General features: G+C 41.7%; 5 protein-coding genes and 3 non-coding genes across 8 annotated transcripts; 5 read left to right on the top strand and 3 right to left on the bottom strand.

Annotated features, from left to right (window-relative positions):
- Positions 1-5,437: 5,437 nt before the first annotated feature.
- On the bottom strand, positions 5,438-12,205 carry LOC103221969 (histone H2B type 1-J). The gene is made up of 2 exons (XM_007973421.3): positions 11,772-12,205; positions 5,438-6,004 (listed from the first exon to the last, which is right to left on the bottom strand). Exon 1 carries the CDS (start codon positions 12,153-12,155, stop codon positions 11,775-11,777), a length of 381 nt encoding a protein of 126 aa, XP_007971612.1. The 5' UTR covers positions 12,156-12,205; the 3' UTR covers positions 5,438-6,004; positions 11,772-11,774.
- Positions 12,206-12,435: 230 nt separating this feature from the next.
- Positions 12,436-12,944, top strand: H2AC11 (H2A clustered histone 11). The gene has a single exon (XM_007973425.3). The coding sequence runs from the start codon at positions 12,481-12,483 to the stop codon at positions 12,871-12,873; it is 393 nt and encodes a 130-aa protein (XP_007971616.1). The 5' UTR covers positions 12,436-12,480; the 3' UTR covers positions 12,874-12,944.
- Positions 12,945-18,419: 5,475 nt separating this feature from the next.
- H2BC12 (H2B clustered histone 12) lies at positions 18,420-26,891 on the bottom strand. The gene is made up of 2 exons (XM_007973427.3): positions 26,430-26,891; positions 18,420-18,815 (listed from the first exon to the last, which is right to left on the bottom strand). Exon 1 carries the CDS (start codon positions 26,817-26,819, stop codon positions 26,439-26,441), a length of 381 nt encoding a protein of 126 aa, XP_007971618.1. The 5' UTR covers positions 26,820-26,891; the 3' UTR covers positions 18,420-18,815; positions 26,430-26,438.
- H4C9 (H4 clustered histone 9) lies at positions 19,404-19,817 on the top strand. Its single transcript, XM_007973426.3, has one exon. It carries the CDS (start codon positions 19,441-19,443, stop codon positions 19,750-19,752), a length of 312 nt encoding a protein of 103 aa, XP_007971617.1. The 5' UTR covers positions 19,404-19,440; the 3' UTR covers positions 19,753-19,817.
- Positions 26,892-27,102: 211 nt separating the features above from the next.
- On the top strand, positions 27,103-27,606 carry H2AC12 (H2A clustered histone 12). The gene has a single exon (XM_007973420.3). The coding sequence runs from the start codon at positions 27,162-27,164 to the stop codon at positions 27,546-27,548; it is 387 nt and encodes a 128-aa protein (XP_007971611.1). The 5' UTR covers positions 27,103-27,161; the 3' UTR covers positions 27,549-27,606.
- An 8,295-nt stretch (positions 27,607-35,901) lies between these two features.
- TRNAH-GUG (transfer RNA histidin (anticodon GUG)) lies at positions 35,902-35,973 on the top strand. The gene has a single exon. It is a non-coding gene; the product is annotated as a tRNA-His (tRNA).
- A 4,324-nt stretch (positions 35,974-40,297) lies between these two features.
- TRNAT-AGU (transfer RNA threonine (anticodon AGU)) lies at positions 40,298-40,370 on the top strand. The gene has a single exon. It is a non-coding gene; the product is annotated as a tRNA-Thr (tRNA).
- Positions 40,371-51,787: 11,417 nt separating this feature from the next.
- Positions 51,788-51,861, bottom strand: TRNAI-AAU (transfer RNA isoleucine (anticodon AAU)). The gene has a single exon. It is a non-coding gene; the product is annotated as a tRNA-Ile (tRNA).
- Between the last annotated feature and the right edge of the window lie 19,295 nt (positions 51,862-71,156).

Consider the following 71,156-nt stretch of genomic DNA (forward strand, 5'->3'; position numbering starts at 1 on the left):
TTTGTTCTTTTATGGATTCTGGTGTCATATCTAAGAAATCTTTGCCTAATCCAGTGTCACAAAAATTTCTCTTATATTTTCTTGTAGACGTCTTGTAGTTTTAGGTTTTATGCTTAAATGTATGAACCATTTTAATTTTCACAAGGTATACACACAAGTTCTTATATATATATATAACATATTATATATCTATATTTTGCATGTGGATATTCAATTTTTCTAACACTATTTGTTAAAAAGACTATCCTTTTTCCACCAGGATGCCTTTGGGCCTCTTTCAAACATCCGTTGTTTATATACATGTTGGTTTGCTTCTGGATTCTCTATTGTGCTCCATTGACCTACTTGCCTATCTTACAACCATACCATGCGGTCTGGCTTTCTGAAGCTTTATGATAATTCTGTGAAATGAGTAGTTGATAGCCATCCAGCTTTGTTCTTCTTTTTCAGAGTTGTTTTGGCAACTGTAGATCCTTTTCAGTTCCATATTAATTTTGGAATCGGATTATCAATTTCTGCAAATAAACCTCCTGGGTTTTGACTGGGTTAGTGTTGAATTTGTATATTAGTTTGGGAATAATTGTTATCATAACGATACTGAGTTTTCTGGCCTAAAAGCAAGTTTTATCTCTCCAAGTATTAACGTCTTCTTCGATTTCTCTCAGAAGTATTTTGTAGTTTTCAGTGTATAGATATTTCACATCTTGTCTCAAACTTATCCCTAAGTATTTCATATTTTAATTTTATTATAACATTTTTAAACATTTTCTGATTGTTGCTAGTATATACAAATGCAGTTCAGTTTTTTTATATTGATCTTGCATCCCACAGCCTTTCTGAACTCAAGCATTAAACTCTAGTAGCTTTTTGTACATTCGGTCTGATTTTCTACATGACATGGCTATGTCATTTGAGAATAACGGTTAAGTGCTATCTTTACAATCTGGATGATTCTTACTTCTTTCCTTCCATTTTTCCTTCCTTCTTTTCTTTCCTCTTTCTTTTTGCCCCTAATTTCACTAGCTAGAATTTCCAATACAACATTGAATAGAAGTGAAAGGGAACATGACTATCTTGTTTACGACCTTAGGGGGAAAACATTCAGTCTTTAAGTATAATGTTAGTTGTAGATTTTTTGTAAATACCCTTTATCATATAAGGAAGTTCTCCTCTATTTCTAGTTTACTGAGAGTTTTCTTCAATAATGAATGTTGAATTATGTCAAATGCTTTTTCTGCCTTATAATGTGACAGTCCTCCACCAGCTTGCTTAAGGGTGGTATCTGCTACTTGAACATCATTTAGAGAACATGGTGAGTTAACCAAATATTTTACCATGTATGTATAAATCTCAATAAAACAAAGAAATTTTAGAATTCAAATCTATAAACTTTAAAGTATTGACTTTGTAACATGATTAATTTAAAAGTAAATTAAAATATATGAGTTTGTGCCTGGCATGGTGGCTCACATCTGTATTCCCAGCATTTGGGAGGCTGAGGTGGGCAGATCACGAGTTTGTCGAAACCAGCCTCAACAACATGGAAAACCCTGTCTTTACCAAAAAAAAAAAAAAAAAAAAAAAAAAAAATTGGCCAGGTATAGTCCCAGGTACTTGGGAGGCTGAGGTGGGAGGATTGCTTGAGCCTGGGAGGCAGAGGTTTCAGTGAGCCAAGAATGTGTCACTGTACTCCAGCCTGAATAGTGCCAGACCCTGTCTTAAAAAGAAAATATATATGTATATTAGTTTGATAAACTCCAATATAACTTTTTTACATAAAATTTACTTTTTTAAGTTTATAAATATAAATATTTAAATATGTTATTGAAATCCAATTTTGCTGGAAAGCCTAAACACAATGTGGAAGCTATTGACTTGTCTATTATCAATCTTACATACTATTATAAAACAAATGCTATGCCATTATAGCTTCTTTCAACTATCCAAAAGCTTGTGGGTCAGGTGTGAAACCTACAAGATGAAGCAAATGAGGCTTTATCTAGGGGTGACAGTTTTGTGGAAAGACATGAGTATCAGGGAAGGCTACATAATGCAAAAACAAAATTCTGTATGGACTTGAACCCAAGGCATTTTGCTTACCAGACAAGTAAGCTGAATGACAAAGCAACAATTCCCTGTCATGAAAGTTAATTTATTTGATATTATAGTTAGACATTTAAAAATACACCAGAAGAATTTTAGAGTTTGAAAATGACAAGTTGCATTTTGTTTTGAGCAGGAAACATATCAAGACAAACTTACTTCATACAAGACATTATTGTAATCCCAGTGACTCAGGAGGCCCAAGCAGGAGGACCACTTCAGGCCAGGAATTTGAGATTAGCCTAGACAACATAGTGAGACCTTGTCTGTAAGAAAATAAATTAGTCATTGTAGTAGCACACACCTATAGTTCTAGTTACCTGTAAGGCTGAGGTAGGAAGACAACTTGAGCCTAGGAGTTTGAGGCTGCAGTGAACCATGATCACGCCACTGCACTCCAGCCTAGGTGACAGATCAAGACCCCATTTCTGGGAGGGTGGGAAAACCAGACATTGACAAGGCCTGAGCAGAGGAGGCTGCCAACTGTAGAAATTGCAAGTTACAAAGAAATTCTCTGTTTAATACCTTGACATCTATAAAAAGTTGCTCTAAAGAAAAAGAACCAGCTCTGGCCAAGCACGGTAGCTCACACTTGTAATTCCAGCACTTTGGGACACCAGGGCAGGTGGATCACTTGAGGTCAGGAGTTTGTGACCAAGCCTGGCCAACATGGTGAAACCCTGTCTCTACTACAAATACAAAAATTAGTGGGGTGTGGTGGTGCTCGCCTATAGTCCCAGCTCTCAGGAGGCTGAGGCAGAATTGCTTGAATCAGGGAGATGGAGGTTGCAGTGAGTCGAGATTGCGCCACTGCCCTCCAGCCTAGGTGACAGAGCAACACAGAAGAGAAGAGAGAGAAGAGAAAAGAGAAGAGAAGAGAAGAGAAAAGAGAACCAGTTATTTCCACTGTTTTCAGAACAAATCAACAGACTGAAGTTTACTTGTGTTGACAGTGTGTGAGGTTACAATGTGATACTTACTATTCTTGAGGAGATGGAAATGTTCAGAAAAGAAGCCACACAAAGTACATGGCAGAAGAGCAAAAATGCAAAACAGGCTTAAAGAACCCTGAGAGTTTAGAAAAAAGCAATAGATCAAAGGGATCAAGAATCGGCATTAGAAGATGAAACTTAAGACAGAATAGGGAGTAGGTTCCAGGCATGGAAACAGGACATTCTCTGAGAGGAAAAGAGAAGAACTTGTTTAGTTGGGCATGAAACACACATTCTAGGTAGAAATAATTTCTTTTTTTCTTGAGACGGCATCTAGCTCAGTCACCCAGGTTGTAGTTCAGTGGCACAATCTTGGTTTACTGCAAACTCTGCCTCCCAGATTCAAGCGATTCTCCTGCCTCAGCCTCCGAGTAGCTGGGATTACAGGTGCCTGCCACCACGTCTAGCTAATTTTTGTGTTTTTAGTAGATACGGGGTTTCACTGTGTTGGCCAGGCTGGTCTTGAACTCCTGACCTCGTGATCCGCCTGCCTCAGCCTCCCAAAGTGCTGGAATTACAGGCATGAGCCACCATGCCCGGCCCGGTAGAAATAATTTTTCAAAACTTAGCTGGAAAAATGTATATAGCGACAAGTAATGGTTTAAAACTCAGACTAAAAGGATAGAAGCTCTTTTGAAAGACTTTTTGAGAAGTTGCTTTCTCAAACTAAGCTTTGAAGTGTATTTCTTATCTGTCAGGAAGGTTGGAAGATGGAGAGCTTAGAAGTGGAGAAACCAGAAACTTTTCAAATAAGGGCCCCAGATGCTAGGCCATGTTCCTTCAGCCTCTGAAGTCAGCAGTGAATACATGTGACACAGCATGTATTCGTGCTATGTGCCACGAATCTATGAAGGAATGAATGAAAAGAAAGCAAATGTGCGGGAATAATCTATAAGAGTTGGCAAGTCATTGGAGGTGGATGTATGAAAAGAAAGCAAATGTGCGGGAATAATCTATAAGAGTTGGCAAGTCATTGGAGGTGGAGATGTATGTCTAATGGGTGGGAATGCACAAATCTGTAAATATGTGTCAAGTGAACCGTTGGGTACATGCGGAAAAGGAATGTGGAGGGAACATGAGCGGATACGAGAAGGAGCACATTTCAGAATCAAAATTATTCTGCTTTCTAGTACTGGCTTTGCCACTTTTATCAGTCTTGTGACTTAAGGATGTTTTCTACTCTAAGTCTCAGCTTCATCTCTAAAATGAGGATAATGATACATGTTTGTGAAAAAAATTAAGTTGGATAAAAACAATGTAAATGACTTTTTTTTTTTTTTTTTTGAGACAGTCTTGCTCTGTTACCCAGGCTGGAGTGCAGTGGCACCATCTCGGCTCACTGCAAACTCCACCTCCACCATTCTCCTGCCTTGGCCTCCCAATTAGCTGGGACTACAGGCTCCCGCCACCACACCAGGCTAATTTTTTGTATTTTTAGTAGAGATGGGGTTTCACCGTGTTAGCCAGAATGGTCTAGATCCCCTGACCTCGTGATTCGCCCACCTCAGCCTCCCAAAGTGGTGGGATTACAGGCATGAGTCACCGCACCTGGCCATGACTCACATTTTATTGTCCCTTAATACATAGCCCTGAATAGACGGTGGCGATTTTTTATGATAAGGTCCTTTTGGTGGCATTTTCGAGAGGAGTATCTCAGGCCATGTGGTTGCAAGTGCAGATTTAAAATAAGGAGAAATCTAGGCTGGAGACAAGTTTGCGAGCATTCAGCCATTCAGCTATACTACGTCACCTACTCTGTACTAGGGCCAGAGAGGAAACAATGGCTGGTGAAAGAGCAACTGATATTTCTGAAGGCAGGAAGACATAAATAATTAGAACAAAAGAGACGGTGAACAAGGAATAGTGTTGACAGCGCAGCCCTCAAGTCTTGGGTCCTTCTAAGTGCAGGATGAAAAAGGAAGCCTTCATGACACATAAATTCTTACGAGACAGTGTTTCTCTTGTGGGAGAAATGGAAACTCAGAAATCAGTGCTCTCAAAGGGAAATTAGGTATGATTTCTTGGGAGCCACAACCCAACCAGGCTACGAGGCTTTCCAAATAATACAGTCCTGAGTTTGAGCCTCAGAGAAGGCATGTATATTTTCAAGTCATGCACTGTATCAACTGCTTTTTTTGGTAGATAAAAGAAAATACTGTATATGCTAATAATCATTAACAAAAAAACATTCAGGTAAAAAGAAGAAATCTGAGTTTTAACAAAACTGAAAAATACTCAGAAGAGGACTATATGGAATGACAATTTGTTTTTCATCTTCTGGATCATCCCCTGAGGAAAGCAAAGAAAGTTCCCTCAGGATATTCCAGTTGGCAACAGCAGAGCAGAGGAATATTACTTTATTCATTTATTCAGAGAAGTACTTTGCTGGGCACTGTTCTAGAAGATGGGAAATACAAGTGATCAAAATATAACCTACTCCACAACTCTCAAATCCAGCTCCAAAAAACTTTTAGTGTGGAGGATGGCACAGTAAAGATAATAAGCCAATAAATAAGTAAAACATAGCATTTCAGATCTGTGTATTATGATTAAAAAAAAAAAAAAAGCCTAAATTGGAACAGGAAACACAGATGGGGTGCTGAATTACAAGACGGCAGTTAAAGAAGGCCTCACTGACAAGATAAGTTCCCAGTGTTAGGACCCCAATATCCTTCCTTACAAAGGGTGGGGATCCCACCCTAGAAAAGGAATAGCAGTTCAGCAGCCCCACAGCAGCTGTGGCAGGGCTGTTTCTGGATACCTTCATGGAGAAATGCACAAACTGCCCTTCATTTCAAAGATGAGCATCAGTGTCGTCTTCAGAGAAGATGCAGCCATTGTGGGGTTAGGGTTTCTCTCCTCAGGTCACTAGTGTAGGTGCACCTGCTGAGAAGTTTCAGCCACTCCACCTGCAATAAGACAGATAGTTAATGAGAAAAGCAAGAGACAGAACCTGTGAAGAACATGACCATCAATCATTTGAATGAAAGGGGGCAAATTTGAATGAAAGGGGACACATTTGTTTATTTGTGTTTGTATAAAGGTATTCCAGACAGGTACACAGGAAACGAAAAGTGGTTCACTGTAGTATATCAAAGATAAAACACAGCCAAGCCTTAGTTTAAATGACAAAAACAGATTTTATTTAGTAACCACTGACAGTGGGAAACCATCTGGGTTTCATAACTGGCACATATCAAAATCAGGCTCCACAAAGCCTGGGAGACGAGGGTCCTATCTTCAGACGTTGACTGAAACAAATGGTAAATTCCTTTGGCGGCATCAATTGAGTTTTCTCAGGCAGGCACTTGAGGAGATCGGGCCTATTAGAAACTACGTTCGGGTTTGTTCAGGTCTTTATAGGCCAAGGTGGCCACCTAGTCCAGAAGAGGGCTCAGAAGAATCCGCCTAGAGTTTGGTCAAAAAGAGAATCGTTGCCAAGTAGATGAGGGAACTGGGCGGCTGGGGACTGTTGGGGATGGGATGGTTTATAGTATTTTTTGCATATTCAATTATTAAACCGTAGCAATGAAATACCTAATCGAAATCATAAAACGAAACAAAGTTTTAGCTACATTGTCCTATCCATTATCGCCACAAGATGGCGATAGCGCTTCTCAATTCGCCTGCGGGACAGAGGAGGTGCGGCCCCGAGAACTCCTCTCTGTGCCAACGGCAGCGTTTCGTTAGTTCAGTCGCCTGAACTTTTTGGCATGTAGATTCCTCTCAGGGTAGCCCTTTGTTGACCAAAAAAGAAATACGTTCACTGATGTGGCCAGCTTTTTTTTTTTTTTTTTTTTTTTTAACTTTTTTTTTGGAGCGGAAAGGGAGTGGTCATGGACATCCCGAAGTAGACACAAATACAGAGAATCCTGCACTTCCCAAGGCTCGTCGCAGAGGCTTCAACAGCTACCAACATCTTGCCCATTTTGTTTCATTATCCGCACCCACACTGACAGATGAGGGAGTCTAAAAAATATCCGAAACATGAAATCCCATATATGTGATTTTAATTATGAATATTTTCACAAATATCCTAACAGATACGGATATAAAGAAAATACACTAAGATTTTACACCTAAAAAAATTTAAAAAATGATGTGTAACATAATCCAATACCTAGCCCTTAAAGAAAGAAAATCCTGAATGTTCCTCTTGAATGTATTAAAATCCGTAAATTTACCCAGGTCTCCAAGCAGCCTGACTGCTCTTTGAAAAAGGAATTGAGACCATAATCTGGGTGGGAATTCTCACTGATTATGGATTGTCATTGCTTTTAAAACATTCTTTGAAAAGTGTTGTGGAAAAAATGGTTTTCTTTCTTTTTTTTTTTTTTTGAGATCTGTCGCCCAGGCTGGAGTGCAGTGGCACGATCTCGGCTCATTGCAATCTCCGCCTCCCGGGTTCAAGCGATTCTCCTGCCTCAGCCTCCCAAGTAGCTGGGACTACGGGCACGCACCACCACGCCTGGCTTATTTTTGTATTTTTAGTAAAGACCGGGTTTCACCATGTTGGCCAGGCTGATCTCCTTCCTGACCTTACGTGATCCGCCCGCCTCAGCCTCCCAAAGTGCTGGGATTACAGGCGTGAGCCACCGCGCCCGGCCAAAGGTGTACTTTTTATGAGAGTATTTTAAAAAATACTCAAATTATCTGTCACGGTTCCTTGCCTATGCCCCTAAAAAGAGAGGGGAGGGGTGGGGGAAGCGGGGGGTGGAAACAGAAATAAAAAGAAAACTGACAAACAGAGGAGGAGTCCAAAAGTCCAACTTCCATTAAGTCAAGACTTCTCACAGTTCTTTAAGCCAGCAAATGAATGTAATTTAAACTGCTTCAAACTTCATATAAAAATAAATTTTTATATGGTAAATTTTTATTTTTTTAATATTTTTATTTTTTATATATTTTTATATTTTTTATATTTTATATTTATTTTAAATATAAATTTTTATATTTTATTTTTGGTAAATCAATAAACAAAGAGGCATCTCCATGACTACTGGTGGGAGTATGTACTCCTCCTTTTCTAAAACAAAAAAACCAGCAGAGAGCCCTGAGTTGGAAACATGAAAAGCGTAACTTTTTTGAGTTGGCTATTATTAAGTGTAATATGAGATGGACCACTCCATTCCTTCATCTCTTTTCTTTAACCAATGCATTTTGGCTACTGAAGAAATTATGCCTTTTCTTAGTCACTATTCAGCACATCTACAACATCCAAAATTGAATAGTACTCCAAGAGGGTGCTAAATGACTACATGCCACTTTAACTGAGTCTTCCAAAAACTGAGACTTCTGCTTATAAGGAATGTGGTACACATTAGGACTGCTGAGTCCCATAGTCATCCATTCATTACCTTACCCTTTCTGTATAATGGGTCCAAAAAATGTTGAGATATGAGGTATAAAGTGTTCAGTAAGTTCATAGGTGGTCCTGCTAGCAATAGCAAAGTGAAGCATATTTAGAGGGTTTATCTCAGTGAAGACAAATCCCTGCCTTATCCATCACAAAATACTTGCAAGAATACAAGAATACTTCCCCTGACATATGGGGCACTTAGCAGCATCAGTATCCAGAGGTCAGCCTTGGTGAGCTAAGTCTATACTACAGAGCTCAAGTATCACCTCTACCATTGCCTGCCATCCTGGTCACATTGTTTACAAATAAATCACTTGGACAATCAGTGGGGTGATAGGAAGAGAGACTACGTAACAGCCATATGGTTGATGTGTACCTGATTGTTGATAGCCTCCTCTGAAGAGTGAGAATTTAGGTTAGTATTCATATGGGACATTATTCTCATACTCTGGGACCATTCTGGGAAATTCGTCCATATCACCATTCCCCAAAGCTTCTTGTCAACACAGCCTCCCCTTTGCCCACTTAAAATCTCTGTCTATCCAAACCATTAGCCGTGTACATTCAGTTTAGATCACTCTCCTTCTAGAAAAAGTAAACAATGGCATTCAGTACTCCAAATTGTGCTGAGTGGCAGCAATTCTTTTTCCTATTGCCATTTGTGGACATATTTGAGTTACAGCTTCTAATGCTACTGTTACAACTGGCGTCAGTAGTATGAGCATTCAACTTATATTGAATGCTCACTATGTACAGGACATTGTTGTAAGTATACCAAAACTATTTGCTCAAGAGGCACTATTACATCCCCTATTACATCCACTATTACATTTTAAAATGAAGGGAAAAGCCAGAGGAAAAAAAAGAGAAAAAAGCCAATTCTTCAGGAACTGGTTAGTAATGGGTTGAACTTGTAGCATTCAGTTTTTCTTTTCTTTTTTGTTTTTTTCTTTTTGGAGACGGAAACGCCTCTGTTGCCCAGGCTGGAGTACAGTGACACAATCTTGGCTCACTGCAACCTCCGCCTCCTCGGGTCAAGTGATTCTCCTGCCTGAGCCTCCAGAGTAGCTGAGATTACAGGGTCCCGCCAGCTCATCGGGCTAATTTTCGTATTTTTAGTAGGGATGGGGTTTCACCATGTTGGCCAGGCTGATCTCTAACTCCTGACCTCAACTGATCCACCAGCCTCGGCCTCCCAAAGTGCTGGGATTACAGGCATGAGCCACCCCACCCAGTCCCATTCAGTTTTTCAAGCAAAGTATTAACTTTTTGTCCTTATTCTTAAGGGGACACTAGCAAGATGAAAATAACCCATAAGGTGATCATTTGTTTCATTACCTCTTAGGCAGGTTAGTCTTCTGAGTAACAGAATTAGCTGGGTTCTTTTCAACTTAACTTTGTGTAGTTTTCGAAAACCTAGCCTTTACAAATTTTCACCTGTGGCTGGACAATATGCCCAATGAGTCAGTCGCAATCCTCCTTTTCTTACAAACTCTGCTTTTTATTCTGATTTCTATATCTTGTAAGACAAAGAAGCAAGTTATTTAGCTTGGAAATTATCATCTATTTGGATTAATAGAGAGGGTCAGAGGCCCCTGTAACATAACAATAATGTCATAAAAGTAATTTAAGTTCTATTTATTCACAGAATTGATAACAGTTCAGTTATCATTAGTATGGGATTATGGTGAAAGTAAAAGAACTTGAGTGTATATTTTCACTCTATTTCATAGAAATATACACAACAAACCAGATAGCAATTCAAAGAGATAAATATTTTAGAAACTCTACAGTTTTCAAAGGCTGGACAAGTGTCTGAGAAAAAGCTCAAAAAAGAAATTTCATAAAGCAGACAATATTTAACTGGGCTTTGAAAAAAATAGGTAGGACTTGAGTCAACAAAAGTGTGTATTTGATAGTGGATTTAACAAAAATACTAATTGCTTTAGATCCTATTACTGTGCTAAATTTAGATCCATTTTAAATAAACTAGATGGTAACTCAAGTTTATATACAATTACTACCTTTGAAACCAAAAGCCAGTCATAGTGGGAGCTTCCAAATGCTTTATAAACCTTGGATTTTTACCTAAGAGACACATGACTGAATAGTTACAACCTAGAGCAACATTGTTTGTTGGATGACTGGTTCTCATTTGTGACAACCTGAATAAGGGGGAACTTGTTTTTCCTCACTTCTTCTAGGCAAAGTCAAAAACAGTATTTAAAATACTAACGAAAGGAGTTTTAAAATTGAAATTGACTTATTTCAGAAAAGAGTCTGGGATAAACGTCCTCAAGTTTTCTGCCTTAACACCCCGAATTGTCCTGTTTAGGCTTCTAATGCCTTTGCTTATATAGATATACCATAAAGGGAAAATAGTATTCTAATTAGAGATAAAGCATTGATCAGGCTGAAAACTACCGCCTTCAAATTCCATTGCAGCCAGACTGGATGGCTCACGCCTGTAATCAGCACTTTGGGAGGCTGAGGCTGGTGGATCACCTGAAGTCAGGAGTTCGAGACCAGCCTGGCCAACATGGTGAAATCCCGTCCCTACTAAAAATACAAAAATTATCCGGGCATGGTGGCGCATGCCTCTAATCTCAGCTACCCGGAAGGCTGAGGCAGGAGAATCGCTGGAACCCGGGAGGCGGAAGTTGCAGTGAGCTGAGATCACGCCACTGCACTCCAGTCTGGGTGACAGAGAAACTCTCCCTCTCAAAAACAAAAAAAGCAAAAAAAACTGATTATGTTGCCATAAACGGTCCCTTTTAAAAAAATCGCTCTATCCAATGAAAACTGAGAAGAAATAAATCTCCTTCCCGAAAGCGATAAAATACTAAAGAATGAGAAACACAAACTGACAGTTTACTGAGTTTGTTAAGGAAGGCCAAATAAAGGCGGGGTTTGAATTCCTTTGGCGCACCCAAACCGGCCGTGGACTTCCTGGATACAGCAACTAATCAGGATGCAGACAGGAAGGGTGGGCGCTGCCCGGACAAATTCAAACTGATAACCGCTGCAACTTGGCACTGTTCCAACTCACTATCCGCTGGGGGACTGACGAGTATTTTAATCGGCTTCGAACGTGTAATAGAAAGTCTCCCCATCTCCTTACTTAACTCTAAAAGGATTAGAATAGCAGATCTAAAAAAAAGTCATTAAGGATTAGTTCAGACTAAAAAACACAGTAGTGAGTTACAAGTACTATGTCAATGGCCAGCACAGGAGGAATACAAGCACCAGCTCTCTCTTTGAGAAGATGGGTGGCTCTTAAAAGAGCCGTTAGGGTCGAGAGTTTGCAACCAACTCACTGTTTACTTAGCGCTGGTGTACTTGGTGACGGCCTTGGTGCCCTCGGACACGGCGTGCTTGGCCAACTCCCCGGGCAGCAGCAGGCGCACAGCCGTCTGGATCTCCCTGGAGGTGATGGTCGAGCGCTTGTTGTAATGCGCCAGGCGGGAAGCCTCACCAGCAATGCGCTCGAAAATGTCGTTCACAAACGAATTCATGATGCCCATGGCCTTGGATGAAATGCCGGTGTCAGGGTGGACCTGCTTCAGCACCTTGTACACATAGATGGAATAACTCTCCTTGCGGCTGCGCTTGCGCTTTTTGCCGTCCTTCTTCTGAGCCTTAGTCACCGCCTTCTTGGAGCCCTTTTTCGGGGCGGGAGCGGACTTCGCAGGCTCTGGCATAGCGAACACTAGCTACAAAGCTCCAAGGAAAAAGAAAAACACAGAGAGCAAGGTACGACAAGGCGCTTTTATATAGAATCGCTTATGCAAATAAGGTGAAGAGTTGAAGTCTTGTATCTGATTGGTAGTTATTCAGGGTAACGTCAGAGGTCAGTTCTGCCCAGTCAGGATTCGCAAATCCAGAAGACGTACTGCCATTGGTTGAAATTAAACTGCAGTCCTAACCAACAACACGTCTTCTTTTTCGCGCCCAATAGTGTTTATAAAAAGCGCCGCCTGTCCTCTTTGTTTCGTAGTTGCTTGTGGTGAGTTAGTTGCGCTCGCAATGTCTGGACGTGGCAAGCAGGGAGGCAAGGCTCGCGCTAAGGCCAAGACTCGCTCCTCTAGGGCAGGGCTCCAGTTCCCCGTGGGCCGAGTGCACCGCCTGCTTCGCAAGGGCAATTATGCCGAGAGGGTTGGGGCCGGCGCGCCGGTGTATCTGGCAGCGGTGCTGGAGTACCTGACAGCCGAGATCCTGGAACTGGCGGGCAATGCGGCCCGCGACAACAAGAAGACCCGCATCATCCCCCGTCACCTCCAACTGGCCATCCGCAACGACGAGGAACTCAACAAGCTACTGGGCAAAGTCACCATCGCACAGGGCGGTGTCCTGCCCAACATCCAGGCAGTGCTGCTGCCCAAAAAGACTGAGAGCCACCACAAGGCGAAGGGCAAGTAACTACCTGGACTAGTTTGTGGCAACTGGAGTAAAACGAGTCCAAACCAACGGCTCTTTTAAGGGCCACCCACGTCTTCTCTAAAAGAACTTAACATTTCTTCCACGTGAAAGAAAATGAGACATGGGGAAAACTTAAGCCATAAGTTACCCATCCTTATACCTTTTTAAGACACTGTAGCGAACACCGCAGATTTAAAAGAAAAACTAGAGGGAAGGTGGTCCAGATTCTACCACGTTTAAAAGTTAGGATGTGAACAGATGTATTAGGCCACTACTTAATTTTAAACTTAGCGTCTGTCCACAGAGTGCCAGTGGCTTCGTGAGTTTTTGAAGCACTTTGGCACAAGGGTTATTGCCCTGGCTAGAATTTAGCAGACAGCTATTCCACGCGGGCCAAGGGCGGCAAGAAGTCCCCCCGCTATGTGCCCTGCACGGTGACCCTGCGCGACGTACGGCGCTACCAGAACTCCGAGCTGCTGATCAGCAAGCTGCCTCCTGCGAGAGCTCGGCGGTGACGCCGCTGCAGGAGAGCGAGGCTGCAGGACTTTGTGACACGATAGTCCACCTCCCTGCAAAGGCTCTCTCAGAGACACATCTTTCCTGATGGATAGCTGTGAAGCATTCTCTTACCCACCCCACTGCATGTTTCAAAGTATTCCTTTAAAATGAAGTGAGTAAAATACTGGGATGACGTTATCTGGAGCCCAAGAAAGATTTCTCATTTGGAAAAGCCTAATATCCTAAGTTGCTTACCCAGAAGAACTTGACAGGATAGTTATTTCTAATAAACCTTAAAACCCTTTCAGGAAATTTGAGGTAAAGTGTTAGCACACAGACTGTTAAAACGTCTTCCTCACAAATACGGGGGAAAATATATGGAGGATTATCATATGGTTCAACAAATGATGAGTATTAGAAATGTACTATAGAAATGAGCATTAGAAATGTTTATGAGTATTAGAAAAGTACAGGGTTGGGCGTTCCTGACTCAAACTGAGGCCTCCTAGCAAGACTGGCAGATTTCTGTGGAGGAGGGTTATTAAGTACGATAGTGCAAATAACTTTTGGTGTTGTAGCTAAATAAGGAATATTCATACCAAGATTGCACAATCTTGCCTCCTACCTCTGTTCACTGAACTCTGCTGCAATTTATTTATTTATTTATTTATTTTTATTTTATTTATTTATTTATTTATTTTTGAGACGGGGTCTCGCTCTGTCGCCCAGGCTGAAGTGCAGTGGCGTGATTTCGGCTCACTGCAAGCTCCACCTCCCGGGTTCACACCATTCTCCTGCCTCAGCCTCCCGAGTAGCTGGGACTGCAGGCGCCCACCACCATGCCCGGCTAATTTTTTGTATTTTTAGTAAAGACGGGGTTTCACCGTGTTAGCCAGGATGGTCTCAATCTCCTGACCTCGTGATCCGCCCGCCTTGGCCTCCCAAAGTGCTGGGATTACAGGTGTAAGCCACAGCGCCTGGCCCACTCTGATGTAATCTTGAGAAAAAGACATTAACTTATTTTTCTTGCGTATTGTAGACACTTTTGGCTGTCTGGTAACATGGAAAATCTCAGAATGATGTTTTAAGTATATAAAATGCCAAACGAAGTTAAATTACAGTTATCAGAGTATTTTTAAAACTTGATAGTGATAAATGGGCCTATATAGTTATGTTGTTAATATAGTTAACACATTATATAATTTGGTGAGCCTAATTGCTGTTACTAATTAGAGGAGTATAAATGTTTCAAGATAACTCAGCAATTGTAATGAGAAATGAAACATCTAATGTCTTTTGGGTTACAAAGTAACAGGTACTGAGATTTGTGGCCTAAATTCATAATAAAGTGAAATGTTCAAATTCAGTCAAGGTTAACTTTTTAAAAATAGATATTTTACTACCCAAACTCACAGACTTCCCCTTCAGCACCCTCCAATTGCTGAATTTTATCCTTAGGGGCATTGTGACATATAAGTATGGACCTCAGGTTAAAAACTCTTGCTCTAAAATTTGGTCGACCTACCCCATTTCTTTTCAGCTCCTTTTCTCTAGATACCTCCTCTTCCTATCTGGAATTTCTTTAGCACTTAGTCTATTGACATCTCATAACCTTTTATTGTTTCTGTTTCTTGTTCTTAAAATATAACTACTTCCAATCCTAGTATAAATATGATGTTCTGGAACAGAAATAAGTGCTGAGAATTAGCAAAAATAGGTACTTGAGAGGCCCCAAAAATTGTAAAATATTTGGCTTTTTGATGGATTTTTATACTGTGTAACCCAAATAATAATTTTATTCATTTTTGAGTTGTTCGTCTTTAAAGGTCTTTCAACTTATTTAAATTAATATTTAATAAATTTCACAATTAAATGTATTTTGCAAGTGTAACTGTCACTGGAAAGGGGTCCCAATCCAGACACCAAGAGAGGGTTCTTGGGTATCTCTCAAGAAAGAATTCAAGGCAAATCCATAGAGTACAGTGAAAGCAAGTTTATTAGAGAAGTAAAGAAAACTGTTCTTTTGTTCTATTCTAAGGATATTTATAGTTATTTCTTGATTACATGCTAAACAAGGGGTGGATTCTTCATGAGTTTTCTGGGAAAGGGGTGGGCAATTCCCCAACTGAGAGTTCCTCCCCCTTTTAGACCATATAGGGTAACTTTCCGACGTTGCCATGGCATCTGTAAATGGTCCTGGCACTGGTGGGAGTGTCTTTTAGCATGCTGATGCATTATAAGTGTGTATAATGAGCAGTGAGGATAACCAGAGGTCAATTTCCTCGCCATCTTGATTTTGGTAGGTTTTGGCTGGCTTCTTTACCTCATGCTTTTATTAGCAAAGTCTTTGTGACCTGTACCTTGTGCCAACCTCTTCTGTGACTCATTCTGTGAATACAAATGCCTTAAGCTTCTGGGAATGCAGCCCAGTAGGCCTCAGCCTTATTTTACCCAGCTCCTATTCAAGATGGAGTTGCTCTGATTTAAACGTCTGACATAATAAAGTTTGCTGCTAGATTTGTTTTGTAATGTGAAAGAATGTGAGTACTCATAGTTACTGTGTTTGAACTAAGTTTATCTTGATAGTCAGTTATCCTATTAGAAAAGAGACTGATTAGCATCACATTTTTAAAAATGTTATACTGTGTGTATGTTTACTATTGATTTCAGAACTAAATTTACCGTCAATTTCAGAAACTAAAGAGCCTGACAAACTCAAATATCCTTGTAGGGGAGGCAAAATTTTACCTCTATCCTCTTGAGTTTTTATGGCTGGGCCTGATAATTAAACTGACATAAGACAGATTAAGAGGAGAAAAGCATATAACTTTATTTAATATAAATTTTATGTGGCATGGGACATGGGAGCTCTAATTACAGACCCCAAAGAAGTAGCAAAATCTAAATGCTTTTATAGTAGGTTGAACAGAGTAAATTGTGAAAATGTAACTATGTAGGAAGGCTAGGCCGGGCGCGGTGGCTCAAGCCTGTAATCCCAGCACTTTGGGAGGCCGAGATGGGCGGATCATGAGGTCAGGAGATCGAGACCATCCTGGCTAACACGGTGAAACCCCGTCTCTACTAAAAAAATACAAAAAACTAGCCGGGCAAGGTAGCGGGCGCCTGTAGTCCCAGCTACTCGGGAGGCTGAGGCAGGAGAATGGCGTGAACCCGGGAGGCGGAGCTTGCAGTGAGCCGAGATCCCGCCACTGCACTCCAGCCTGGGCGACAGAGCAAGACTCCGTCTCAAAAAAAAAAAAAAAAAAAAAAAAAAAAAAAAAAGGAAGGCTAAAGGAAAACAATTATTTTAAGGAGATCTGCTTGTACAGAATTCTCTTGGTTTCAACTTCCTGTCCTTGATGAAAATGTTCTTTTCCTTTTGGTACAAGGAGGACATCTTTCACACCAGGCCTCTGAGCCCAAGCTAAGCCTGTGATATACACATATACATCCAGATGGCCTGAAGCAACTGAAGATCCACAGAAGTAAAAATAGCCTTGACCGATGACATTCCACCATTGTGATTTGTTTCTGCCCCACCCTAACTGATCAATGTACTTTGTAATTCTCCCCACCCTTGAGAATGTACTTTGTGAGATCCACCCCCTACCCCCAAAATATTCCTCTTAACTCCACCACCTATCCCAAAACCTGTGAGAACTAATGATAATCCCACCACCCTTTGCTGACTCTCTTTTCGGACTCAGCCCGCCTGTACCCAGGTGAAATAAACAGCCTTGTTGCTCACACAAAACCTGTTTGGTGGTCTCTTCACACGGACATGGGAATTTTAATTCCTGCTTTTAGGGAGGAAAAAGGGAACAGTGAGAGTGCCTTTCTGCCTTTCTTGTACCTACTCTTTTAAATTGCCTTTATCTCAAAATCTTATTCCAAAATGGCATATTTTGGGATGGCATATTCTGCCACATTTTACCATTCATTGCTATCCTTATTGTCACTAATTGCTATGCGAAAACTCATGAAATCAGATACAGAAAATGGCTTCTGATCGGTGAGAAGCTCAAGTAGAGAAATATATTTGTTAACTAATGTTGGGGAAATACAATTTTGAAATCTCCCAAAGAATAGAAAGGAAATAATTTTATTATTGAATAAGCATTAAACCAGAGAGTTGCTTATCACAGGCAATCTTACGAAGAGATTGCAAAACCAGAAAGAAATCTTGCTTTCTTATTATGTATAGCCACGTTGGATAGGTTTTGCAATTCGAAGTTAGGTGACAGCTAAAGTTTGGTCTATTTTCTCACTGGAAACTGGGAGACAGAGCACTATCTTTTTAAATGATGAACATTTCAAAGAGATAGCTCTCCAGAAATTGAGAAAATATTCTCAGTTATAAGGCCTATTTAGTCATTAAAAGGATTTGCATACATCTTGAAGGTGATGGGAAAGGAAGTCTCTTGTTTACAACAGATAATTAAGCCTGTTATTTTTCATTTGTATTTACCCTTAGATTAAGTATTCAATTAATCTATGCTCCCTTACCCTCTTTACAACATATACTGAATTCAGCTACAGCAAGTTACAGCCAGTCATATCAATTTTGTTTTGTTTTGTTTTCCAAAGATGGCAAGTTTTCTTTTATTGCAACATAAATGCAAAACTTTTAAAAGTATTTTAATGAAAAGTTTATCTTCATTTACTTTATGACATTTAAGTGGAGTACTTTGAAAATACTTCAAGCATTGCTGTAAGGAACTCATTGAAATAAAGAGTAGCAAGAAAATCACCAAATAGGCCGGGTGCAGTGGCTCATATATTCAGTATGTGATAAGTTCCTCAAATCAGTGGGGGAAATAGGTCATGTATTGTACTGACTAACCAGCTGATTAACTTTTTGAAAAGTTATTTCTATAAACAAGAAATCAAATCCTTATTAGTACAGTTAGATTATTTAAAATGGTTCTACCCAGCATTAGTTAAGGTTGTAGGCATATCAGAAACTGCTACTGGTGTAGGGGCCAAGAGAAAACCTCCCTTTTGCCCTCTGAAAGTTTACTGAAAATCAACTGATAAGAGAATATGAATAAGAGAAAAGGCATACAAATTTATTAAGGTACAGGGCTGGGGACCACAGAATAATTACCTCAACCCCCCAGTGGGGTACAGAAGCTTATATACCCTTTCTCAGAGGCAAAAGAGGAGATGGGTAATGTAGACAATTTTTTGAGGAACAGTAAATGATTATTAGGGAGAAGGAATGGACCAAGGAGAAAGAAATTAACTTGTAAATGACTCTCTTTGGAATCTGAATGAGATCAAGAGGCCAGCTTTATCTTGTGGGAAAGTCCATCTAGGTATGGTTGCATTCTTCAGTCTTCTTTTCTGCATACAGTAGATAATGAGGTAACCGAAGGCAATTGTGCTTCTTTTGGTAAGAAGCTTTCTTGGTCATATCAGGAAATTCCAGAGAAAGTCCCTCCCTGGAAGAGAAACAAGACAAAGTTAGAGGGATCTTGATTCTTAGACTTGTTTCTGAGAACCTTCAATTTTCCAAAGCACCCAGGATTACCAAGCTCAATATCTGGGGGGATAATTCTACACCCCAAACACTGGAAATGAAAATAAGTAGAAGATAACTTAGCAATATACCTGAAAGATCTTTAAATTCTATATGAGTCTATCTTGTATTGCTAGGAATTTAGCATATGGAGTATATTCCCATGGTATATTAAGGAGAAAAATGCCACAAAATAGCATAGTTCCACACAAATAATGTTAAAGAAAACATGTATATATGTAGAGATAATATTTTATTCTTTTTGCTTTATGTATCTTCTATAATGTTAACATTTTTGTTAGGAGGCAGGAATCATGTTAAATGAAAAAAGGAAGAAAAACAGCCTAGGTCTTGGGGATTAAAAAGGACTGAAGGAGAACAAAAGGGAGTAGTGCACAGCAGGCCTGTTTCCCTTTTAGGTCCCCTCCCCCGACGCGGAGGGACTTCCCGCCAAAGCTCTTCCGGTTTTCAGTCTGGTCCGCAGGGTTTACCCATAAAAGAAAGCTGCCATCACAGGCAGCCCATCTTTGTTCTCTGATCACTTGAGAATGTCAGGACGCGGCAAAGGAGGTAAGGGTCTGGGGAAAGGGGGTGCCAAGCGCCATCGCAAAGTGCTGCGCGACAACATCCAGGGCATTACCAAGCCAGCCATCCGGCGCCTTGCTCGCCGCGGCGGCGTGAAGCGCATCTCCGGACTCATCTATGAGGAGACCCGCGGGGTGCTGAAGGTCTTCCTGGAGAACGTGATCCGGGACGCCGTGACCTACACGGAGCACGCCAAGCGCAAGACGGTCACCGCCATGGACGTAGTCTATGCGCTGAAGCGCCAGGGCCGCACCCTTTATGGCTTCGGCGGCTAAACGGCATTTTGAAGCCCTGTCGTTCTCTAAAAAGGCCCTTTTTAGGGCCCCTAAGCTTTCAACAAAAGAGTTAAATGACAGCAAACTGAGTCTCTTAATAGGGTCCTTGTCAGTGAGTTCTCTTATCCTGTTTTACAAGATTAACTCGGCATGTTGAAAGTGGACTGATGACTACAGGTGGCCCTGGGCCGAGATTTCCCAAGGCTAGAAGAGCCTCTGCTGGCCAGTAACTTCTGGCAGCTGCTTGCAAATTGCCTGCAGCCGGTTTACCGCTCGGATTAGGGGCGGGCTAGACACTTAACTTCCCTCTGGCCCTTCAAATACGTCTCGGGAGAGATGAGGGGTTTGATGGGGGCTCCATTAAATGCTGGAGCCTCCAGGATTTGGAGTGGGGAGCAGACCATACTTTTACTACTGTAGAAGACAGCTGGGCAGTCTTAAGAGTCTTAGTAATAATATTCCTTTATATGTTTGCCTTCTGATAAGATTTTTAAATACTGAAATATACCAAGTATACAAAATGCGCTGGTGACCACACCACTTATTCAACAAGTGCAGTTAAAATCCTCATGTCCCTTCTCAGTAGCACAGCCCTCCCTTTTTCCTATCCTAGAATTAACTAATATTCTAGGATAAACTGATATTCTGAATTTGGTGTTTACTGTTCCTACGCATTTTTAACTTTAGATGCACATACCCCTAATCTATTTTAAACGTCTTCATGAATTTTTACATTTGCTCTTGAAATATATCCGTGTTGAAATGTGCAGTTCTACGTTATTTTCACCATTAATCTAGTTTTCTAATGTGTCAGTAAATACTTTATTCATTTCTGTTGATTTTTTTTTTTTTCCTCATTACAAAACAGCACTGTACACACCTGTGCATTTTCTGGTTACATGAAAGTGGAATTATTTGGTAAAAGTATGTACATATTCAACATGAGTAAAAATGAACAATTTGCTTTCCAGGATAGTATTTTAAAATTTACACTCCCATATTCCACCAGCAGTGCTTCAGAATTATTGTTTATCAGCATTTCCTTATGTCAGATTGGAGTTTTTTCAATATTTTTGGCTATTTGGAGATTTACCCACTTTTCTGGGAATGGTCTATCCAGATTCTCTACAGTTTTTATTTTGAGTTTTGATTTGTAAATATTTATATATTTGAGTTTTAACTTTTTGTCAGTATGTGACAAATATATTCTGTCACCTTGTGGGTTTGTTTTTAACTGTTCGTGATATCTTTGGATGTACAGAATTTTAATAATGTTGGATTTATATTTTTTATAGTTTTTGAATGCTGCCTTTTCATAAAGGAGTTATCTGCCTTCCACTTTCCCCAGGAGCTGCAGGCATCAATCTGGGGAGGAAAAAAAAAAGTATTTAGGCTGCTTATCTCCTGATTTGGCTTGAATTGGATAGTAAGGCTTTTCTGAAATAGCTCTAAGAGTAGCTTAAGAGCAAGCTAAGGGAAGACCTCACAAAAGATTGATCTTACTCTCTAAATAAGCAATGATTAACAATATCTAAAATTTTCAAAGTATTACAAAAGGGACAAAAGAAAGGGTGAAAGAGGAAAGTAATTCCTAAGATACACTGAAAGTTTGTTGAAAATTGTGTTAAACGCTTTACATGGATTATCTCATATCTCATATTTTTATGACAGATTTTACTACTCTTATTTTAAAATTACAAAATAGAGGCCAAATCAAATAACCAATTCACAAATGTTAGAGTCTGTGACTCAAACTTGTAATTTTTTAATTTTTATTCTTCCAGGAGCATAGATTCAAACTGCCCTGAACATACACTCACTCAAACCTGTAATATTCTTAATCACACTCTCTTAGTAGATAGAGAAGCCATCACAGAGAGTAGTAGTGGTGCTAGTCCTATAATGGAGAATTTGGGGAAATGTGTCAGGACAGGTACAAAACCTGCCTGTCACTTATCCCAATAGGAATGAATTATTTTCATGTGTCAGTTTGTGGGCCTACCTGAGAAAGTCGTTTTCATTTTGTGTCTATATAGTTATGTTATTGTTAAAGAAATCTGCAGCAATGTAACATGTCCTTCCCTGTCATTTTTCATGTTCCAAGCCCAATGGATTAAACACTCCCTTAGGAAAAACTGTAGTAAGTGGTGATGCCAGAAGGAATTGTAATCCTTTACATAGTGCCCTAGTGGGTTTTAGGTCAAGTTCTGCTCATTGAGTGTCTTATGGTATAGCACTAGCCATGCATGGAGTTTGAGCACTTACAATGTGGCATGTGACTGAGGGAGTGTTTAATTATATTTTAATTAGTTTACATTTAAAAACTGGTGCTGGATTCAATTAGATAACATCCAAGTATGCTTGGAACACCTTAGGGACATAAATCAGAATCTTCTTATTCTAATTACAGATGAAGAATTCCCCATGAAAATTTATTTTGATATACTGTAAAAGTGTAAAATACACACCAGATTTTGAAGATTTGAAATGAAAAAAGAATGCAAGATATGTAATACATTCTGTATTGACTATATGCTGAAACTGTATTTTTGATACATTCTGTCAAATAGGATACATTATTAAAATTAATTGTAACTTTTTTTTTTTTTTTGGAAATGAAGTCTCGACCCTCTTGTCCCCCAGGTTGGAGTGCAATGGCGCCATCTCGGCTCACTGCAACCTCTGCCTCCCAGGTTCAAGAGATTCTCCTGCCTCAGCCTCCCGAGTAGCTAGGAATACAGATGCGTACCACCCCGCCTGGCTAATTTTTTGCATTTTAAGTAGAGGCGGGGTTTCACCATGTTGACCAGGCTGGTCTTGAACTCCTGACCTCAGGTGATCCACCCACCTCGGCCTCCCAAAGTGCTGGGATTGCAGGCATGAGCCACTGTGCCTGATTTTTTTTAACTTTTAAAAATGGTTACTGGAAAGATAAGAAGTACATGTATGACTTGTATTATATTCACACCCCTCCTTTTATTTTTTTTTGAGATGGAGTCTTGCTCTGTCGCCCAGGTTCGAGTGCAGTGGCATGATCTCGGCTCACTGCAACCTCTGCCTCCCAGGTTCAAGTCATTCTCCTGCCTCAGCCTCCCAAGCAGGTGGGACTACAGGCGTCCCATTAGTCGAAACCATGCCCGACTAATTTTTGTATTTTTAGTAGAGATGGGGTTTCACCATATGGGCCAGGCTGGTCTCGAACTCCTGACCTTGTGATCCACCCACCTCAGCCTCCCAAAGTGCTGGGATTACAGGCATGAGCCATCGCACCTGGCCGTATTATATTTCTATTTGAGTAGTGTCTTAAGAGTAACAAACTGGCTTTCAGACACTTATAATAGGATAGAAAAATCCTAGTTCAAGAAAGAATGAGAAAGTAGGAGAAACCAAATGAACAACAAATTTCCCAGGCCGGGCACGGTGGCTCACCCACCCGGTTCATGCCAGCACTTTGGGAGGCCAAGGTGGGTGGATCACCTGACGTCAGGAGTTCAAGACCAGCCTGGCCAACATGGTGAAACCACGTCTCTACTAAAAATATAAAAACTAGCCGGGCGTGGTCACAGGCGCCAGTAATCCCAGCTATTCAGGAGGCTGAGGCAGGAGAATTGCTTGAACCCAGGAGACAGAGGTTGCATTGAGCCAACACAGTGCCACTGCACTCCAGCCTCGGTGACAGTGAGACTGTCTCAAAAAAAATTTTTTTTTTTTCCTTTCCTTCACGTATATTCCTGAAGACAGAGATAAGGTCTTCTCCCAGCTGTACTTATACCTCAGGTAATATCAAGAAAGCAGTGACATGATATATTATACTTCATGGGCATACAGTTGTGACATTTACTCCTTTGTATTAAGGAATTGAAGAATTACTAAGTTTTTCCAGCTCATCTAAGGTAGAAAGCCATGCCATTTTCTTAGGTCCACTGACCTCTTTACTTCCAACTTCTAGGCTCAGATACTAGATAACAACACAGACCAAACATATGATTGCCAAGTCCCTAACCACAGTTAAATAAACCTCCACTTTTCAATCCCAGAGCTACTCTCAGTTTCCCAAAGAATGGGAAAATCTGAAGCAGGCAATTATTTCGTGCAAGTGTTCTTCAGGAGGCTGTAACAATTGCTAGATTAAATTGCTGTGGTCCAGAATCACACAGCATTGTAAAGCACTGAACTACTCTTTAAAAAAAAAAAATTATTTTATGAGACAGGAGACAATTTAGCACATTCAACTTTTTAACAATCTAAGAGAGATTATGAAATATAAAAATGAATAAAAGAGCCCTATTTTGTTTCAAATTAAGTCAAATTAATACACATGGCTAATGAGAAAATAAATGACAAAGAGATATATGGTATAATGGGAACAAACAAGAGCATAATGGAATCTTGTTCTGATTCTAACGATCTGAGCAAATTAAGCTTTGCATCCATTTAGCTATTTGTAAAATAACATTGATCTGAACTTTTTGATTCCTTCAAGCTGTTAAACTCTGTGCTATCAATGGGCATGGTTGCTCACGCCTGTAATCCTAGCACTTTGGGAGGCCGAGGCAGGTATAGATAGCCTGAGGTCGGGAGTTTGAGACCAGCCTGGCCAACATGTTGAAACCCCCATCTCTACTAAAAATACAAAATTTAGCCAGGCGTGGTGGCAGGTGCCTGTAATACCAGCCATTTGGGAAACTGAGGCAAGAGAATCGCTTGAACCTGGGAGGCGGAGGGTTGCAGTGAGCCAAGATCTCGCCATTGGACTGCAGCCTGGGTAACAGAGCTAGACTCCGTCTTGGGGGGGGGCAAGGGGGGGAAATCTGTGCCATCGAGAGAAATGAGATCATTTTGAAGGGAGTGAGAAAAGGGGTGAAGGTGAAAGCAGGAGAAAGTTATGGCCACTTCCACCCAGTATTTCTATTAAAACACAAATGCACTTCCAGAATTTTATAAAAAGCAAAAAGGACTGAAATTGTATAAAATCAAGATGTTATGTCCATTTGCAAAAATAGTTTGTAAGTCTAAAGGTAGTAACAGCAGATAACTTCAGAGTAAAAATTTTAGTCTGTAAAGAGTAGTCAGGTATACCTGAAGGTAGAATTCATTGGCATAGTGTATCTTAGTTTGTTTTTAAATTTTATTTGCGACGGAGTCTTGCTTTGTTGCCCAGGCTGGAGTGCAGTCAGGTGATCTCAGCTCACTGCAACCTTTGCCTCCTGGGTTCCAGCAATTCTGCCTCAGCTTCCCCAGTAGCTGGGACTACAGGCACACGCCACCACACCCAGCTAATTTTTGTATTGTTAGTAGAGACGGAGTTTCACTATGTTAGCCATGCTGCTTTCGAATTCCTGACTTCAAGTGACTGCCTCCTAATAGGTATAGATATAGATCAGTGCCTTCTATATAGGTAAACAATAAATATAATTATTTGTTGATACATTTCTTAGAATATTAATGTAACCCCAAAATTGCTGATAGGATAAGACTTAGATGAACAGTGAACATATGCTTTGCATGTATTTAAAGTTTTCCAATATGACCTTGCTAATCTCCAAATGCCCAAGGGCGGGCAATATCCCCAAAGACTAGAACAATGCATGGCCAAATATGTTAAATATATATACAGACACATATACATTGAAAATTTCCCTGTGAAACTGGCCTGCATTTCTAAATCACAAATTTAGCCAGGTAACAACCTAGCTTAAAATTCGTGGACCCTTTCTTTCACTTGGTTCTTCCAAAAAAGTTCCACACTGCTTATCACCGGCATAGCCATTCTAGTCTCCAGTTACACAATAAAACCCACCTAACTCTGCTCAGACCCTGTGCTGCTGGGGAAGTTCCTTTCTCCTCTACTCCAACTTCTTGCTTCGGGGCGGACTGTCTCTAGCCTCAGTCTGTTGTCCCCCCTCTGGATCCAGTTGGTTTTCCTTTTCCTTTTCTATAAGCTTTGTCAAAAGGAAAAATTACTGATTGAACCAATTGACGCTGAACATGCCTTAAAAACTAGCAAACTATTCAAAAATCTCCGCGATGATCTCATGTTCCGTTTCTTCACTCATGAGAAAAGCTGTGCTCCTCCCCTTACACTTGCAGACTATGCTGCCTGGTGGTCTGGCATCTTCCCGGTGTCTTGTGGGCTGGAGAGGTGGAAACGGGGGGTGAGAGGGAAGCAAGCAAGGCAGAGCTGGGTACAGCCTAGAAGGGGTTAAATAAGGTAATTGCTCGCGCGAAAGCCATACGTACTGGTAGGCCATCGGGAACCAAATTTACAAATATATAAACTCAAGTTAGAACTCCTTTAAATGGTGGAAAGTACACGTGACACAATAGGCTTTCAACAAGTTCTAACAGGAAGTCACAGCACTCGACACAACGGAAGTATCCATTTTCGCGCCAAGAGCCAGGAAGCACTTTCTGTTAACGCAAATTTCCTGCACATCCTTAATTTTTTAGGCGCCATATTCCTTACTCAGTACTAACAAAGTGCATGTGGCTTCTCTTTAGTCTGTACTCGATTACAAGCACTGTACGCATTACTCAATGTAATGAGATCATAACAACCCCTTTAAAGAGATCGCCATTATTTAAACCTGGATTAAGAACACGTGTTCGCAGCTCTAATAGCGACAATTTAAGTGGCTCTTAAAAGAGCCTTTGGGGTTGGGCTTTAAGACGCTTACTTGGCAGGTTTACTTAGCGCTGGTGTACTTGGTGACGGCCTTGGTGCCCTCCGACACCGCGTGCTTGGCCAACTCCCCGGGCAGCAGCAGGCGCACGGCCGTCTGGATCTCCCTGGAGGTGATGGTCGAGCGCTTGTTGTAATGCGCCAGACGGGAAGCCTCACCCGCAATGCGCTCGAAGATGTCGTTGACGAAAGAGTTCATGATTCCCATGGCCTTAGAGGAGATGCCGGTGTCGGGGTGGACCTGCTTCAGCACCTTGTACACGTACACGGAGTAGCTCTCCTTGCGGCTGCGCTTGCGCTTCTTGCCGTCTTTCTTCTGGGCCTTAGTCACTGCCTTCTTCGAGCCCTTCTTGGGCGCAGGAGCGGACTTCGCTGGCTCCGGCATGTTGAGGGCGAACTACGACACCAGACGGACTAACAGCAGATGGAGAAAACGAGAAGTAATGGGAGGAAAGCACCAGGAGTCGTTTTTATATAGAACCTCTCATGCAAATGAAGTGAAGAGTTAAAGTCCTGTATCTGATTGGTGGCTATTCAGGGTGACCTCAGAGGTTAGTTATACCAAATCAACCAATCAGCAAATCCAAAAGACGTACTTCCATTGGTTAAAATTAAGTGGCAACTCTAACCAATGACATATCTTGTTTTTCGCGCCCAATGGTGTTTATAAAAGGCGCTGCCTCTCCACTTTCGTTTCGCTGGGTACTTTAAGTAAGTTGTGGCCAGTATGTCTGGACGTGGCAAGCAAGGTGGTAAAGCTCGCGCTAAGGCCAAGACCCGTTCTTCTCGGGCTGGGCTTCAGTTCCCTGTGGGCCGAGTGCACCGCCTACTCCGCAAGGGCAATTATGCAGAGCGGGTTGGGGCCGGCGCGCCGGTGTACCTGGCTGCGGTGCTGGAGTACCTGACTGCTGAGATCCTGGAGCTGGCTGGCAATGCGGCCCGCGACAACAAGAAGACCCGCATCATCCCGCGTCATCTCCAGCTGGCTATCCGCAACGATGAAGAGCTCAACAAGCTGCTGGGCAAAGTCACCATCGCGCAGGGTGGTGTCTTGCCCAATATCCAGGCCGTGCTGCTGCCTAAGAAGACTGAGAGCCACCATAAGGCCAAGTAAGGAGCGAGGTTGTGAAAACTGAAAAACAAAGGCTCTTTTCAGAGCCACGCTACACTGTCCTAGAGAAAGCTGGACACAGTCAAGTTTGTTTCATTAGATCACATTGTAAAGCGCTTCTTTCCCGGTTGGGCTGGAGCAACTCTTTACAATGTTTCTAGATGTAATCTAATCCACTGGAAGGCAATGAAGACCCACAAGTTATTGTAGGATACACCGGAGAAGGTTATTCAGCAGGGGTAATAAGTGAAATCAAACGTGCAAATCCCTGAAGTCCATTTACTAATTCCAGAGTGTTTGTTTTTGAGATGGAGTCTTTCCCTGTTGCCCAGGCTGGAGTGCAGTGGTGCGATCTCGGCTCACTGCAACCTCCACCTCCCAGGTTCAAGCGATTCTCCTGCCTGAGCCTCCCGAGTAGCTGGGATTATAGGCATGCACCACCATCCCCAGCTAATTTTTGTGTTTTTAGTAGAGACGGGGTTCCACCATGCTGGCCTGGCTGCTCTCGAACTCCTGACCTCAGGTGATCCGCCCGTCTCGGCCTCCCAAAGTGCTGGGATTACAGGCGTGAGCTACCACGCCAGGCCTCCAGTGTAATAATTATATTACATTAATAGTGTTGTCAAACAGCCATAAAAATGGGATATACTCGCCACTCTTTAAAGGCAAATTTTGCAATTCTAAGTATTCTTGAAAAGCAAGAAAGGTCAGCCTGATTCTTAAGTGGTCTAACTCTTAAGAGCAACTTTACCCAGGTGATGAAAGTCTAGTGACTCATTTGCATTACAATTTGATTCCGATGGGAGGAGAATATGGGATACAGAATTTCCTGAATCCCATATTTGTAAATCCTTAGTCCCATTTCTTTGGAGAAGGTGTATTAATGCACTCTTTTAGTAACTCAGGATACAACATGGCTTTTTCTGTCTAGTTAATTTGTGTTATCAAATTTATTAGATCAGGATTGCTATTGCTTTTGATTGCTTGTCCACATTAATTTACCTACCCTAGCTTCCTATGAGTTTCCTTCCTCCCCACCTACCCCCAACTTGATATTACTTGCCTGCTTTTACTTCATAGCCTCAAGGCTTTCTGGCTATTCCTACAAAATGCGAAACACATTTTCTGTCTTAAGGCCTTTGCACTTTAAATTCCCTCTTCCCTGATAGCTACCTTTCTCACTTTTTTTCAATCTATGTAGGTCTCACAGAGTGAGACTCCATCTCAAAAACAACAACACAAAAAAACCACACAGAAGAGATATTTGGTGCCAACCACTTATGGCTACATATGCAATATGAATGTGCTTATTTAATTCTCACAACCTTTTGAGGTGGGTATTGTTTGGACTCTAATTTGGAAAAGAAAGTGTAGTGTTACTTATCCAATCAGATTCTCAATTAGTAGGAGAGAAAGCTATATATCAGAATATTATCTACTCAACATGGAACACACACATAACTGCCTTTTTCTTAACTATCGGGTCTCATGTGCTTTAGTCTAAGGTATATAGAAACTTGGGTAAGAATTGTTAAAGGGAGATGTTGAAAGGTCTGTCAGAAGAGTATCATGATCGTATTTGAATTAATAGATACTGAATGAGAAAGAATAAAACTAGACTTAATTATTCACACAGTGTTTACAATAGTTTAAAGTGAATAAAGATTCCTGAAAATGGGAATCACACTTATATACTTTTTAAAAATATATTTTTAAGACACATACAATTTAAAAATGCATACATACATGGTTTTCCTCAGTTCCACCCTTTCCCTTCATCTTCATACCTATTACAGATGGAGTCGTCGTCATGCATTCCATGTAAGGAATAATTCTGATAAAATCAAAATAGTAAAGTCACATATAAAAATATGTGAAGGTTTATACCCCAGAGGAGCTGCATGATTTAAATAATTAACAATGACAAAATCTGAGAAATACATGTGATTATGGATAATGAAGGGTGCTTAACTAAGGATAAAATAATATAATTTTATATCAGGCTAACTATTGACATGGCTTCACTTACCTGGGAAGCTAGATTCTGTGTGTAATGGTAAACACCTGGGAGGAATACTGATTGTTTACATCGCTGACTGATATCTGGACTCAGAACTCGCCATCAGTAAATCAACTTGAGATCGCAAATATTCCTTGGAATCACACAAAGGAAAATACCAAAAAAAAAAAAAAAAAAAGGAGGTAAAATTGCTGGTGTACATTGATATTGCTTGACTTATTAAAGGCTAACTTTATTCACAACAGAATTGCTAAACTTTTTTCTATTTACAGCAAAATTGCTATTTTTGAAGAAACCAGTGCATTTTGTAATTTGCTTGAAGCTATAAGATTTTATAAAATTATCGGACTAGAATTAGAAAGTGTATTCAGGGATTGGCCTGTCTGATTCTATCTGGTACTCCTGTAGCTTTGCACTTGCTATTTCCTAGGCCCAGAGTGTTTGTCCTACCAGCCTCTCCTTGGGTAACTCCTATTCATTCTTCAATTTTCATAATATGGCACCTCCTCAATGAGATATTCTCTTATTCCTAGTTCACATTACGCCTTCTGGGTTTACCAGATCAGGTTTTTTTTGTTTTGTTTTGTTTTTGTTTTTTGAGATGGAGTCTTGCTCAGTAGTCCAGGCTGAAGTGCAGTGGTGCAATCTTGGCTCACTGCCTCCTCTGCTTCCTGGGTTCAAGTGATTCTCGTACCTCAGTCTCCCAAGTAGCTGGGATTACAGGCACGTGCCACCACACCCTGCTAATTTTTTTGTATTTTTTGTACAGATAGGGTTTCACCATGTTAGCCAGGACGGTCTCGATCTCCTGACCTGGTGACCTGCCCGCCTCAGCCTCCCAAAGTGCTGAGATTACAGGCGTGAGCCTCCGCGCCCAGCCCAGATCAGGTTTTTAAACTCCGTATCATCATCGCTTCTCAGCCTTTTGACTAAGATAAGTGTTTTCAGCCTTTTGGCTAAGATCATCATTCTTACCAGTTTAAACTCTGTATCAATGACTATATTTTGAAAGTAAATATCTTATTTGTATTTTCATTTAATATCTGTAAACACAGCAGCATATAAGCTAAAAGAGGTCAATATGTCAGCCATCAGGAAAAAGATGAGTCATTCAAATTGGGTACTTTGGGCTGGTCGCAGTGACTCATGTCTGTAACCCCAACACTTTGGGAGGCCGAGGCAGGCAGATCACTTGAACTCTTGAGGTCCAGAGTTCGAGGCCAGCCTGGCCAACAAGGTGAAACCCTGTCTCTACTAAAAATACAAAATAATTAGCCAGGCGTGGTGGTGGGCACCTGTAATCCCAGCTACTCAGGAGGCTGAGGCAGGGCCTTGAACTCACGAGGCGGAGGTTGCAGTGAGCTGAGATTGCACCACTGCACTCCAGCCTGGGTGACAGAGCAAGACTCTGTCTCAAAAAACAAACAATAACAACAATGGAAAAAACCAACTGGGTGCTTTGAAGATTGACAAAGAAGTGAGCAAGGTGTTAGGAAGCCACAAGAGATAGTGCAGTATTTTGAAGCTAATACCATATATAAGTAATTACCACACCTAGGCCCAAAGGGGCAACGGGAGGAAAGAAAATCTGGAAACAGAAAGAGCTCCTTCCTCTCTCTGACATATTTTTACTTTTCATCAGCCAAATTCGACCAGAAGCCAAAAGGCAAGGATCAAATTCATGTATAGATCAACCTCCTAGAAACACAGGATGAAAGAAGGGGACAGGGAATCTAGGCTGGCAAAAGTAAATATCTAGCGCAGTCCATCCCTTTTGTCCTTTGGCATGTACCATCCTTTTCTCAAGTGAAAAGTCTGCATTGCATTCCAACATGGAATTTGTGAAATCACAGCCAGCTCATGGGGGTGATACCAGTTTGTTCATAATCCTACTTTAAAACTAAAATGTTAGTTGTCACCTTCCTAGAATGTACTGGGGTAAAAAGCGAGAAGTACTTAGTTAACATAATACAAGCTGTTACGAACCTTGCTTTTGTAGCTGATCATGAGGCTTAGGTTAGTAATCACAGCTTTCTTCTAAAATTCATTTCTTAGGCCAGGTGTGGTGGCTCGTGCCTGTAATCCCAGCACTTTGGTAGGCCGAGGGGAGCAGATCACTTGAGCCCAGGAGTTCAACATGAGACTGGGCAAAATGGCAAGATTCTGACTCTACAGAAAATACAAAAAATTAGCCAGGCATAGTGGCGCATGCCTGTACTCCCAACTATCGGGGAGACTGAGGTGGGAGAATCACCTGAGCCCGGGAGGTTGAGACTGCCGTGAGCCATGATCATGCCACTACACTCCAGCCTGGGCACCAGCCTGGGCAATGAAATGAGACCCTATCTCAAAAATAAATAAATAAAAATAAAATTCATTTCTTGTTTTCCTGACTTCCGTCAGCACATTGGCTGAATTCTTTACACAGTAGTATAAAGTATGCCTTTATTCCTGTGGGATCTGTGTCCTTATGGTCTTTTCTTTATCTCATTGTCACAATTTTTAATTGACCATAGCTTGTGGGCAAAAAACATTTAGAGACTTCTCTGTTTGTTTTTTGGTTTTTGTATTCTTTAACCTCCGTTATACAGCAGATATCAAACTACCTCCTAGAAATTGGAAGCAATCACTCCAAGTAGAGGGACACTTTGCCCTGCATATTGGTTCAGTGGCATGAAAAGACTAAAATGGCCAGAAGCAGTTTTCAAGTTTCAATTGATCTGAAAAGTGACAATGCTCTCTAGTGGAAACATTTATCCACTGGGCACAAAGACACCCATTCCCTCAGAGCTCAATCAAGGTCACAGGGATAGGATACAAAATTGTCCAAATGAATCACTGAGTAATAATGAGAAGCGGTACTCACACCTCTGCCTCTTGACTCCTAGACATGTGCATTCTGGATATAGAGAGATGGCTCTACATATTGGCCACTGTTTTGATACTTATTAATACTATCACATTGGCAATTAACTATCAACATAAGAATTTTGGGGAACACATTCAGACCATAGCAGTTTCTAAGAGGCGGGAGAAATCCAATGTATCAAATAGTGTTGAGAAATCATATAAGTTGAGGACTAACATAGCCATTTCAACTAGTGAAATGTAATAGATCAGTTTAAGTGGAATGTTGGAGAAGAAAGCAAAATGAAGGAGCGTAATAAAGAAATGAGATGAAAGAAATAAGATAGGGGTTTGATGACACTTTGAGGAAATATGGCTATAAACTGAAAGACAGCACTATCAATAGCTGAAAGGAAAAGTGAAAGCAAGAGAACATTTCTTTCAGATGAAAGAAATAAAAGCTTTGAATGCTGAAATGAAAGATCCTATAGAGATCAAATAGAATTTTTTTTAATAATACAGGAGAAGAAGGAAAATATTGCTGAACTATTCCCTTGAAAGAAAGAGGGTTTTTAATTATTTATTACAGAAAGTTTAGAAATTCAGACGTAGAAGACTGCATGGCATTGGTAAAGGTAGAACTGGTAGGTTCAACTGTGCCAGCCTGTCTCTTATTCTTCTCAGAATCACTGTAGTGAATGTGCCAGATTAAATATTCAAAACGTCTTTTCAAAATAAGCACGAGGAAAGAGGCCTTTTTCTAGACCTGTGACATCAAAGATACAGCTTTTCTCTCTTTTTATGGAGAAGCACATGCAGATTAACCCAATTTCCAAAAACATCCCAGCAGAAAATGCTGAAAAGCACTTTCATTCACAGCAGCTTTCTGAATGGGGTTGAGGAAGGCCCTTAGCAAAGGAAAAAGAGAGATTCAATTCAAGGAGACTTGAGACAGAGGCAGCTTACATTCTCCTTCTTACTGGCTGCATTTTCTTTGATGGAGCTCATGTCTTTGATACTGAGAAAGCCCTTAGGTCTCTTCCCTGATCAAAAAAATGAATGTTAGGGCCAGGCACAGTGGCTCATGCCTGTAATCCCAACACTTTGGGAGGCTGAGGCAGGTGGATCACGAGCTCAGGAGATCGAGATCATACTGTCTAAAACAGTGAAAACCCGTCTCTACTAAAAACACAAAAAATTAGCCAGGCATGGTGGCATGCACCTGTAGTCCTAGCTGCTCGAGAGGCTGAGGCAGGAGAATCACTTGAACCTGGGAGGCGGAGCTTGCAGTGAGCCAAGATTGCGCCACTGCCCTCCAGCCTGGGCGACTAGACTCCGTCTCAAAAAAAAAAAAAAAATTGTTAGGAAACACGTAATTCTTCATTCAGTAAAGCTGTTAGTAATTAGAATAGTTTTGTGTAATCCAGACAGAGGAAAGGAGATAAAGAAAATTTTAGGAAATTAAGCACATTATTTTGGCTCTGCTGAGCTTTATTATGGATAGCTGCAACTGTGGTTTTGAACTCCTTTCGTTTTTAAATTTCTTTTTATTATTTTAGAGGCAGGATCTTGCTCTGTGGCCCAGGCTGCAGTGCAGAGGCACAATCATAGCTCACTGCAACCTCAAACTCCTGGGTTCACGTAATCCTCCTGCCTCAGCCTCCCTTGTAATGGGGACTATAGGCATGCACCTCTGTGCCTGCCTAAATTTTTTTTAATTTTTTTGTAGAGACAGGGTCTCACTATGTTGCTCAAACTTGATTCAAATTAATGGCCTCAAGCAATACTCCTGTCTTGACCTCCCAACCTTTCTTTCAATTATTACCAATGTTTTCCCATCAAAGGTCAAAAGACAAGCCTGCTGAACTGGGCCAGACGCTGCTGGATGAAGTTGCTTTCATATAGCTTTGGATTGTAATCTCTGCCCATCCATTCATTCATTCTGCAGTCAAATTATATTGATAAAGAACCTACCAAATGGGGAGCCCTAATGATAGACTATTGAACAAAATAGAAACCTCATCTTGGGGCATACTGGAGAAGGAGGAGGGAGGCTGACATTAATCAAATAACTCTGGTATTATACATTACAAACTGATATAGGAGCACTAAAGGAAAAGTGAAAAATAAGTGGCCAGGCATGGTGGCTCACGCCTGTAATCCCAGCACTTTGGGAGCCCAAAGCGGGTGGATCACTTGAGGTCAGGAGTTGGAGACCAACCTGGCCAACATGGTGAAACCCCGTCTCTACTAAAAATACAAAAATTAGCCCGGTGTGGTGGCTTACGCCTGTAAACCCAGCTACGCGGGAGGCTGAGGCAGGAGAATGGCCTGAACCTGGGAGGTGGTGGTTGCAATGAGTCATTGCACTCCAGCCTGGGCAACAGAGCGAGACTCTGAGAAAAAAAAAAAAGAAGAAAGAGGAAGAAAGAAAGAAAGAAAAGAAAGAGAGAAAGAGAGAAGGAGAGAAGGGGAGAAAGAGAGAGAGAAGGAAGGAAGGAAGAAAAAAAAAGGAACCATATGTTGCGTGGAGACGGGAGGTCAAGAAAAGCTTCCTTGATTTGAAAAGCTTCCTTGAGTTGAAGCTGAAGCATTAAACAAATTTAGCCAGGTAAACAGAAGAGGTTGGGCGCGGTGGCTCACTCCTGTAATCCCAGCACTTTGGGAGGCCTAGGGGAGCGGATCAGTTGAGTTCAGGAGTTTAAGACCAGAATGATTTTACAGAAAAAACATCATTTAGTATCAAGGGGAAAACATGACCACGACCTTGACTCTAGAGGCTGCGTTCCTAAAACAGCAAGCAGGGCAGGAGGGAAGTCCCATAGAGCTTTGGAGCCACAGGAGAGGCACTCTCTTATCTCCCCCTTCTGGCAAACTAGGTATGAGAGGGAGAAAGAAGTTTCACTCTGAGGTGCGAGCGCCGCAAGACATTTCCTGACGGCTCAGGTGGGCAGGCTGAGTGCGCCAGCGCCTCAGGGGCTTCTCACAGGTGCCTGGGTCAGGACGAAGCTACATAGTTCCTCGTGACGAGAAACTCACTTCTGGCACCTGTCGAGATGCCAGATTCCATGCCAAGCCCCCAAAGATTCTGACTAGTTTGGCAAAAAATGGGATCCGGCAGGTCCACTTCAAAGTAGCGCCCTCTTCCTTTTGTTGCCAAAGATCTGAGGACCGCACTGCTAAACAAAGCAAGAGACATGCGTGGGTTGGTGATAGAAGTGAGACTAATAAGTTTACAAGCACAATATTACCAATCCCAAAAAAGAACCACCACGCTGGGAAAAATCCGTATAATGAAACAATTCGTGTCACCTTTGGCTTGTTTGCCATAAGCAAAATACTGGGGACAGGGAGTGGATAAGGAAGTAAACTGGGTAGGTGTGTAAATAAGGACGGAAGGCAGTGCACCATTCTTTAGATGACAAAAATAGACAGTTCCTGAGAAATGAGCAAAGGGAGAACCCTCCAAGCAGCGGCCTCTGGTGGCGTGCCGTGATCGTATAGTGGTTAGTACTCTGCGTTGTGGCCGCAGCAACCTCGGTTCGAATCCGAGTCACGGCAATACCTTGACGTCGTGTGTGCTCACTTTTGCAACGTGCTGGAGTAGAGATAGTCTCAGAAAAACGCATGCAAAATTGAATTGACTCATGATCTAATCTGTACACAAAAAACGCTAGTATTCATCGTGGTGCCCCAACCAGTCAGCCAAGCAGAGAGTGTCTATGGTTGTTGCCTTGACTTTCTTTTTTTCCCTCTCCAAAGTTTCTCTTCCCAACCCTACCCAAGCCCTACAGTTTTGTTGGCATTGGCTGTATGTAAAGAAACTGAGGTCATTTTTTTTTTTTAAATGGAAAACTTTTACTTTCAAACACTGGTAGGCATGAGGAAAGGACTGTTCAAAAGGGGATCCAGGTTTGTTGTGGAGATCTTTCTTAAAACACAAAAGACAAATTATTAATCATGCGTTTCTAAGTATCCTAGCTGGGCCAATGCTGAGAAACTGTAACCTTTGATCGTCTGGAGAAAATTAAAGAAATTTGAGTAATTGAAGGAATTTGAGGAGAGGAAATAATGGCCCAGAAGAACAGCCCCCATTTCTAGCCTGGTCAGTTTCTAGAATGAGTTCTAAAGGGCCAAGTACACTGTTGGGTGAGGTGGGAATGGAGGAGAGTTGATCTGAGATAGGGAGGTGGCTGGAAAGAAGTAGTTGGTGCTACCTGGGACCAATAGGAGGTGGCTAGAGACAGGCGGATCCCCAGAGGAGCTTCTATGAGCCCAGTTCTAGTTAGTAGCACAGCACTCTGAGAACACATTAATGGCACTTCGTCCCTCCTGGCCCTGGTGGATGGCTAGTATTCAAACAGGCGTGGTGGCTCATGCCTATAATCCCAGCACTGCGGGAGGCCGAGGTGGGCAGATCACCTGAGGTCAGGAGTTCAAGACCAGCCTGGCCAACATGGTGAAACCCCGTCTCTACTAAAAATATAAAAATTAGCTGGGTCTAGTGGCATAGGCCTGTAGTCCCAGCTACTCGGAAGGCTGAGGCATGAGAATTGCCTGAACCCAGGTGATAGAGGTTGCAGTAAGCCAAGATCATACCACTGCACTCCAGCCTGAGTGACAGGGTGAGACTCTGTTAAGAAAGGAAAGAAAGGAAAGAAAGGAAAGAAAGAAAGAAAGAAAGAAAGAAGAAAGAAAGAAAGAAAGAAAGAAAGAAAGAAAGAAAGAAAGAAAGAAAGAAAGAAAGAAAGAAAGAAAGAAAGGAAGGAAGGAAGGAAGGAAGGAAGGAAGGAAGGAAGGAAGGAAGGAAGGAAGGAAGGAAGGAAGGAAAAGAAAGAAAGAAAGAGAAAGAAAGAAAGAAAGAAAGAAAGGAAGGAAGGAAAAGAAGTGTTGTCATACTTTTAGCAACTTATCAAAAATTTCAGCAAAAGAGATTTGTTCTTTCCTTCTTGGGGCTAAAATAGCCCCCATTTATTCTCCAACTGTCCACTGACATGGATTCTGAAACTCAGAGATATTGTAATTAAGCTGAGCTGCCTTATACTGTCAGATATCATCTCTCCAACAGGTCAGGTTCTAGGCCTCTTCACAGTAATTTAATAGCATTTACAGTGGTTATTCATGTTCACTTGTATCACACTCGACTTCAATTTTCTTTTTAGTCTATTTTATCTCGACTCAGTCTTACAAGAGTGAAGACAGGGACCAAGCATGTATTGACCCCAAAGGATCAGTTCTTGTCAATTACTTGCCACAAGTGAATGATAAAACTGCTAAAGCAATAAACATCTTGATCTTGCAATTTTCCAGAACACATTTCCTCAGATCTTACTGGCCTGAGTAGCAGAAATCTATGGACTCTGACTCAGAGGCTGGCTACCTCTTAGTGAGAGAGCTAGGGTCCTAGATCTATCACAGAATAAAATTGTAGTGACAGGTGAGTAATAGGGATCAACAAAACCCATGCTGTATGATTTGCTCCAAAAGTAGAGAGCTTGCTTGACATGTACCATATGATACTCAGTGCAAAGCACATGTTTATCTTAGAGGTGTAAAGTTCTCTGGTTCACAATATTGTTTTGCAGCTTTGAGTGAGCATTGCTAGAAATCTGGTATTAAGTAAACGGGGGAATTGTGAGATTAAAAGCTTGCATTTTATGAATGCACTAATATTGGTATGGAAGTATCTTATACAATCTACCAACCACATTTTCAGAAAGAAAATTGTCTTACTCTACCTATGGCATCCATGGTCTTGAAATTACTTTTTAACATTTCTATGTCTTATCATTCTCATCTCTCAATGGAAGTTAATGAAAGTTACCACCTTCTAAAATTGTTCTAAAGATTTAAGGGTGTTAAATGCATGATGGCACTCTCTTAGTAAGGTACAAACAAACAAACAAACAAATGATAAAATAAGCCATTTTGGAGTTAAGTAAATAAATATCATTGCTACTTAAGTGGTGGAAGGCCTTCATACAGTAGTAATATTGCAAAGACTTTTACCAGACTCAGCATCTATTTAACTTGACCACAATCCTCTGCTTCTTTGATGCTGATAAGGTAGTTCTAACAATAACAAGAAGGGTTTTGTCTGTCCTCAGGATTGAGGCTTATTTGAAGATTTGAGCAAGGCTTTTTATAAGGCAGATGTTGGCCAAAATGTTTGCTATGATAGGCCAGAAGTTTAGGGAAGACACATGTTGTGGGACAAGGTAGGTTCTAGAAAGGATAGCCCCAAAAGTCAGGGAATCAGGAAAAGAACTTTCCTTCTAATGTCAGCAGAAATCCAGATGAAACACTTTAAACAGCGGTTTGGGTGGTAGTGTTAATTTCTCTCAAGGGTGCAGCAATCTATCTGTAGCCACACCATTCCAGCACCTACTTTATGTTGAAATGTCTGCTCATATCTTGGAAAGATTTCCAAAAGGAGAAACAAAGGGTTTTTCCTCCAGGGCTTTACACCATAGCAAGATTTATGAAACACGTGTCAGTGAGAAACAGAAGTCAGGGAATAAATAACTAAACTTAACAAAAAACCTCAGCCAAGGAAGCCAAAAAATTTGTATATCCTGGCCTTGTGATTAGCTAGGTAGTGAGTAGAAGCTCATGACCCACAGGAAATAAATCAGAAGCAACACCAGGCTTGGTTAAAAAATAAAAACTCAACCTCAACCTAAGTAATTTCTCATCTTTCCAGGGTCTTGCATTTTGTGGATGCTTAATCAATGCATATGCAAAGCACCAGGCAGTTATTTAAGTATTTCAGGATATTGGTTTCATCTGCTTTTCCCCATGCTAAGCTGCATTCAGCTAAACATTCCATGACTCCTTCTACATTCATCAAACCGACATAGAACCTGAGATAAAAGGTCATGCAACTCTGTGAGGCCCAAGTTAGAGGTTCCCACAGCGTCCTGTGAGGGCTATCACATTGTACTCTACTTTGTTCTCTAATTCTCTGTATCATCCACGCAGTTTTACAGTCTATGTGGGTCTAGAAATTGAGTCTGTTTTAACCCAGCAGGCAAATGAGCAGAACAAGACTATGACAGAAGCAAAGATACCCATCCAGCAGAACTCCCTGTTTACACCTAACTTACTGTTTCTAACAGCAGATCTCCTGTTGAGACCAAAGCTCTCTTTGAAACAGAGGGTCTCAAAGTGCCTAGTTTGGGTGAGTGGGAATCAGCATGACCACAAATCTCCACTGCATCACTGTGTCCTGGTCTAGGCTCACTTTCTTGTGCCAGATTAGATAAAGTGGAAGCATAATGGTTTTTCTCAATTGCAGGGAATTAGCTCAGAAGGTAGTTTGGTGGGTGCTATAACCCAGCAATAAAGAGATTGGTTTTCATATCCCTTGTGTTTTTGTTTCTTGTTGGATTTTTTAAGTTGGTTTATTTGTTTTGGGGTGTTTTTTGTTGTTGCTTTCGGCCAATTTTTAAAATTTTGCTTTTTTATCTCCCTGTAGAACGTAAATTCAATAATGGAAGAAAATTTTGCTGTTTTATTCACTGTTTTCAGTGAATAAAATCTCCAATACCTGGAAGAACTACCTGAAATGCAGTACTCAACATTTGTGGACAAAATGAATGTACGAATAGAGAAGTAAGTTTAAAATATGTTGCGATATCCAATATTTCCCGTAGGGGGAGATAGTCACCACGAAATAGAAATTTCACTCATTTCAATTTGAAATAAATTCTAAAACCCTGCATTGAAGAAAAGTATTTTTTTTAAGTGTTGGAATTTCTGCTTTGTTGCTGGTTCAGAAGCACAGATGTGCTTTCTTTGTCACAAAATTAAGTACACTTTTGGCAAACTGATAATTTGTCAAAAATGTTATAAATATGATATATCTGAACATATGCCCAAGAGGGGCCCTGTGGCTTAGCTGGTCAAAGCGCCTGTCTAGTAAACAGGAGATCCTGGGTTCGAATCCAGCGGGGCCTTAGTTGTTCAATTTTATATTTTCAATAGTATGTTGCAAATACATAAGTTGAAAATGCATTAAGGAATTTATAGGTTGTGAAATCTGTATTGAGCGATTAGCACAATTATGGGGAGTCCCTTGCCAGGTAACTACATCACAATATGAAAGAGTTGGGATGAAGGGAAAAATGAATAAAGTTTCTGTTGGTAAAAAGCAATGGGTTTGCTGATGACAGGTAAGACTGGGGATGTATAAGTTGTACCAAAAAAAAAAAAAAATCTTGTAATACCTCGTAGAGAGCAATATTTCAAATTCTGTCATAGACATTCAGTCTCCAGCCTCTTAACCTTGATAGCCATCATTTTCAGCACATGATAGATTTTGATTATCAGTGTCAGGCAAATAATTAATAAGCCATGGCATTTTGCTTGGAGTCTGATTCACTTTGATTTTTGAAAATAAGAGAGTAATGGTGAAATTTATTTTCTCACCATTTCGGTTTTGTATGACTCTAAGAATTGTCTTATTTGTACATCTAGGATCTAGGGACTCAATTATATATTGAGGAAATAAATCACAAATGAATGACTTTCCTGAATTTTAAGTGGCATTGCAGTTCATAAACTAAAGTGTACCCTCTGTAGCACTGGCTGACTCATTAGGTTTCTCAGTTTTATCTAAAGAGATTTCAAAGGTTATTATCAGAGTTCCACCAGAGTCATTGTCTTTTCACTGCTGTAAAAGTAGTCCTGCACTGTGCCCGAAATCATTTATACTTCAGAGTAAATCTGAATTCTGCTTTCTCATTTTATTCATAGCAGTTCTCTCCCACCTACTTTCAAAGGAATGTGAGCAAAAAAGATTGTCACAAGCCTCTGCTTCACTTCTCAGAAGACTGATATTTAAAGGATCCTGCAAATTGGAATGCTGCTATTGAAAAATTTGTTAACAATTGATTAAGCTATGTCTTCAAAGTTTAAGTATCTAAAAATGCAAACTTGAATACTACAGTATTCTCTCTTTCTTGCAAACCAAATTCAATGAAGGCTGAAAATATCTGAAGATTTACATATTACATGTTATAGTGTTATTCTTGCTCTATGCTTACTAAAAGCACAGAGAGAAACAAATATGTTCTTAGGTACATTTTAGTTAAGTGGCCCTAAACAACCTCTGTCTGAAATATTAAGTGGAACACACGAATCAGCTATCAAACTCTCACTACCTTACACCTGTCAGTTACTCCAGATTCAACCTACACATTAAAAGGAAGCCTCAGGTCAGGTGCAGTGGCTCACACCTGTAATCCCAGCACTTTGGGAGGCCGAGGCAGGTGGATCACGAGGTCAAGAGTTCAAGACCAGCCTGACCAACATGGTGAAACCCCATGTCTACTAAAAATACAAAAATTAGCCAGGCATGGTGGCACGCGCCTGTAATCCCAGCTACTTGGGAGGCTGAGACAGGGGAATCACTTGAACCCAGGAGGCAGAGGTTGCAGTGAGCCGAGATCACGCCACTGCACACCAGTCTGGGCAACAGAGCCAGACTCCATCTCAAAAAAAAAAAAGAAAAGAGAGAGAGAGAAAGAAAATAAAAGAAAAAGAAAAAAAGAAAGAAAGAAAAGAAGCTTCCTCCATTATTAACATATTTGCAGACTGTCTCACAGGCTGGTTTTGAAAGATGAGGAAGTAGAATTCTCCCTTCCCCCTGTTATATTTAGGAAAGAAGGGAGAAGTAAATTAAGAGGAATAACAGAAGATGACACAGAATATATGGTGTCAATCTTATTTAAAGCTTTGCAAAATAACAGAGATTCAGTGAATAATTTTTAGAGAGGAGTGACATGAAATGTTCTTAGAAAGACAATGATTAGCCGGGCGCGGTGGCTCAAGCCTGTAATCCCAGCACTTTGGGAGGCCGAGACGGGCGGATCACGAGGTCAGGAGATCAAGACCATCCTGGCGAACACGGTGAAACCCCGTCTCTACTAAAAATACAAAAAATTAGCCGGGCGAGGTGGCGGGCGCCTGTAGTCCCAGCTACACGGGAAGCTGAGGCAGGAGAATGGCGTAAACCTGGGAGGCGGAACTTGCAGTGAGCTGAGATCCGGCCACTGCACTCCAGCCCGGGCGACAGAGCGAGACTTCGTCTCAAAAAAAAAAAAAAAAAAAAAAAAGAAAGACAATGATTAAAACGAATTCAAGGAAGCAAGATAGACAAAAATAAATAAACAAAAGACTTGCCGGGCATGGTGGCTTACTATATTGAATCATGAGGGCAAATCCTTCATAAATGACTTGGTGCACTCTCCACAGTAATGAGTTCATGTGAGAGATCTGGTTGTTAAACCTGTGCGTTCTCACAAGGAATCTCAGATTGGACTTTAAAAAGAGACTAGGGCTTTCCTTCTCTCTCTCTTGTTCCCTCTGTCACCATGAGGCGCCTGCTCCTGCTTCAACTTCCCCAAGAGTAAAAGCTCTTTTTGGCCTCACCAGAAACCGAGCAGATGCTGGTGCCATGCTTGTACAGCCTGCAGAACCATAAGCCAAATAAACTTCTCTTCTTTATAAATTATTCAGCCTCAGATATTCCTTGATAGCAACGCAAAATGAACTAACACAACTTTCCTCCCGCAGTGGAAAAACTAGTTTTCTCTCCATTACCAATCTAATTCTTCTACTCCATATAAATTTGTGTTTTTTGACTTTCCCTTTAAACTGGTTACAACATCTGTCTGATTCCATCACTGAATCAGCAAAATAAGATACTTAATCTGTATTCATTAATTTTATTGAGAAAAAAATTTACATAATATAAAATTAATCATTGTAAATTATACAATTCAGTGGCATTTAGTATGGTTACAATGCTGTGCAATCATCATGTCTATCCACTTCCAAACATTTTAATCACCTCAAAAACAAACTGTATACTCATTAAGCAGTCACTCCCCATTGTTCTTTTCCCCAGATACTGGCAATCATTAATGTAAGTTCTGTGTGTATGAATTTACCTATTCTGGATATTGCATTAAATGGAATCATACACTGTCAGCCTTCTATTGCTTAGCATAATGTTTGAGGTTCATCCGTGTTGTGTATATATGAGTACTTCATTACTTTTTATGCTGAATAATATTCCACTGTATAGATGTACTATATTTTCCTTGTGCCTTTATCAGTTGATGGATATTTGTGTTGCTTCCACCTTTTGGCTATTGTGACAGCAATACTATAAATATTCATGTACAAGTATTTGTTTGAAAACCTACTTTTAAATCTATTGATTATATGCATAAGGGTGGAATTGTGAGTTCATATGGTAATTCTATGTTTAACTTTTTAAGGAACTACTAAACTTTTCCACAATGGCTGCACCATTTTACATTCCTGTTAGCGATGTATGAGGATTCCAGTTGCTCCATATCCTCACCAACACTTTGCTATTACCTGACTTTTTAATTCTAGTCATCCAAGTAGGTAAGGAGTGGTATCTCACTAATTTGCATTTCCCTAATAATTAATAATGTTGATCATCTTTTCATGTGCTTGTTGGTCATTTGTATATCTTCTCTGAAGGAATTCCTAGTCAAGTCTTTTGCCCAATTTTTAATTGGTTTGTTTTCTTTTTGTTGTTGAGTTGTAAGAGTTTTTATTTAAAAATATACTCTGGACACTAGACCCTTAGCAGATATATGATTTATAAATATTTTCTGTGATTCTTTTTATTTTTGAGACAGAGTCTTGCACTGTCGCCCAGGCTGGAGTACAGTGGCATGATCTACTGTAACTGCAACCTCCACCTCCCAGGTTCGAGTGATTCTTCTGCCTCCCAGCTAATTTTTTGTATTTTTAGTAGTGATGGGGTTTCATTACGTTGGCCAGGCTGGTCTTGAACTCCTGACCTCGTGATCTGCCCACCTCAGCCTCCCAAAGTGCTGGGATTATAGGTGTGAGCCACTATACCCGGCCTTTCTGTTATTCTTCAGGTTGCCTTTTCACTCTTCTGATACGTCCTCTGATCCACAAAAGTTTCTAATTTCAAGAAGTCCAATGTGTCTATTTTTCTTTTTGTTGCAGGCACTTTTAGTGTCATATTTATGGAGCCATTGTCACATTGAAGGTCATGAAGATTTATTCCTATTTTTTCTTCTAGGAATTTTGTAGTTCTCGCTGTTTCATTTAAGTCTTTGATCCATTTTGATTTAGATTTTCTGTATGGTATAAGGTAGGGATCCACTTTCAAAGTTTCGCATGTGAATTTTCAGTTATCCCAACCCCATTTGTTGAAGAGATTATTCTTTCTCTCATTGAACTGTCTTGCTGGCCCTTGTCAAAAATTAATTGGTCATAGGTATATGACTTTATTCCTGAACTCTCATTGATCTATATGTCTATCTTTATGCTAGCACTGCACTATTTTTATTATTGTAGTTTTGTGGTATCTTTAGAAATCAGAAAGTACAAGTTTTCCAACTTTTTTTTTTTTTTTGAGATGGAGTCTCACTCGGTCGCCCAAGCTGGAGTACAGTGGCATGGTCTTGGCTCACTGCAACCTCCACCTCCCGAGTTCAAGTGATTCTCCTGCCTCAACCTCCCAAGTAGCTGGGACTACAGGTACACACCACCATGCCTGGCTAATTTTTGTATTTTTAGTAAAGACAGGGTTTCACCACGTTGGCCAGGTTGGTCTTGAACTCCTGACCTCAAGTGATCTGCCCATCTCGGCCTCCCAAAATGCTAGGATTACAGACGTGAGCCACCAAGCCCAGCCTGTTTTTCTTTTTTTTTTTTTTTCTTTTTTCTTTTTTTTTTTTTGAGACGGAGTCTGGCTCTGTCACCCAGGCTGGAGTGCAGTGGCCAGATCTCTGCTCACCGCAAGCTCCTCCTCCCGGGTTTACGCCATTCTCCTGCCTCAGCCTCCGGAGTAGCTGGGACTACAGGCGCCCACCACCTTGCCCGGCTAGTTTTTTGTACTTTTTAGTAGAGACGGGGTTTCACCGTGTTAGCCAGGATGGTCTCGATCTCCTGACCTCGTGATCCGCCCGTCTCGGCCTCCCAAAGTGCAGCCTGTTTTTCTTTTGATAGCAAAAACATATGAATTTTAGAATCAGCCTTTCCATTTCTGCAAAAAAAAAAAAAAAAAGTTATTAGGATATTAATAGGGATTGCATTAAACCTTTAGATAGCTTTGGGGCAGAATTGCCATTTTAATAATACTAAGTCTTCCAATCTTTGAACATGGGATATTGTGATGGTTAATTTTATGTGTCAACTTGGCTAGACCACAGTACCCAAATATTTAGTTAAATACTATTCTAGATATTCCTGTAGAGGTATTTTTTGGGTGGGCTAAGCATTTATATCTGTAGACTTTGAGTCAAACAGATTGCTCTCCATAATGTGAATGGGCCTCATTCAATCAGCTGAAGAGGAAAAAAACTGATGTTTCCTAAGGAAAAAAGAATTCTGTCAGCAGAATGCCTTCAGACTCCAGCTGTATCATCAATTCTTCCCTGGGTCCCCAGCCTGCTGCCCTACCAAGAAGATTTTAAACTTGTTTCCACAGTTGCAGAAATCAGTTCCTGAAAATAAATCCTCCCTCCTGTATACATACATACATACACACACACTCACACATGCACACACACACACACACACATCCTATTGGCTCTGTTCCTGGGGAGAACCTTCACTAATACACATGCCTTTTCTTTTATTTACATCTTCTTTAATTTCCTATTTAAAAAAAAAAAAGTTTCTTCCTAATTCTAATTAGGAATGTTCTTACCTTGGAAAAGTGAAAGAACTCTAGTTAGGTCTTACAGAGGTACTAAATCAACACACCTTTTAACTCAGCCTCAACCCTGGAAAGATAAAGCAAAGTGAAAGAAAATGCACAGCAAAATAGACATAATCCTGAAGATTTTTAAAGAATAAATTTTTTAAATTAAACATTATGCAAATACGTGCCACACTTGCTTTGTCCATGCATAGGCGCTATACACAATTTTGAAAAATACTGTGTTGTCCTCTTGTTTTAAAAGTCATATACAGGCGGGGCATGATGGCTCACGCCTGTAAATCCCAGCACTTTGGGAGGCCGAGGCGGCGGATCATCTGAGGTCAGGAGATTGAGACCAGCCTGACCAACATGGTGAAACCTTGTCTCTACTAAAAATACAAAAATAAGCAGGGCGTGGTGGCACGTACCTGTAATTCCAGCTACTCAGGAGGCTGAGGCAGGAGAATCACTTGAACGTGGGAGGCGGAGGTTGCAGTGAGTCGAGATCACACCACTGCACTCCATCCTTGGCAACAGAGTGAGACTCCATCTAAAAAAAAAAAAAAAAGTCATATACAAAATTTTGTTTTGTTTTGTTTCTTGCTGCCTAGCCCCTTCGCCATCCCAAGATTTTCTTTACAAGGACCTAAGCATAATTCACTCATTACCTTGGGGTATGAGGGCAAGATTCAGTCTGTGTGGTGGGGGTATGTTTGTTTGTGTAGGGGAGGAGGGGAAGAGGCCTTTTATCAAATTACAATAAAATGTCTGGTTTGGACATGAAAAGCAGTGTCAAGGAGCTGTTTGTAATTTAAACTGTTCTACACTCAGGAAAAAGAAAAAAGGAGTCAGCTTTGAGAATGAAGCTATGTTACAAGTTAAAGTTGGAGGGCTTTTAGTGTGTCTGTTACAGCTTCCTTTTCTTTTTCTTTTTCTTTTCTTTTTTTTTTTTTTTTTTTAAAGGCAGGGTCTCATATCTGTCATACAGGCTGGAGTGTAGTGGCGCGATCTCGGCTCACTGCAGCTTCTGCCTCCTGGGTTCAAGAGATTCTCATGCCTCAGCCTCCTGAGTAGCTATACGGGCACACACCAGTATGCTTGGCTTTTGTTTGTTTGTTTGTTTGTGTTTTTAGTAGAGATGGGTTTTGGCCATGTTGTCCATGGCTGGTCTCAAACTCCTGACCTCAAGTGATCCACCCACCTCAGCCTCCCAAAGTGCTGGGAATACAGACCTGAGCCACCGTGCCCAGATTTCTGTCATAGTTTTGTTGGTGGCCTAGAATACTGTTGTACAATGTTTTATCTACCTTCTCATTAAAATATAATTTACTTACACTTTGCATCAATAAGACTTCTGGCATTATAGACCAGCAGTGTCAGAGTAGCCTTAGTGCCTCCTTGTTGGTGTTTGTTTTAATTGCACGAGCACTCTAACATCTTCTTTAATTTCTTTCAGCAATGTTTTGTATTTTCTAGAGTACAATTCTTGCATCTCCTTGGTTAAATTTATTCTGAAGCATTTTATTCTTTTTGATCATATGCTTATTTTTATATCTGTATGAGAACCACAGATTTAGCTTTTTCTGAAAGCCATCTTTTAACAAATTAATATGTAATTTCCTTTGATCAACAGAGTGTTATGGATCCCCTACTTGAAGACTCTTTGGAATATCACATGACTTCATACAGAGTTTTATTCATATTATTAAAGTAAAGGTGTAATCTTCTCTGTCTCTCCAATCCTGCTTGTATACTTCCTATCCTCGGTGGTGGGATGCACTTAAAGGGTCTAGATTCGGCCAAGCTCAGTGGCTCACACCTGTAATCCCAGCACTTTGGGAGGCCGAGGTGGGGGGTATCTAGCGGGAGAACCTGCCCCCAATAATTCTATGTGAGTCATTTTCTATTTTCCCTAAGTGTCGGCTGATCTGAGAAATAAAGGGAAAAAGTACAAAAGAGAGAAATTTTAAAGCTGGGTGTCTGGGGAAGGCATCACATGTCAGCAGGTTTCATGATGCCCTGCAAGCCGCAAAACCAGCAAGTTTTTATTAGCAATTTTCAAAAGGGGAGGAGTGTACGAATAAAGTGTGGGTCACAGAGATCACATGCTTCAAGGGCAACAAAAGATCACAAGGCAGGAGGTCAGGGCGAGATCACAAGGACAGGGCGAAACTAGAATCAGTAATGAACTTCCATTTCCCGCTGTGTACACATTGTCATTAATAAACATTTTAACAGGGTTCAAGAGCAGAGAACTGGTCTGACTAGAATTTGCCAGCCTGGAATTTCGTAATCCTAGCAAGCCTGGGGGCACTGCAGGAGACTAGGTGTGTTTCATCCCTATCTACATCTGCATAAAGGCAGACACTCCCAGGGCAGCCGTTTCAGAGGCCTCCCCTGGGAATGCATTCTTTTCCCAGGGCTGTTAATTGTTAATATTCCTTACTGGGGAAAGAATTCAGCGATACTTCTCTTACCCATTTTTGGTAATAAGAGAAATATGGCTCTGTCCTGCCCGGCCCACAGGCAGCCATACTTTAAGGTTATCTCCCTTGTTCCCTGCAAATCGCTGTTATCCTGTTCTTAAGGTGCCTAGATTTCATTTTGTTCAAACACACATGCTCTACAAACAATTTGTGCAGTTAACGCAATCATCACAGGGTCCTGAGGTGACATTCATCCTCAACTTACAAAGATGACAGGATTAAGAGATTAAAGTAAAGACAGGCATAGGAAATCACAAGAGTATTGATGGGGAAGTGATAAATGTCCATGAAATCTTCACAATTTATGTTCAGAGATAGCAGTAAAGACAGGTGTAAGAAATTATAAAAGTATTAATTTAAGGAACTAATAAATGTCCATGAAATCTTCACAATTTATGTTCTTCTGCCATGACTTCAGCCGGTCCCTCCGTTCGGGGTTCCTGACTTCCCGCAACAGGTATCACCTGAAGTCAGGAGCTCGAGACCAGCCTGGCCAACATGGCAAAACCCTGTGTCTACTAAAAATACAAAAATTAGTAGGGCATGGTGGCAGATGCCTGTAATTCCAGCTATTCAAGAGGCTGAGGCAGGAGAATCACTTGAGCCCAGGAGGTGGAAGATGCAGTGAGCCGAGATCACACCACTGTACTCCAGACTGGACGACAAGATGGAAACTCCGTATCAAAAAAAAAAAAAAAAGAAGAAGTTTTATTTCTGTACAGTATATAATGCTGTTTGAAAGCATTACAAGTGTTGCTAAATTAGACACCTCCAAGACGTATCAAGTGAAAAAAGCACAATGTAAAATAGTATGTATAATGTTACATTTTCCATAACTAGAAAGGAAAAGTAAAATGTATTATGTATATCTGCACCTATTGCACGAAGAACACTGAGGAGAATACATAGGAAACTAAGAAGAATTGTCATCATACATGGGGGGTAGTTCTGAGAATGCCAAGAACTGGGCAGATGTGGGCTATGAGGAAGAAGAAAATTTTCACTTTTAGTTACTGTTTATGTGAATGTATTAACTTATCATATATATGTATATATATCCTTAATTTTTAAGATCAAAAGAAGCTTTATTTTTCTTTTCATTCTTACTGTGTTGATGTTGAAAATTATTGTCCCTCATTTTAAAACCATATTTCATCTTACATTGCACTGAAGAGAGGAAGATAACCCAGGATAGACAGTAGGAAGTGTGGGTGGGTTAACAATTTCTTGTTTTGTTAGTTTTTCTATTACTTCTTTAACAAACTACCACAAATTCAATAGCTTAAAACAACATCCATTTATTATCACACAGTTCTGTGCATTATAAGTCTGGCAGGGTGTCATCAAACTAATACCAAAATGTCAGCAGGCCCCGCCATGTCCCTTATGGAGGCTCTAGGGGAGAATTCATTTTCAAACTCACTCAGGTTGTCAGCAGCATTCAGTTCCCTGCAGCTGTAGGACTGAGATATTCGTTTACAGGTTGTTCGCAGTTTCTAGCAGATGCCTGAGTTCTCTGGCTGGTGGCTCCCTTCGTTTTCAAAGTCAGTAACTGCCTGTGGAATCCTTCTTATACTTAAATCTGTATATATCATCTAATATACAATGGACTAAGTAGTAGGTACTGTTTATTAATTCATTCTAAAGAAACCTTTTTCAGTCGCTGACTTTGAGCTACTTACTGTTCTTGACATGAAAAATGCAGCACTGAGCAAAACAGAGGGAGCCCCTTCTCTTTGTGGTTCACCCACTATGTCCTTGGCGCTGTTTTTGAGCCACTATTTACCTCATTATTTATCAATATTGTTAATGTCATTTTCATAGCAACCCATGTTTTAAAATAAGAGAAGGGTAAAAATATGTTGGGAGGATGAGGAGTGAAGGAAGAAATGTAAATGAGACACATGCCAGGCACACGGGGACCCAGTGACCAGACTCCAAGAAAAGCACAGGACAGGAAGAGTGAGATGCTAAGCCTTAGAGTGGCCCCAGAGGCTCTGGCTTTCCTATCTCCCACCATGTACTCCATTTTCGTCAAATTTCAAACCTATCGCTTTTATGATATATGTTCAAAAATTGTTTAATGAATTGTAAATGACTTGGTAAGGGCCACATCATAAATGGCTTGGTATGGTCCACATCGAGAACGGCTGTCAAATATAAGCCAAAGGCTAACCACAGATCCATTTTAATGCTGAGCAGTTGTGGTTGCAAGCCTGGAGCTTGGCAGAAAGCAATGTCACAAGTCTGGCTTTTTCCCACATAGACTGAACCCTCGCCCTCAAAGCTACAAACACAACAATTTAACCAACTGAGCGATCAACTGGGGGAAGAATCAATATGATCTCTTTCAAAAGCTTAAAATATGTCAAAATAGTATCATCTCAGAAAGTTTTTTTTGCAAAATAATACAAGATATTATCGAATTCTTATTTTCCCCATTCCTAAAATCACCCACGCACCTCACTGAATTTCCTTTAAAAACTCTCCATCCTGGCCTGGCGCGGTGGCTCATGCCTGTAATCTCAGTACTTTGGGAGGCCAAGGCAGGAGGATGACCTGAGGTCAGGAGTTCAAGACCAGCCTGGTCAATATGGCGAAACCCCGTCTCTACTAAAATACAAAAATTAACCGGGCATGGTGGCACAGTCCTGTAATCCCAGCTACTTGGGAGGCTGAGGCAGGAGAATTGCTTGAACCTGAGAGGTGGAGGTTGCAGTGAGCCAAGATTGTGCCACTGCACTCCAGTCTGGGCGTCAGAGCAAGAATCTGTCTCAAAAACAAAATAAACAAATTTTAAAAACCCTCTTCATCCTAACTGGTATCTTATTTCTTCAAAAGAACAGAAAACATACAAATCTAATGCTTGTCTAGCTATTGCAACCACATTTACAAATGTATAAGCAGAACTCCGGAGTTGGATGTAAGACCATAGTATACAAGCTAGGAGGGGTCGATTAAAAAAAAAAAAAAAGTGAAGTAAAGAAAAAAATTCCTGTCTAGTTAGTGCAACTACATTTATAAATGGATAGGCGAGGCTCTGGAGTTTGATGTAAAACCGAACTTTTTTTTTTTTGATGTAAAACCGAAGGGACATGTGGTCGGTTTAAAGTAAAAACGAAAAAGGAAGGGAGGGGAAAAAAAGAAAAACAAGACAACCAAGTGGCCCGTACGGGGGTCGAACCCGCGACCTTGGCGTTATTAGCACCACGCTCTAACCAGCTGAGCTAACCGGCCGCCTTGATGTGATGATTTCTTCTTATGTTTACTTAAATCATATCCGATCCATGTCCTCTGATTTTTTTTTTTTTCTTTGTGACAGAAATGTTACTTTCCCTTTTATTAATAAAATATTTCTTTTTAAGAAAAGGAGAACTCCTCCCTGTAGGCACAGGTAAACCATTCTTTTTCAGGGAAAACAATCTCAAACCACTGATTCTGACCGGAGAAAACTCAGATTCAACGACCCCAAGCAGGGCTTCCTTCCCCTCACCAGGTGAAGGACTCAGAACAAACCAAAAAGCAACTCCAAGCTTGCGATCGCTGCCAGTTCCTCACGGAACCGACCGCAGAGCCGCCGCAGGTTCGGAGGACTCGGAGGGTGCTGATTCCTCTCTGCTCCTTGAGACCGTTCCAGCCAGGTGGGCTCCTCGGCCTCGGAACCTAGGAAAGTGCACTCTCGCCTCCTGGCCTCGCTGTGGTTCCACAGTCACCAGGACCCGAAATTCACAGCTGTGCGTCCTAAGCTTGAAGCTCCACAAACGATAAAATCAGACTTGGCCCTGCAGTCCCGGGCGCCGGGCACTTGGTGAGTGCCGGGCTGGGATCGGCGTAAATGAAAGGACCAGCGGGACGGCTCTTTTATTCAAGAGTCTCTGACTCCTTACGTCCCGGGAAGATCAAGGCCCCCAAATCTAAGACAAGGGAAGTCACCATTATCTACACCCATGATAAACGCCGGTATCTGGGAGGAACTGAGCCCAGGACTGGGTCAGGCAACTCAGCGTGTTGCCACAACTAAGTTCCTTTTCAATGACTCAACTTTCTGGTCATAAATTGTAAAAGTTGTACATCAATCCTACCCCCTCCCCCCCCCCACCTTCTTCTTTTTTTTTTCGCAAATCCAGTTTTTACCCTATTTGCAAAAGTTTAAGTCTTAGCCAGTCGGGATCAGCTTAGATTGTGTGGACCAACCCCAGCCAATAGGGGAAGGACACAGAAACGGGAACTGCGTTAGGATTAAAAACTCCTTCCCTCCTTTGTTTGGTGTGCTCTTGCAATTGTAACAGGCAAGGAGCACCCTTCCGCAGAAGTAAAGGTGCCTTGCTGAGGAATCTTCCTTCTAAGTGCGGGTTTCTTATGGCTACACCGAGCACTTGTTTCCAGTAGATCTCAGGGACTCGTCCGGGATCCCATTCTCCTTCAAGAGGGGCTAGCGATTATCTCTCATGGGAAGACGTGTCCCACTGCCTCGTTGTGGTGGCCCCAGGAGCGGAGGATCGAGTCCCGCCCGAAGTGACGAATAAATCCAGACTCTTAGCAACGCGGGCAGTAGGGAGGATCCTTAAGGATTCTGTGAGACCAGTCTGGCCAATATGGTGAAACCCCATCTTTACTGAAAATACAAAAATTAGCCGGGCGTGGTGGTACGCGCCCGTAGTCCCAGCTACTTGAGAGGCTGAGGCAGGAAAATCGCTTGAACCCGGGAGGCAGAGGTTGCAGTGAGCCGAGATCATGCCACTGCACTCCAATCTAGGCGACAGAGCGAGACTCCGTCTCAAAATAAATAAATAAATAAATAAAAATCAAAAGGATTCCATGGCAACCACAGGTAACACTGTGCACAGACCAAGGTACGAAAAGTCGCTATTGGGGCGGCGAAGTATTCCTTGGTGGTCGGGGTCTCTGGAGGTGGAAAGTGTGTGAGTGAGACGCACCACTGGGTGAGTGCGGAGTCCAGACTTGGTTCTGTGGTCACCTCATACGGCTTAGGGCGGTTTTCCAATCAGGGGATTCTACCTACCTGCCAAGAGGGCCTAAAATTCCCACAAGGGAAGCAGCCAATAAGGATGAAGTGAGTGCTCAGGAGAGTGCAAGAAACCCCCAGTGGGAAACGGGGAGGTTGAGCCTCTAAGACACTGGAGTGCAAGAGATCTCTACTCTAATATTATAGATTAAGCCTCACCAACCTCCAGGATGGGAAATACCCCAAGTAAGACAGAGACTCTAAAAGGCCAAGCAGACAATAAAATTCCCCTGACAGTCCCCTAGGCATTATGTTAAAATACTGGAAGGATAATGAAAGGACCAAACACGAGAAAAGACAGCAAATGATAAAGTACTGCTGTTTTATTTGGACTAAGGAACCCATCCTCAGACCTTTAGTCTTTTGGCCAAAGTTTGGGTCGGGTGAGGACTGGACATGCCAACTCCTGAGCCAGTATGTCAATGATAAAAGCCCAGTTTCTCAAGAGGAGATAGATTATGCTCTATGTTGGAGACAGGACCTGTCCTTCTCTACCCTCTAAAGGATGAAAATGCAAAGCCAAACTCAAAACCCTCCAAAGACGACCTAGCTAAGTCATATTCTATATCCAACGATACATGGGATCCTCTAGGCCACCTTGCCCCACCTACCCCTCCCCCCAAAACTCAACATCAGCCCTTCCTCCACCTACCCCTCTGCCCCAAGCTGAAAACTCAGTCCCTCTCCCATATAACCCTTCCCCATGGGCCTTGACACCCCACACCCTGGCTGGACAGCCACTTGAACATGCCCCTCCCTTAGGAAAGCTCCAAGGGGAAATAAAACAATGCCAAAGGGATATTCAAAACTTTCCTTTTCTCTCTTCTTCAAAGAAGTCTGCTCCAACCTTTTTTCCCTTAAGGGAAGTACCACTAGGAGGAGTGGATATTGGCTTCGTAAATGCCCCCTTATCTGGTTCAGAGGTTAGAAATCTAAAAAGGGAATTCAAACCACTGTTAGATGACCCTTTTGGAGTCTCCGATCAAATTGACCAATTTCTGGGGCCAAAACTGTATACCTGGGCTGAATTTAATGTCTATTCTAGGTATTCTCATCTCAGGAGAGGAAAGAACCATGATCCGCAAGGCCGCTATGATAGTCTGGGAGCACAAGCACCTCCCTGGTCAGAATGTCCTTGCAGCAGAGCATAAATTCCTGGCCCAGAACCCTCAATGGGATAACAACAGTTCAGCTCACAGGGAAAACATGAGAGATCTCAGGGATATGATAATTAAGGGGATTCAGGAATCAGTTCTTCGAACCCAAAATATTTCCTGACCATTTAATGTACAGCAAGAGAAAGATGAAGGGCCCATGGGATTCTTAAACAGACTTAAGGAACAGATAAGAAAATATGCAGGTTTGGACATAGAGGACCCACTAGGACAAAGGATGTTAAAGCTCCACTTTGTCACCAATAGTTGGCCAGACACTATAAAGAAATTACAAAAGACAGAAAATTGGAAAGACCGTCCCATAGAGGAACTTTTAAGAGAGGTCCAAAAGGTATATGTACAGAGGGATGAGGAAAGGCAGAAGCAAAAGGCAAAAATTATACTGTCCACCCTACAACAGAGAACTTTTCAACAGGCATCCCAGGGAAATAGAACTTGTAAACCTTCTGAGTACTAGGCTGCCAGACCCTATAAAGGAAGCAAAGGGATGAAACTTGAGAATCAGGGAACCAGGAGGGAGAGAAGGAAAAACAGATGTTTCAGGTGTGGAAAGCCAGGACATTTTAAGAGGGAATGTCCTGAATGGGAGAGGGAAAAGAAAGTCCTTTCACTCATGACATTTGAAGAACAGTGGGCTCAGGGGCTCTACATCTTCCATCTTGAGTCCCACCAAGAGCCCTTGATAAATTTAACAGTGGGACCCAAATTGGAAATAGTCAGTTTTCTAGTCAATTACGGAGCAGCTGGCTCCTGCCTATGTTTTCTCCCATCAGGTTTATCCTGTTCAGCAGAATACCTTCTGTCTCAGGAGTTAAAGGGGAAGGATTCAGAGCAAATATTCTAGAGGAAACCAAAGTCAAATATAAGAATAAGTTGGGGCCGGGCGCGGTGGCTCAAGCCTGTAATCCCAGCACTTAGGGAGGCCGAGACGGGCGGATCACGAGGTCAGGAGATCGAGACCATCCTGGCTAACACGGTGAAACCCCGTCTCTACTAAAAATACAAAAAAAAAAAACTAGCCGGGCGAGGTGGCGGGCACCTGTAGTCCCAGCTACTCGGGAGGCTGAGGCAGGAGAATGGCGTGAACCCGGGAGGCGGAGCTTGCAGTGAGCTGAGATCCGGCCACTGCACTCCAGCCCGGGCTACAGAGCAAGACTCCGTCTCAAAAAAAAAAAAAAAAAAAAAAAAAAAAGAATAAGTTGGTTGCTACTAAGTTCTTGTTAATTCCTGAAGCAGGAACTAATTTATTAGGAAGGGACTTACTGTTAAAGTTAAGCATAGGCCTATATGTTAATCAAGGAAAACACCTTACTTCCTTAAACCTACTCACCACTTCAGAAGAAAGCCGCATCCATCCCAAAATATGGTCGAAGGAAGGGAATCGAGGAAAGCTATGGGTTCCTCCAATTCATGTCAAATTAACAACTCCTGGGGAAGTAGTGAAAAGAAAACAATACCCTATTCCCTTGGAAGCCAGGATAGGTTTAAAACCTGTAATTGAAAGCTTTGTCCACTATGGGCTCCTTGAACCCTGTATGCCCCCTTATAACACTCCAATATTGCCTGTAAGGAAGTGAGATGGGTCATACCAGCTAGTGCAAGACCTCCAGGCTATTTACGAAATAGTTCAGACCACCCACCCTGTTGTTCCCAATCCTTACACCATTTTCAGTAGAATCCCGCACAACCACCAATGGTTCACGGTGATAGATTTAAAAGATGCCTTTTGGGCTCGCCCTTTAGCAGAGGACAGCTGGGACATATTTGCCTTTGAGTGGGAGGACCCTCACTCGGGTCGAAAACAGCAGTACCGATGGACAGTCTTGCCCCAAGGGTTCCCCAAATCAATATGATCAAATTTTAGAGCAAGTCCTAGAAAACTTCTCCCTGCCTTCATCCATATGCCTACTCAAATACGTAGATGTCCTGCTCATTTCAGGAGATAACAAGTATAAAGTAACAGCAATTTCAGTTAACTTCCTAAATTTCCTGAGGGGACAAGGATTATGGGTCTCAAAGAATAAACTCCAATTCATAGAACCTGAGGTAAAATATCTAGGACACCTAATCAGTAAAGGTGAACGAAAGATAGGACCCGAATGAATTGAAGGTATCGTATCTTTGCCTTTATCTGAAACAAAGCAGGAACTTAGGAAATTCTTAGGATTGGTTGGATATTGTCTTCTGTGGATTGACTCTTATGCCTTAAAAACAAAGTCCCTATATCAAAAACTCACTCAAGAAGGACCAGACCCCCTCCTTTGAACCCTATCAGAGATCCAACAAGTAAAAGAATTAAAACACCTACTTGTAACTGCCCCTGTTCTAACCTTGCCCTCCTTAGAACAGCCATTCCACCTTTTTGTTAATGTAAGCAAAGGAGTGGCCTTAGGGGTACTCACCCAAAAACACGGAGGCAGCCCGCAGTCTTTCTGTCAAAAATCCTTGACCCGGGGATGGCCTGAATGTGTCTAATTCATAGCAGCAACTGCCTTGCTAACAGAAGAAAGCAGGAAAATTACCTTTGGGGAAAGCCTCATCATAAATGCCCCTCATCAAGTCAGAACCATTCTTTTTTTTTTTTTTTTTTTTGAGACGGAGTCTGGCTCTGTCGCCAGGCTGGAGTGCAGTGGCCGGATCTCAGCTCACTGCAAGCTCCGCCTCCCGGGTTCACGCCATTCTCCTGCCTCAGCCTCCTGAGTAGCTGGGACTACAGGCGCCCGCCACCTCGCCCGGCTATTTTTTGTATTTTTTTTTTAGTAGAGACGGGGTTTCACCGTGTTAGCCAGGGTGGTCTGATCTCCTGACCACGTGATCCGCCCCTCTCGGCCTCCCAAAGTACTGGGATTACAGGCTTGAGCCACCCCGCCCGGCCAAGTCAGAACCATTCTTAATCAGAAGTCAGGGAGATGGCTTACTGACTCAAGGATTTTGAAATATGAAGCTATCTTATTAGAGGGAGATAACCTAACACTAACCACTGACAATTCACTCAACCCCGCTGCTTTCCTAACAGGAAATCCAAACCAGGAGGAACATGAGCATAATTGCTTAGATCTAATCAGTTTTCAAACTACAGTCAGACCACATCCAGGTGCAAAACCCCCTTCCAAACAGGGTGTCACCTCTTTATAGACAGCTCCTCCCGGGTCATTGAAGGAAAAAGGCCCAACAGGTACTCCGTAGTTAATAGAGAAACCCTCACAGTGGCAGAGTCAGAAAGACTGCCAAATAAGTAGTCTGCCCAAACGTGTGAACCCTTTGCATTAAACCAAGCCTTAAAATCCCTGCAGAATCAGGAAGGAACTATTTACACTTACTCCAAGTATTCCTTAGGAGTAGTCCATACCTTTAGAAAAGATCTGGACTGAACGAGGCCTCATCAATAGTAAGGGCCAAGATTTGGTCCACAAAGAATTAATTATGCAAGTACTAGAAAATCTTCAGCTGCTGGAAGAGATTGCAGTTGTCCATGTCCCAGGACACCAAAATAACCCATCTTTTGAAAGCTGGGGAAATAACCTCACAGATTAAGTAGCTAAGCAAGCTGCCTCTTCCCAAGAGGCACCCATTTTCCATCTAACCCGTTGTCTTCCCCCTCCAGTTGTGATCTCCATCTTCTCCCCGACAGACCAAGAGAAACTTAAGAAAATAGGAGCTAAGGAAAGCCCAGAGGGGAAGTGGGTGTGAAAAGATGGAAGGGAAATGCTGTCTAAACCCCTCATGAGGGAAGTACTGTCACAGTTTCACCAAGGAACTCAATGGGATCCTCAAGCTGTGTGTGCAATGCAGTCCTTAGAGTCTATGGATGTGTAGGGACATATACCCTCATTAGGCAAGTGGCGAATGGTTGCAAGTGGCAGATGGTGCAGAAAAACTAATAAGCAAACCCTAAAGAGGCAACCTCCTGGGGGAAGAAACCCAGGGATGAGGCCGTTCCAAAGCATCCAAGCTGACTACACGGAAATGCTCCCAATAGGCTATCTTAAGTATTTACTAGTAATAGTTGACTATCTCACCCACTGTTCCCAAGCACAACAACCAGTAATGCAGTCAAAGCCCTGTTGGAACATATCATACCCAGGTTTGGACTAATAAAGAACACTGATCTGGACAATGAAACCCACGTCACTGCACACATCATTAAGGGACTAACCCAAGTACTAGGAATAAAATGGGAATATCATACTCCCTGGCACCCGCCCTCATCAGGGAGAGTTGAAAGAATGAATCAAACTCTAAAAAATCACCTAACCAAATTGATCTTGGAAACTCAGTTACCATGGACAAAATGCCTTTCCATTGCCTTACTAAGAATCTGAACTACCCCTCGAAAAGATGTTGGCCTGTCCCCTTATGAAATGGTCTATAGGCTGCCTTACCTAAATTCCACTACTGACTACATTTGAAACAAAAGATCAGTTTCTCAAAAACTATATATTTGGTCTGTCTTCCACCCTTTCCTCCCTCAGGACTCAAGGCCTCCTAGCATAAACTCCACCCCTCGAATTCCCAGTTCACCAACACCAGCCTTATCAAAAGTTAGAAAGAGGGAAAGCTTGAACCAACCTGGGAGGGACCTTATCTAGTACTCCTAATGACTGAAACAGCAATCTGAATGGCTGAAAAAGGATGGACCCACCACACTTGAGTAAAAAAGACCCCACCCCTTGCAAAGTCATGGACTGTCATTCGACAGTCCCCAAACTAACATTCAAAAGGGTTTAATCTGTCTTTTTCTTCTTCCTTTAGCTACCCAAGGACGTCTTATCATTAATGTAACCCAATTACCCTCCCCCGAAACAATTACATTTGGTGCCTGTCTTGTCATGCCCAGCAGGGATCTCCAAAGTAAAAGACAGCTAGCCTCTTCTGAAAAGTACCTTTGTCCCTCCAGGATAGACTGTACTGCCTACAAAACTGACACTTGCACAAACGGGCATGAACCTGGCGTTGGTGGTTTTGCTATACTTGGGGAGATGTTATATGGACTAGCAAGTGTCAGGGCTGGACCTCCTCAGAGGGTTGCACCACCCTAAAACCCTACCTCCACTTCACCAAAGGAACCACCCCCTCTAATTGCCAATCTCGCCATTGCAACCCAGTACTTATCTCTATTAAGACCCCTACCTTCACCAACCCTACACCCACTTTAGAGCGCTTTTACGGCCTAGGAGCAGATGTCATTGGAAAGGATCCTATAGGCTTCTTTGAAATGTGCTTTGCTCCTCCTTCTCCATCTTCCACCATTACCCCCTCCCACACATTCGAACCATTTCTCGCTTCATGCCGAATGACAAAACCAAAGTAGCTATAGTAGACGTCAAGGACTTGAAGCAAACCCTAGCCATAGAAACCAGGTATCAAGATATGAATGCCTGGCTGGAATGGATTAAATACTCCATTTGCATTCTAAATGAAAGTGATTGTTACACTTGTGCAACGGGCAGGCCATGAAACCCAAATTGTTCCCTTCCCACTTGGATAGGCCAACCAACCAGGAATGGATTGTATGGTAGGTCTCTTCCAGCACCCCACAGCCTGGGGAAACAAGTCATGCACCATCTTTCACTACTTTTCCCAAAGGTAAAGAGCCCTATGGAACAGCCCCCAAGGGCCCTTCAATCTCCAGCTCTCAATGCCAATTTTACCTTGTGTCTCTCACGGCAAGGGAAACATTTGACATTCCTTGGAAACCTGACGGGATGCAGTGGGCCTAAACTTTTTCAAGAACTAACCACTCAGTCAGCCCCAGTCTATCCCTGAGCAGATGTGTAGGACCTAGTCTATCCCTGAGCAGTATTGTGGGGGACCAACATTGGGTACACTGCCAAGCAACTGGAGCAGCACTTGCGCTCTGATCCAATTAGCCATTCCTTTCACCTTGGCATTTCATCAACCAGACAGGAAGCAAGTAACCCGAAGAAAAAGAGAAGCCTCTTTTTATTCTTTGACCTGCACGTTACATAGAGAGTATCGGGGTCCCACAGGGGGTACCAAATGAATTCAAAGCTTAAAACCAAATAGCCACCAGATTTGAGCCTATCTTATTCTGGTGGTCCACTATTAACAAAAATGTAGAGTGGATAAATTATATATACTACAATCAACAGCAATTTGTCAATTATACCAGAGATGCCGTAAAAGAAATAGCTGAACAGTTAGGCCCTACCAGCCAGATGGCCTGGGAAACTAGAATAGCCCTTGACATGATATTACCTGAAAAGGGCAGAGTCCGTGTCATGATCGGGGACCAGTGTTGTACTTTTATTCCTAATAATACAGCCCCCAGCGGGACAATCACAGAAGCCTTACAAGGCCTTACCACCCTAGCAAGTGAATTAGCAGAAAACTCTGGAATAGATGACCCCTTTATGGGCCTGATGGAAAGGTGGTTTGGAAAATGGAAGGGACTCATGACCTCAATCTTTACCTTCCTCGCAATTGTTACAGATGTTCTCATCCTTGTGGACTGCTGTATCATACCTTGTATTCATGGGTTAACCCAAAGGCTCACAGAAGCAGCTCTCACAAAAACCTCCCCCACCTCCCCCCCTTTGTACTCAGATAAGCTCTTGCTCCTAGATAATCAAGAAGAACAAAAAAAAAACAAATCCTGCTGAAGAAATTTGAAGAGGAAGAACTGTAAAACGGAAGAGGGGAAATGGTTGGGACAAACAAGTTCCTCTTCAAAGACTCAACTTTCTGGTCATAAGTTGTAAAAGTTGTAAATCAGTCCTACCTACTGCCGCCCCCCCCCCCCCCCCCCCCACCCCCCTGCACCTCTTCTTTTCATAAATTGCGGGTTTACCCTATTTGGAAAAGTTTAAGTTTTAGCCAATCAGGATCAGCCTTGATTGTGCAGTCCAACCCCAGCCAATAGGGGAAGGACACAGAAACAGGAACTGCATTAGCATTACAAACTCCTTCCCTCCCTTGTTCAGTGTGCTCTTGTGATTGTAACAAGCACAAGCAGCACCCTTCTACAGAAGTAAAGGTGCCTTGCTAAGGAATTTTCTGTCTAAGCGTGGGTTTCTTTGGGCTACAATGAGCACTTGTTTCCAACAATAGGGAGGAGGTGGTAAATATCTGACCTTGCAAGGGTTCTCCTCAGGCAAGGGCCTGATCCACCCGCCCACAGTGGTAAACCCAGAGAGGGGCCAGTAGAGCCCCTGAGTCACCCCGTGCCTGCTGTCTTGTGGACCCTACAACTCTCCCATTTCTTTTCTACTTTTCTACCCCCTTGATTCATCTGAAGTTATTGACTCATTTACTCTCCCTCTCTCTCTCTCTGTTTATATATACATATGCATCTCAGACTTGAAGGATGTTTTTTCCCTTTTTTTGTTTTGTTTTTGAGAAAGGAGAGCTATATCTGTCAATGAGCCAGGTCAACTATTCACTTATTTTTGTTATGTAACGTGTAAATTTTGTTTTTAATTTAAGGATAGGCACAAGATTGACTGGGCGCAGTGGCTTACGCCTGTAATCTCAGCACTTTGGGAGTCTGCGGCAGGCAGATCACGAGGTCAGGAGATTGAGACCATCCTGGCCAACATGGTGAAACCCTGTCTCTACTAAAATACAAAAAATATTAGCCAAGCGTGGTGGCATGCGCTCATAGCCCCAGCTACTCAGGAGGCTGAGGCAGGAGAACAGTGTGAACCTGAGAAGCCAAGGTTGCAGTGAACTGAGATCGCACCACTGCATTCCAGCCTGGGCAACAGAGCAAGACTCCATCTCAAACAAACAAACAAAAACAAAAACAAAAAGACAGGCACAAGATCATGTTTCTTATCTTTAGCACACTTCATTAACTTTTCTTCTGCATCTACCATGTGAAATAGTAGTTGTCTTTATTTGCTTTGTTGACTAGTAGAAATCCGATGGAAGGTGAGTGGTAAAACCAAAATTATTATTTTTTTACTACAGTACTTCTCAGTAGTATCTTCTCTTCTCTTTGGGCTTTACTGTCCCTCCTTCAGCTTTCTAAACCCTGAGAGATCGAGCTCTGCTTACCCACCAAAGTGTCAGCTGTTTGGGTTGCTGGACAATCTCTTGAAGGTCTGTTGGGAAAAAACTTATGAGGTACCTGCATAAACTGGCAATAAAAATATGGGACAATAAGTTGTGGAAAGTCACAAGAGGCTTCTGAAGAGGAAAGCCTTCCTATCACCATTAAGTTCCCATGCTCTGAGCACAACCTGCTCTCTTATCTATAAACACTGTGTTGAAGGAGAAAGACACTCCTTTGAAGCACTGGAATGTAGACAGACGTGCAGGCTCCTAGTTAAGCCTGCTCCCACTAGCTACTCTCTGATAAGTTAAAGATATGCTGTTTGAGCACAACGGAGATTCATTTAAACCGTTATTGCTATAGGTTACGCCTATAACACACTGCCTCCCTTTCGCCATTTCACCCTAAATGTCTGCTTTTTAGATCTAAGTGATTGTACTCAATAAATAAGTGTAGAGACCAGAGCCTGGTGCCTTTTGCGGCCTCCATTTTGCAATTGGTCCCCTGGCCCCCACTCTTTACCTGTCTCTTCTCATTCCTTTGTCACCACCAGACTTTAGGTACCCTATGGGTGGTATTGAGGCAGGTCCCCAACATTCTGGTGCCCAACATGGGGCTCGAAAGCATCTGGTGAAGGAATGCTCGAGCACGTGAAACAGAGGGCTGATGGACAAAGGACTCCCGAGGACAAAAAAGTTTTTAAGCTCTGCAGGTAAGCAGGGCACTTGGAGAAAGCCAGGGACACAATGGGGAAAACTGAAAGTAAGTACACCATGTATATGAACTTGCTAGGGCGGCTCTTGAAGCATGGTAGGGTAAAAGTTGGTACAAAAAATCTTATGAATTTATTTCATGTTGTGAAATAATTTTGCCCTTGGTTCCCTAAACAGGGAACTTTGAAATTAAAAGATTGGGAAAGAGTTGGAAAGGACTTTTGAAATGCACATAGAGAAGGAAAGGAAATTCCTTTGCCTGTTTGGTCAGTTTGGTCATTGGTACGTGCAGTACTGGAGACTTTTCAGAAAAATGATGAGGCTGAGCCAGAGGAAGAGAGAGAGGAGTTTGATTATCAGGATTCTGAAACACCTCTACCAAGTACTAGCCAAAAGGAGTGTCCAGAAGTAATTTATGCCAATCCCCACAGTCTTCCTAAACCTATTCAGCAATTCATTCAGCCCACGGTTCCTCTAGAGGAACGTTCGGAATGGCCACCTCCTCCTCAGCTGAGTGAGCACTGGGAGAGGGAGCCCGAGACTCGGCTCGCCATGGCCATTATTGCCCGACTCACAGTTCATTATGGAGAGGGGGCAATTCAGGTTCACCCTGCAGTTCATTACGATGAAGGAGCAATTTCCCTTAAAATGGATGACCCAGCACCCTGGTCTGGGTCGAACAGTGGCCTCTTCCTAAGGAAAAGTTGGGGGTGCTTTATGAAATAGTTAAAGAACTACTAGAAAAAGGATGTATTTCACCCACTTTCTCTCTTTAGAATTCCCCAGTATTTGTAATTAAGAAAAAGTCTGGTAGATGGCACATGCTGACCGACTTGAGAGTGCTCAATGCTGTAATTCAACTGATGAGAGCCTTACATCCCCCACTATGGGCTCCCATCCCCCACTATGCTCCCTAAAGACTCACTGCTCATTATTACAGATTTAAAAGACTGCTTTTTTACAATTCCTTTAGCAGAGGCAGATTTCGAAAAATTTGCCTTTACCATCCCTGCCATTAATAACAAAGAACCAACCTGCAGCCAGATAGCATTAGAAGTTTCTACTCCAGGGTATGTTAAACAGTCCCACAATTTGTCAAACTTTTGTAGGCAGAAGGATCCAGTTCTGGAATTGAGAGATCAATTTCCAGATGTGTGCAGCAAAAAAAATACAGACCAACTTATTCAATGTTATCCATCTTTACAAAAGGCAATTACAAACACTGAATTGCTTATAGCACCTGACAAAATTCAAACAACCACTCCTTTTCAGTATTTGGGGATGCAAGTAAAGGATAGAGTCATTAAGCCTCAAAAGGTTCAAATTAAAAAAGATTATTTAAAAACCTTAAATGATTTTCAAAACTTGTTAGGAGATATTAATTGTATTCGGCCTACCTTAGGAATTCCTACTTATGCTATGTCTTTTTTTTTTTTTTTTTTTTTTTTTTTTTGAGACGGAGTCTCGCTCTGTCGCCCGGGCTGGAGTGCAGTGGCCGGATCTCAGCTCACTGCAAGCTCCCCCTCCCGGGTTTATGCCATTCTCCTGCCTCAGCCTCCCAAGTAGCTGGGACTACAGGCGCACGCCACCTCACCCGGCTAGTTTTTTGTATTTTTTAGTGGAGACGGGGTTTCACCGTGTTAGCCAGGATGGTCTCGATCTCCTGACCTCGTGATCCGCCCGTCTCAGCCTCCCAAAGTGCTGGGATTACAGGCTTGAGCCACCGCGCCCGGCCTTACTTATGCTATGTCTAATCTCTTCTCAATATTCAGGGGAGATTCCAACTTACACAGTAAAAGAGAACTAACACCCGAGGCCATAAAGGAGTTAAAAATAATTGAAGAAAAAAATTCAACAAGCCCAGGTCAGTAGGATTGACTCAGACTTGCCTTTACAAGTCCCTACATTGTGTTCCCTACTTCACATTCCCCAATGGGGGTTATTGTTCAAAATAATGATTTAGTTAAATGGTCTTTTTTGCCACATAATACCATAAAAACACTTAGAGTATATTTAGATCAGATGGTAATTCTAATTGGAGAGGCTTGTATACACATTGTTAAACTTTGTGGCACTGAACCCAATAAGATTATAGTTCCATTAAATAAAAATCAGGTTAAACAGGCATTTATTAACTCAGTTACATGGCAAGTTAATTTAACAGAATTTGTTGGACGTATTGATAATCATTATCCTAAGAATAAAATTTTCCAGTTCTTAAAATTAACTGCATGGGTTCTTCCAAAAATTACTTGTGATGCTCCCTTGGAAGGAGCCATGACTGTTTCTACTGTTGGGTCTAGTAAACACAAAAAAGGGACAGTCTGGTGGAGACCACATAATCCCATCACTAGATCTGAACTTACTAACATTCAAAAAGCTAAGGTTATTCTTTTATTTATTAAAGAACTTTTACAGCCTTAAGTTCGCTCTGGAGCCCACTGTCTGTGCTCTTTTTCTTCAACTTCAGCAATTGCTAGACGAAGGTATACCCCCTATTTTCATTACACACATTCGAGCCCACAGCTCTCTGCCTGGCCCATTGGCTTATGGCAATAATCAAGCAGACCTTCAAGTTATGACATCACTGCTTGACCAAGCCACCCAATCACATCAATTTTTCCACCAAAACTGAAAAACTTATCTAAATAATTTCAACTTACACAGAGGCTGGCTAAGCAAATTATCCTACAATGCCCAGAGTACAGGCTCACAGGCACGTCTCCTCCTTCAACAGGTGTTAACCCTAGAGGATTAGAACCTAATCCATTGTGGCAAACAGGTGTTAAACACATCCCTAAATTTTGGAAACTAAGATATGTACATGCCAGGCGCGGTGGCTCAAGCCTGTAATCCCAGCACTTTGGCAGGCCGAGACGGGCGGATCACGAGGTTAGGAGATCGAGACCATCCTGGCTAACACGGTGAAACCCCGTCTCTACTAAAAAATACAAAAAATTAGCCGGGCGAGGTGGCGGGCGCCTGTAGTTCCAGCTACTCGGGAGGCTGAGGCAGGAGAATGGCGTGAACCCGGGAGGCGGAGCTTACAGTGAGCTGAGATCCGGTCACTGCACTCCAGCCTGGGCGACAGAGAGAGACTCTGCCTCAAAAAAAAAAAAAAAAAAGATATGTACATATAGCCATTGTTACCAACACTCATCTAATTATTACACATTAAAAAAAAGAAAAAAGTAAAGAAAAAAGACTAAAAGAGACAAAGATCAAAACAAGATGCAAAAAAAAAAGACTATGAAAAAAATTAAGTAGAAAAAAGAAAAAAAAATTGGCTGGGTGCAGTGGCTCATGCCTGTAATCACAGCACTTTGGGAGGCTGAGGCGGGCGGATCGTGAGGTCAGAAAATCGAGACCATCCTGGCCAACATGGTGAAACCCCATCTCTACCAAAAACACAAAAAATTAGCCAGGCACGGTGGTGGGCACCTGTAGTCCCAGCAACTCAGGAGGCTGAGGCAGGAGAATGGCGTGAACCCAGGAGGCAGTGGTTGCAGTGAGCCAATATCGTGCCACTGCACTCCAGACTGGGTGACAGAGTGAGACTCCGTCTCAAAAAAAAAAAAAATTAAGAAAGTTATAAAAATGTACCTTTAGTTAAAAGAAAAAAAGTGATAAAACACAAAATTTAAGATGTTAAAAATTGTCTGTGAAAAATGTTGCTAAAAAATTTATACAAAAAAGGTTGTATAATTTTGGTTTCAAAGGTCTAAACAGGCAGGGCACGGTGGCTCATGCCTGTAATCCCAGCACTTTGGGAGGCGGAGGCAGGCAGATCACGAGGTCAGGAGATCGAGACTATCCTGGCTAACACGGTGAAACCCCATCTCTACTAAAAATAAAAAAAAAATATTAGCTGGGTGTGGTGGTGGTCGCCTGTAGTCCCAGCTACTCGGGAGGCTGAGGCAGGAGAATGGCATGAACCCAGGAGGTGGAGCTTGCAGTGAGCCAAGATCGTGCCACTGCACCTCCAACCTGGGTAACAGAGCAAGATTCCATCTCAAAAAAATAATAATAAAAAAATAAAAATAAAGGTCTAAGCAAGTTTTAAACTGATAATTGTAAAAAATTCTGTATGTAAACACATTTGCTAAAGTTAAAAAGGTATCATCCTGTTTTTCTATAAACTAAACGTTAAAATAAAACACAAGTCTTTCTTTTTTTTTTTTTTTTTTGAGACGGAGTCACGCTCCCTTGCCCAGGCTGGAGTGCAGTGGCGCGGTCTTGGCTCACTGTGAGCTCCGCCTCCTAAGTTCACACCATTCTCCTGCCTCAGTCTCCTGAGTAGCTGGGACTACAGGTGCCTGCCACCATGCCCGGCTAATTTTTTTTGTATTTTTAGTAGAGAGGGGGTTTCACCATGTTAGCCAGGATGGTCTCAATCTCCTGACCTCGTGATCCACCCACCTTGGCCTCTCAAAGTGCTGGGATTACCAGTATGAGCCACTGCGCCCGGCCCACAAGTTTTTCTTAAAACACTAACCTGCTCTTTAAAGACTGTAAAAAGTCTGTTAGCACAAGCACCACCCCTAAAACTTCCACTACCAGCTTAAAAACTATGTCCTCATCAAAGGATGAAAAGAGGAAAAAAAATTCGAGCCGGCTTAAAAAAGACCCTACAGAAACTGCAGCCTCAACAATGTGGCTTCTGCAAACAACACACGCCCCAGACATTATGCTGAAAAAATGGAAGACTAAGCCAAATAATTTATTCATTTTTAATTTTCTCATTTTGCCTACTACCTATACCTGCTACATTCTATTAAGTTCATACCTTAAATCTGCCTTTCTTCTGCCCTGTTACTTTAACAAACACCCCCTTCTCAGACTCTAATAACATAACTGTTTGGCTAAAATAAATTAACATACCCCCAATGGAGTTCCTCATTAATAACATATAGTAAATTAAGATGCCAAGTAACTCTACAGGTCACTTTTTGACTGGAAAAAAATGTTACTAATTATACTCATGTTTGTTTTCTGTTATTTACTAATTCTAGGATGCAAAGCTCAAATAAGAGCAGTGACCTCCTCACCTGACAAACTTGTGGCTACAACAGACCAAAATTATACCTATTGGGCATGTGTCACATTTCTGCCTTTAATTAGGCCTGTCACTCGGTTGGAATCCCCAGTTGAGGTTTATGTTAATGATAGTGTTTGGATGTCTAAGCCTACAGATACTCATAGGCCCTCTCACACAAAATAGAAAAAAATGTTAATAAATGTGTCCATAGGTTATCAATTCCCCCCTCTTTGCATAGGGCTGGCTATTGGTTGCCTAAAAGGCTACCGACAACATTGGCTAGTTAAAATTCCACGTCATAATCAAAGACCAGTACACTATTATTTATTTTCTGGCTAGAGCCTGAATCATTCACAGAGTTTGGTTCAATTGAAACAGTTTAAGCCCAAAAAAAAGAGGTGTCAACAACTTCAACAATGGTCAAAAGATTTAGAAATATTAATTTTTTTTTTTTTTTTTTTGAGACAGAGTCTCGCTCTGTCTCCCAGGCTGGAGTGCAGTGGCACGATCTCGGCTCACTGAAAGCTCCGCCTCCCGGGTTTACGCCATTCTCCTGCCTCAACCTCCCGAGTAGCTGGGACTACAGGCGCCTGCTACCTCGCCCAGCTAGGGTTTTTTTTTTTGTATTTTTTAGTAGAGACGGGATTTCACCGTGTTAGCCAGGATAGTCTCAATCTCCTGACCTCGTGATCCGCCCGTCTCGGCCTCCCGAAGTGCTGGGATTACAGGCTTGAGCCACCGTGCCCGGCCAGAAATATTAATTTTAAAGAATTTGCATCACTAATCACACTGAGGTACTGCAAAATAATTCCTATGGAATCATCATTAATTGGTCCCCTAAGGGGACATTTGCAGTTAATTGTACCAATCAAATTAATAGATGCAAAACAAAACTAAAACAAATTCTATACTATCAAAGGACACTACTTACACTAAAAGTCGTGCTCGTTTTCCCATAATTTGGACCAATTTTAGTATGGCCAGCCCACATTAAAAAATGATTAATCCAATAATAGGCCCTAAACATCCCAAATTATAAAAGTTAATAATGGCCCAATCTCATATTCTGGTTTAAAAAGAAAAATATTATCTTGATAGAGAAGGTGAGACACTTCAATTTGTGTATGTTTTCTTCCAACCGAATGGTGCTCATTCAGAGTTGTGTCAAGCCTCCTTTTACATTGATGATCGCAAATATTAATATTCAACCTAATTCTCTAACTATTACTTGTCAAAACTGTCACATTTCACCTGTATTGATTCCACATTTGGTGTGAAGACATCTGTGTTGCTGATGAGGGCTAGAGAAGAAGTTTGGATACAGATCTGTGTCAGTAGATGTTAGGAAGCCTCTCCTTCCATTCATATCGTCACAAGAATGTTAAGAGGAGTGTTTACCAAAACAAAAATATTTATTTTTACCCTTATAGCAGTAATTATGGGCCTTATTGCAGTCACAGCTACTGCTGCAGCTGCTGAAATTGCTTTACACTCCTTTGTTCAAACTACAAAATATGTAAATAGTTGACAAAAAAATTCCTCAAAATTGTGGAATTCTCAGACCTGGATAGACCAACAAGTAACAAATCACATAAATGATCTTAGACAGACTGTTATTTAGATAGAAGATCATATAATGAGCTTAGAGCACTGATTACAAATACAATGTGATTAAAATACTTCTAATTTCTACATAACTCCCTGTTCATATAATACTACTAAACATCATTTAAAAAAATGTTAGATGCCATCTAGAAAAAAAGAAATAAAAATTTAACATTAGATTGTAGATCCAGCCCTACAGGGCCTGTGGGTGTTTTCTTCGTGTGTGGAGATGAGAGATCATAGAAAAATAGACACGAGACAAAGAGATAGAAGAAAAGACAGCTGGGCCCAGGAGACCACTACCACCAATGTGTGGAGTCCGGTAGTGGCCCTGAACACAGTGAGAGGGAAATTCTCATTGGGTGCTAGATGTAGGGTCCAGCTGTACAGGGCCTGTGGGTTTTGGCTTTGTGTGTGGAGGCAAGAGATACTAGAAAAATGAAGACACAAGATAAAGAGACAGAAGAAAAGACAGCTGGGCCCAGGGGACCACCTACCAGCAATGCATGGAGTCCGTTAGTGGCCCCGAATGCCTGGTCGAACTGCTATTTATTGTATACAAGGCAAGGGGGCAGGGTAAGGAGTGTGAGTCATCTCAAATGATTGATAAGGTCAAGCAAGTCACGTGTTCATGTGACAGGGGGCCTTTCCCTTTGTGGTAGCCAAAGCAGAGAGGAAGGACAGCATATGCCAGCATTTCTTCTTTGCACTTATCAGAGAGATGAAAGACTTTAATACTTTCACTAATTCTGCTACTGCTGTCTTCTAAGAACTTAAAAGGAGGAGCCAGGTGTACAGGCAGAACATAAAAGTGGACAAGGAGTGTGACCTTTGAAGCACAGCACCCCAGGGAGATGTTTAAGCCTCGGATGACTGCAGGCAGGCCTGGCTAATGTCAGGCCTCCAACAAGAGCTGGTGGAGCAGAGTGTTCTCTAACTCCCCCAGGGAAAAAGAGAC

Source organism: Chlorocebus sabaeus, chromosome 17 (assembly GCF_047675955.1).
Source record: "Chlorocebus sabaeus isolate Y175 chromosome 17, mChlSab1.0.hap1, whole genome shotgun sequence".
In the NCBI taxonomy this organism is placed as follows: Eukaryota; Metazoa; Chordata; class Mammalia; order Primates; family Cercopithecidae; genus Chlorocebus; species Chlorocebus sabaeus.

Excerpts from the sequence above, each read along its gene's own strand:
- LOC103221969 (XM_007973421.3), bottom strand. The coding sequence starts at position 12,155 with ATGCCAGAGCCTGCGAAGTCCGCTCCCGCCCCGAAAAAGGGCTCCAAG.
- H2AC11 (XM_007973425.3), top strand. The coding sequence starts at position 12,481 with ATGTCTGGACGTGGCAAGCAGGGAGGCAAGGCTCGCGCTAAGGCCAAG.
- H4C9 (XM_007973426.3), top strand. The coding sequence starts at position 19,441 with ATGTCAGGACGCGGCAAAGGAGGTAAGGGTCTGGGGAAAGGGGGTGCC.
- H2BC12 (XM_007973427.3), bottom strand. The coding sequence starts at position 26,819 with ATGCCGGAGCCAGCGAAGTCCGCTCCTGCGCCCAAGAAGGGCTCGAAG.
- H2AC12 (XM_007973420.3), top strand. The coding sequence starts at position 27,162 with ATGTCTGGACGTGGCAAGCAAGGTGGTAAAGCTCGCGCTAAGGCCAAG.